The sequence below is a fragment of the Neopsephotus bourkii genome, unplaced genomic scaffold (genome assembly GCF_033783945.1).
Source record: "Neopsephotus bourkii isolate Nb327-2 ecotype Australia unplaced genomic scaffold, CSIRO-AGI_Nbou_v1 NB_962, whole genome shotgun sequence".
NCBI classification, from domain to species: domain Eukaryota; kingdom Metazoa; phylum Chordata; class Aves; order Psittaciformes; family Psittacidae; genus Neopsephotus; species Neopsephotus bourkii.
In genome coordinates, this window is record NW_026901456.1 from 9,807,413 (window position 1) to 9,879,501 (window position 72,089).

At 39.7% G+C, this 72,089-nt stretch overlaps 1 protein-coding gene and 1 non-coding gene across 3 annotated transcripts; both read left to right on the forward strand.

The window, feature by feature from the left end:
• The first annotated feature begins 1,112 nt into the window (after positions 1–1,112).
• Positions 1,113–58,162, forward strand: EFHC2 (EF-hand domain containing 2). 2 transcript variants are annotated; one of them, XM_061359280.1, is made up of 15 exons: positions 1,113–1,254; positions 10,108–10,296; positions 13,982–14,132; positions 21,347–21,570; positions 24,353–24,604; positions 26,113–26,223; positions 26,561–26,699; positions 34,907–35,072; positions 36,314–36,456; positions 41,634–41,830; positions 43,716–43,849; positions 47,598–47,795; positions 48,383–48,475; positions 55,355–55,448; positions 57,870–58,162. In XM_061359280.1, the coding sequence occupies exons 1-15, from the start codon at positions 1,213–1,215 to the stop codon at positions 57,963–57,965; spliced, it is 2,229 nt and encodes a 742-aa protein (XP_061215264.1). In that variant the 5' UTR covers positions 1,113–1,212; the 3' UTR covers positions 57,966–58,162. The 2 variants fall into 2 exon arrangements, with proteins under 2 accessions (XP_061215264.1, XP_061215265.1); XM_061359281.1 differs by having other exon boundaries at positions 1,114–1,254; positions 10,108–10,198.
• Positions 35,319–35,481, forward strand: LOC133215366 (U1 spliceosomal RNA). Its single transcript, XR_009726399.1, has one exon. It is a non-coding gene; the product is annotated as a U1 spliceosomal RNA (small nuclear RNA).
• Positions 58,163–72,089: the final 13,927 nt, after the last annotated feature.

A 72,089-nucleotide genomic window follows, 5' to 3' on the forward strand; every position in this document is an offset into this window, starting at 1 on the left:
ATATTTGGGTATCAGCTAACTATTTTATCCGTATCTTAACTATTTCGTCCATGAACTTTTTTTTTTTTTTTTTCCTGTAAAAAGCAGTTCTAATTAACAAAATATATTCATGAACAGCTTTATGTAAAATGGAGGAACATTACATGGTTTCTGTTCTCTGGAATAGGCTGTGGAGGCAATCTGGAAGGCATCCTCCCTTATTAACAAGGAAAATGTTACTTCCATTAAAGAAAGAAACAGCCCTCCCCCCCCCCCCCCAGCCATCCGTGAGAAACTCTCAGTGTATTTTCTGTTTGAAATTTAAATTTGAGTGTAATACCACCCACTGTATGAAACGAATGTGATTAAAATGATGGTTCCTTTCATTTTCAATTAAAATACACTTTAAATGTTTACCTTTCCGCACTAAATGCAAATGCAAGTGCATAATCCAGCACTGGGAAACCAGAAAGTGCAAACCCACTGACCTACTTTCACCATCCCGGTGGACTAAAATGCAAAAAGTAAACCAAAGAAGGAAAAGCACCCCACTCCCTGCATTCCAAGCCTGCCAGGGCCCCACAGTCAAATTCGCCGCATTAAACTCACAAAATGGGAAACAGTAAGAATTAATATGTGCAGAAAATGGAAACGTGGTGGGATTTGCTCCGTCCATGACCCCGGTTCCAGCATTACTTTTGGGGGGGACCCCGTTCAGCAGGTGCAAGATGAGGGAGGGAAAGGGGCGCTCAGAGCTCTGGGCCTGAGGGAAATCTAGAGAGATTTGTGGAGAAGATGGAAGTGAATTCTGGAAAATTGAACACACAGATTCACACTTAATTCTGGTTCGGTCCCAAAAGCCACAAGCACTGATCAGCCTCCCGCTTCTGAGCCCGGCGGGCAGGGGCTCCTGAGGACGAAAGCCAGCTCTTGCCTCCCTCCGATACCGCCCGGGGCGCGGGCGGTAACACCAGGGGAACCGGCTGCGGGGCCGTAGGGAGCGGGCACGGGTCGTGCCTGCGGTGCCCGGGAGCCCCTAGCCGAAGCCGACCGATCTCCGGAGCGCCTCACTCGGCAAGGCTTGAGGCTGGGTAATGCTCGGTTTTGCTCGGCCCCGCCGCCCTTTGCCGCACCCCCTGTGACGCCACCGGTCTCCAGGCAACGGCGCCCCCAGCGGTGCGGGCCGGGCAGGGAGCGGGTTTGTCGCTGGGCTCCCGGCGGGCCGGGGCGGCCATGGCGCTGCCGCTCCTGCCCGGGATTTCCCGTGACCGCAACGTGAGTGATCGCGGAGGGGACGCCCCTTCTCCTTCCCTCTCAGCTCTGGTGTCGGGGCTGCTGCGGTGGCGCCGCTGACGCTGGCGTTGGCGTCGGTTGGCCCGGCCTCCCCCCTCAGGCCAGGCGGGGGACGACGTGGCCGCCACGCGGCGGGCTCTGGCAGCACTCCGCCTGCCTGAGCGGGGGCGAGGGCGGAGCAGAGTGCGCTATGGTGGCTGTCGGTGGAGCCGGCCAGGGCGGGTGAGGGCTGGGACAAGAGCCGGTGCCACGGCGAAGGCCTCCCACCCTCCGCCCTTACCGGGCAGATGGAAAGCGAGGTGCCGCTGAGGGTACAAACAGCCTCCAGTTTTACCCTGGGAGTGGGAATACTGTGCGGCCAGGCCGGGACTGAGGGGTCTGGCAGTTGCTGTGGGGCGATGTGAGCTCTTGAGTCTCTTAACAAAGCAAAATGAGAAAGGGCAGATATCCTCTAAATAAATCAAAAAGTCTTTGTAGAGCAAGGGGGAAACCTTAGATATGCTAGTGTGGTTTTTCAGAGTTTCCAGTACTATTAAATACCAGCATGTGGCTATATGAATATATAAGATGGTATTTTTATTGTGAGCTATAGCAGTAAACAAAACAGAAGGCTGCTATTACTGCTTCAGACTTGTTTGTCAAGGATAGCTAGAGACACGCTGAATACAATCTGTACTCTGAAATGGTGCAGGAGGTAAGGAAGGATTTGGGCATGGCCACTGTAGCTGGCAGGAGGCAGATGAAACAAGGTGGACTTTCTTAATAACGTTACAATGTCTGGATGGTAATCAGTCTTTTTCACACTACAAGCATACCGTGGCTGTTAGAGCCACGCTTCTGCATCCTGACTAGGGTTGCTTTGGTCTGCCCTAAGAGGGACTGTTCAGGGACAATCTGCAACTGGTTTGTGAACACACATGTATTCATGCCAGTGATACTAAGCATCAGTACCCCTTCGGTATGAGATTTCTCCAAGTTCTTAGCATATTTGGAGCCTACTTTATGGGCTATGAATAATTTTGCAGTAAGTGTGGTCCAGCTCTCAACCCTCACCTTCCCCCGAGTCAGGTAGGTGCATTCGTAGCTGGAACAGGCAGCATGAAATTGCACAGAAATATGTGGACTCCCCAGCCTTGCTTGGTATGTCAGCATTGCAGGGGGACATGCAGACACTGGGCCTCTTGCAGGAGAAGCCCAGCTTACAAGTGAGGATCTTTCAGGCAACTTCATTACAAATAGCTAGCAGCAGGCTGGGTACCACTGTTTTGGAAGAAAAAAAAGAAAAAGGTGAATACTCAGTCTCTCTTGCTGCATTCAAATTTGTATAGTAAACGGTTGTGTGTATAACACTTGAGGTAGCTGAGTGGGCATATCAGCAACACTGAAATAGGTGTGTACTGTTATCTGCAGGGTGGAAGCAGAATAACTCAGCTCAGTGTTAGCTGTGCCTTTATTGTTTTCCAAATTTAAATTTAACTTAATGAATAGGGATTATTTGCTTTGGAGGGTGATGGAGTGAGCTCTCTTCAGAGCTCCACGAGCAGTGGTGAGGTTTTGTGATAGACGTGGTGCCTCCTTTCTCAGAGAAAAGGCACAGTGCTTTGCTTCACATGCTTGGGAAGAGTTACACAGAGAAAGCATTGAACACCCCATGCTGAAGTACATATAGTGTGTATATGTGTTATGACAACCAAAGGTGTGAAAACCAAGCCACAATTGTCAGAAGACAGCATTGTGAGCCCATGGTTATACCTTTGTCAGGGCTCCAAATCCCTCTTTTTGACAGTCCTTGAGATAGTGGAGCTTGTACTGATAACTTGCCTTTCTAAAAAAGCATCTGAATCTTCACTAAGTTGTTAGCTGTTAGATTTGGTTTAATTTTATTTTAATATAGTTCCACAAATGAGAGGCCAAGAAGGGCATATTTAGAGGAAAACCAAAAAAGGGCCACTTCCATAGATAAATTGAAAAGGAAGAAAGTATTTACACCTGTTGTTACCCTAAGCATCACCATCAGTGCCTCTTACTGCACAGAAACTACAGTAGCAAAGCGCCCCATGAAGAAGGACAAGTGGAGGACAGGAAGTTGTTGCTCTTGCCAGCACTTGGCTTATAATTATGGGTATTAATTACACTCTTACCATTGTTAAAGCTACTGCTGCAATCTTGTTTTCTCTGCCCCTAATGCTTCCACCTGCCTCGTATATAGGATCACATAGTGGAAGAGGAGCATATCTTTTTTTTTGTACCGTAGTTGTGTTTAATAAGGTGGCTTGGCTGTCTCCAGAAAAACAGCTTTAAGGTAGTCAGGGGCATGGAATCTAACTTAAGGCAGCAGGGACTGCACTGGCAAATTGGGAGTAAGGAATTTTTTCACAGTACTTAGGTCTTTGGCCCTTGTATTACCCCTTCGTCATGATTATTATTGCTTCTAGCTCGCTGTACCAAGAACGCTTAATTCCTCTTTAGCCAGGAGCAGAAGTGGTTCATCTCTGGCTGTGAACAAGGACCGGGAGGCCCGGCAGCTCACAGCTGCCCCTGGTGCTGGCAATTGGGAAAGGCAGCAGCCGCTGGCTGGCTTTTGCTGTTTTCCTTCTCTTAGCTGCAACCGACTGGTGACCGATTCAGCGGCGTGCCCGATTCAGCAACTTCTTGTTCCTCGGGCATCACAGCTTCTGAGACTGGAGGGGAATAAGCACTTTTAAAACAGAGTGGTTCCTACGGTAACGTAAGGAAATGGTTCCTTTGTGCTAAATTAAGAGCTGGGATGAAAGGGGCAGGCATAGCACAAGCAGTGCCATGGTTGGTTGGTTTGATCGGCTGGAGAAGAATGATGGTTGTAGTAGAAGGTGTTAGGGGCATACAATATTTACAAAGAGAGGGAAAAGGAACCATCCCTCTTTTTTTTTCCCAAATCTCTTTACAATCAAAATAACAGTAGTTTGTATACACATAAGTCCACCCATCAAATAAAACCTCTTCATCTCCTCTAAAATCCTTATTCCCTGAACAGAAGTCCAGAGATAAGCTGCTCATCAGCAGTGCCTGTCATGTTCACATGTGGGCAATCAGGAGATGTAGCACAAGCTGGGATTCTGAGCACAGATTAGCCCACCTCCTGCCCTTTTCAGGGGATGGCTAATGGGCAGATGTCGTGTCTTTCCCCTTTGCCATGGCTGGGAAGGCCAGAGTCTGTGCTGGGAGTGCTGCTGCTCCTCAGCAAGCCAGCACTCTGTCCTGACAGCTTTAGAGAAGGGCCCTTGTCACCCTGCAATGGCAGGATGTGGTACTCACACATTATTTACCATCCTGTTGCATTGAAGAGTTTATTAATTTCTTTATTTTCACAAACAGATAGTAATTTGTGACTTACCCCTTTGAAAATTTCAGTACCTCGATCTTGATAACCATGTTTAATCCTGTGTTGGTAGAAACATAGTATGTAACAGGTTTGCTCTGTTACCCTGAGAAAAAGTTTGTGCGTTTGGAGTTTGAGCTGTGTTAAGGCTGACACTGGTGACAATGCAGCATCATTTTGTTAGCAACATTACTTTGTTAGTGGTCTACCACCTGTTCTGAAAGGCAGCTGCCCCTTCTGATACAACTGACGTTGCCTTACATCAGCAGCTAAGGGAGAGGACCACATACTTGCTTGGGTGAGATATACCAAGCGCTTGCTGACCAGTGTATTTTCTTGCCAAAGATTAGAAATCTCTCTCAGAGAGAGAATTCAACAATTTTGCAAGACATTTCTCAGAGAATTGGACAATGAGTTTATAGATCTCAGGAGGAAAAGTACATCCTTGAGAATATCAGTTTCTGTTGCAAACTTTAGTGGCACAGCAGAAATTCCACATCTTCTTATTACAGGAGCTTGGAATTGCCCTCAACTGTGCTACTGTTGCTGTCTCTGTTTCCTGGCTTGAGTTATTTTCTGCTTTTCTGTGATCACTGGCACCAAAGTAAGACATTAGTTTTTCTTGAAGAAGTGCTTGCCACCCTCTTTATAAGTAAGCCTGCCTGCTGTGCCTTCCCTTCTTTATTCTCTGTCCTTCTTCCCTGAACTACTTCCACTGCCTCCTGCAGCTCAGCCCCATTCCCCCAGACTTCTGTGTGTTCACAACTGAAGAACACAAATCTTCCTGTAGCTGCCTGTCAGGTTTGCATTTTGGACCCTTTTCTTTATATCCATCTGTTGCCTTCTCTCAGGCTGTACCAGCTCAGGCAGCAAGAGTGAGCTAATAGAATCATAGAGTAGTTTGGGTTGGAAGAGATCTTATAAGATCATCTAGTCTACTCTACCTGTAATGAGCAGGGACTAGTTCAGGTTGCTCAAAGACCTTTCAACCTGACCTTGAATGTTTCCAGGATCAGGGCATCCACTGCCACTCTGGTCATCCTGTTTCAGTGTTTCTCTTTGTAAACAATTTTTTCATTGTATCTAGTCTGAATCTACCCTCTCTTAGTTTAAAATCATTAACCTCTTTACCTATTGCTACAGACCCTACTAAAAAGTTTGTCCCCATCTTTAAACCATGACACACAGTAAGGTCTCCTCTGAGCCTTCTCTTCTCCAGGCTGAACAACCCCAGCTCTCTCAACCTGTCTTCATAGGAGATGTATTCCAGCCCTCTGATCATTTCTGTGGCCTTACTCTGGACCTGCTCCAATAGGTCAGTATCTTTCTTGTACTGATTCAGGATCTTAGTGTTGGCGCACCTTGTTCTGGGGTCTATTCAAGGGGCACCAATGTTCCTAGGAACAGTGTCTTAAGGCATACCACCTTTTAAAGTACTACTTAACCTCTGAACATACTGAAGCTTCTGCAGCAAGCTGGGGATGATGAAATAGTTGAAAATTCGTCATGTGAATGTGGCTGGCACAGCACGCAGCGTTTGCATTTATGTCCATTGCTTAACCAAAGCAACCCGGAACTGTATCAGCAGCCTAGAGTAGTTCAGAAATGCCACAGTTCATCCTGATACAGGATTTGAGCCAGACCTCCACAGTTCAGCTGCTGTTCTCAAGACAGGAATTCAAAGTGGATACAGGGAAGAAAACTGGACTGCTACAAGTGGTTTCTGCCATAACTCCCTGTGGAACTCAGTTAAAACCACATAGCTCCTGAGACTGTGTGTGCACAGGGCTCCCACATCACTCCAGGCACTGTGGTGAGAGATTTCCAGTTGCATTTGGTTCAGCTGAAACGTGCAGCTCCCTGATGAGTTTGCTGTGACTCTTCCAGTGTTTTAAAGAGCAAGATGGAGAGAGCATGAGATGGAGAGAGCATGCAGACCAGGGACTGCAGTGGCTGTGTTTGCAAAGCTAATAGCCGCAGAGAATCCTGACCTTTGCATTAGTCACTATTGAATGTATCCTCAATATTTATTTCAGGCTCACCACACAGAAAATAGGCAGCTTTGTTCAGCAGATCTGACCAGGCCAGCCTGTTCAGTTCAGCTGCATTAGCACAGCTGAAACAGTAAAGCTCTCACAGATTTCTTTTAGAAGTCATTTAATATTACTGTGGAGGTAACGTGATGTTCTGTCACTATTTTAGGTTGGATGTGGTCTGAGTGCATTAGCTGCAGTTTCCCAAGTGTCATTTTTCTCTTTTGTGATCTTCAGTTATAATTACATTTTCCCCAATTTTTTTTTTTTTAAGAAATAACTGTACAGACTTTTAGAACGAAGAGATTATTCTCCATATGGATATAGGTGCTTTTTATGGAGAAGGGGCTTATAAGTAATTCTGTCTTAAGAAGTCTAAAATATTTTTCTGTTGAACCTTAAGAAGTTACGAGAATGCCACAGAGGATTCTTACTGGAATTGCTGCTGTTGGGCCGTGTATTTTACATATCAAATTGTAATGGTGTTGCAATTTCATCCCTAAATTCTGGAAGATTTCCAGCAGAAGCAAACCTGGATTACTTTGATGAACACTTTAGCACACTGAAGGTCACCAAAACCCAGAAACAGATGAACAGCAAGTGATTCTAGAAGCAGTTTTGAGGACATGAAAAGCTTTCCCTTGCTCAGGAAAACTGCCACTCACTGTGCTTTGATAACTACGCCTTTTCCCCAACTCATGCTTTGGCAATGGGGGAAAATAATTAAATACTTGCTGTGCCAAAAAGTGGATCTGTTCTATAGCACCTTCAATATGAATTAGAAGTTTCTGCCTAGAAATATCCCTTTAAAAACTCAGCTTCACTGTAGTTATTCCACATTTGAACAGATAAATGCAGGAAGTTCCCTTCTATTCTGACTTCTCTGTATCAGCTTACCAAGGAACAAAATTATTAAAAGAAGAAATAGAAGAAAGGGCAGCTCAGTAGTGCCCAAAGGAGATGAAGAAAAAACATCCTAAGTGCAGATAAGTTACGAAGTGGATGCCAGACCCCATCAGTGCCTGTCTGTTGCAGGGCCCCGTGCTGGGAGAGTTCCTGTGCTCACTTCTTGAAGGAAGGGTGGGATGACCACATGAAGATCCCCTCCTAATGCCTAAATGTCAGTGCTTACACTGCCCACTGAGGTGTGACATTTTATATCGCAGCTCAAGACAATGTGCTGATATGCCATATTTTATTTTGGGCAGTATTCCTGCAAATGTGCAGCTCTTTAATCTTGTTAAATTCTTAGCTTGAGCAATGCTGTGAGGGGGGGCTTGGGGGCTGACTAGTTGTTACAGAAGTGTTTCCTTTTATTGATTTTCTCTTTTATTGTATAACCCTTGTTCTTGAGTTCTAGACATATGGTTCAGGTACTTCCTGTTTTCCTTTCTATTATTCTTTGAACTATGATAAATTTGCCGTGTGCCCTTTTATTCATCTTTATTCAAAACATTGCTTACCTTTTAAATATCTTCTCTGGGGAAGTGCTTCCAAACTCCTTCCAGTCACTGTCCCCAGTATGTAAACCTTATCTTGTTTTGCAATGACTGTTTCAAAGGGTGCTTGCTGACCCAGCTTTTGTTAACCTAAGCGAGGCAGGGACATTGATTCTTATGGTATTAAAAAGAATAATATGTAAAAATAGTAAATAATTATTTTTCATACTACTATCCTTGAAAAAGTGGAATGAAAAAGCATTTTAAGCAAAGGTAAAGCTAAAGTAGTCATTCACTCGATCATGTCAAGGGCAGCTCTCTGTCCTGTGTCACTGGACTTAGAGAACTGCAAGGCAGGTGAACAGTTCAGGCTGTAATCTTCAGTGTGCAGTAGTTTGTATATATGAGCATTGGATGTTATGAGCCATGAGGTTTGTTATCTGCCTTTCAAATTCCTTACTCTCATATTGGCAGAATGAAGTAGCTACATGGTTACTTTTACTGCTTCACTGCTTACACTTGTTCCCAGAAAAGCTGTGATGAGCATGTGTTATTTTGGAGCATTTCCATATTGCCATAATGAAAAATCATTATTTGTACCATTTTTATATTTATGATAGTAACTTAGAGTTGCCTACACCTTTTTGGGGTGTAGTGGTTTAAATATATCCGTGTAATAATTAGCGATGCCCAGTCTTATAAATACAGAAGGGGAAGCAATTTTGGCACTTCGCTACATTACCAACATAACCTGCTCCAGTGCTGCTATGGAAAAAAATATTGTCCAGCGTTTTCCTCTACACAGAGCCTGTTCTGTGCTCTGCCATAACATTAGTTCTTCTCCCTTAGGTTTATCTTTCCTCATGTTCACCCAGTCCCAGGCTGAGGAAGGGCACAGGTGTGGTAGTCTCCGTCTTCCCTTACTTGTTGTTCTGGGGGGTGCAGTTACCCAGCGGCCTTTTTCTGCTTTCCTAGATCAAGTGTTTCAAGGATTTGAGAGGGTGAAGAAGGGAGGAATAGTAGAGGGAAAGGAGCTAATGAGTCACGATTGCTGCTCATGGCAGGAAGAGTTAGTGGAGCTTTCTGTTGGCTTTTCCTATTCACCTCTCCTCTCCTGTGAGGCTGATGTGTGGGGCTCTTAAGGGATTGCCGCCCAATCACAGCTCACAATGACTGCCACCATTCGAGAGAACTGGCCAGCATATCAGGCAGCTCATTAGGAAGGACATGCCCACAGGCAGGACTTATATTCATGTCAGGCCAGAGGCTTTTCTGCATCACTTTAAGACTGGCTCCAGCTCTAGCCAAGAAATGCAAGTAGGCAAGATGGGTTTCTTTACAGTTGATTGTGCACATTTTTTTAAGCACTCCATCCTTAATTGCCTAGAAAAATAATAATAATATAAAAAAATCACTACAGTGTAAGTACTTTTGGAGTAAGCTCAGATAGAATGAATATTCTGTCTTTTGGTTTAGATCCAACCTTCCAAAATCCAAGTATATTCACTAGTACAGAGCTGTTTATTCTGCACTTGGGGATACAAGTGTAAATAAGGTCTTTGACATAAGTAATGAGAGCAGGCTGTTCTCTGGGTACTCCTGAACTTTTTCCATTTGTCCTCTGGAGATCTGTAGAACAGGTTTTTCCCCCTCTACCTTTTGCAGCAGTTCTCATGGGTTACTTGCTTCTTTCTATCTCATACTTCAATCCTTGTTGCAGGGGAGGGGGAGGGGGAACACCTGATATCATCCTGTCTCTGAGCCTGGGTAAATTGCTGGAATATTTTTCAGTTTTCATCCATAATGCTGGCAATTTGACCACTGAAATATATCATTTCACTTGCAGCATTCCAGTTGTTACAGGTTTTTAGACTCTATATTAAAAGTAATTATAGAGAAACTTTTATCTGGTTAATCCTTCTTGCCTAGATAGTTAAATCTCATGGATTTGAAAACAAACACACAGATCATTTTTTTTTATCTTTTTCTTCCAAATTTATTGCAGATAGGGAAAGAAAGGTTCCACAAGTCACAGCACTGGGGTTTCTGCAATAATGTTGCTATGCTGGTTGGTGAAAATAAACCTGGAGTCGGAGGTAAACCACTGCCTGGTCAGAAGCTGACACCTAAACACAGTGTGTTTCCTGAAGGGATGGGAAGCAATGCTCCTGCTTGGATAGCATTTGACAAGCAGGTACGTAAAAATCTGTTTCTGTATGTTTTTTATGAATAGTTACAATATGACAAAGATGGTATAAAAGTGAATTTCAGTTGGATATTTCAGAAGATTATTTTGTGCATGCAAAGAAAGTTCCTACATAGGCAAAAAGAGAGGTAGCATCTATTTTTCCCTCATATTGGTATATTTGACAATATAAATATATATTATGCTGTACAGCAACGCAGAAAAAAATTTCTGTATATGCAAGATATAATAAAAATAAGGGAGTGGTTGATATATGTAATTTTAGAGAAGATCATGACATTGAACAATTATTTGGAAGCCTGCTAAGAATGTAAGGTAAGTCCCAGTCCAGGAGAAAATGGGCACTTGAGAACCATGGGCCTTCATGGAATGCTGTAGACTTGGAATTCCCGTATGCCATCATATTTACTTGATCAAAGTCCTGCTGCCTTTGATGTGATCTGTTCATGTGCAGGTAGGTTGGTTATGTCCATTATAGACACAGGAATTTAAAATTAATGTTTGTATTTTGCAAGACTGTAGTGACACCTTTAAAGATGGAGAGTTAGGAAATAACTGTAATCTATGGTGATACAAATTTTGTAGCACACTGTCATTACTCTCCATGTTTAAATTTACATTAAATTCTAGTTAGTGATGTTTTATTTCTAAAGCAAAAAACTTACAATCAGAGAAGGAAAATGATCCAGAAAAAGAAATCATTCAGCAGATCGTTGAAATGTTGCATGACTAAATGATTATGGTATTTAAATATTGGGAAGAATGGCTAATCGCGTAATTTTTACTTTAGAAGAAAAGCTATGCAGGTAATTGCAGTACAATTACACATTAATCTCTTTGGCAGACCAGAACTGTTACAAGAAAATGTAAAGCTTGAACAGATAGATACACGTGACTTCAGTTAGCATTGCCTCTGAAACCCCTACTACTCCTCACATAGTTTTCAGCAATGTGCTCAAGTACAAATTGGTCTAATGTTCCAAAGTGTTAAGGCTTTAGCCAGTCCTGCATGGGGTTTATCTACACCTTTCATTCTATGAGCGGTGTGCATTTGCTTCTTGGGGCTATATTTAAATTAACATGACTTGGACCCAGCTTTATGAAATGAAGGGCTTAGGTAGGAGGCAGTGGGGACCTGAGCTTGGCTGGTAAAATGAGGCAGCTGGCCTTTCGATGTTACTTCTCTAGCCAGTGTATTCCTCCACAGGGCAATACAGGACAGGAGTTTGCAGGTATGAAATTGGCCTCTGGAAGGCTTATGTGTTTGTATCAATTGCAGACTGTTAAAGGGTACTACCCAATTAATTTGGCTTCCCCAGTTATGAGCCTAGAATGTAGCTGTGTCCTCCAGTGCTGCAGTTTATTACTCAGCAGAATGGACTGCAGGAGAAATGGTCTGAGAGTCTGACTTGGTGTTTATCTTTTTAGATGTAGTCTGCTTTCTTACCGTTTTAATTTGATTTCCAACTTTCAGCAGTAGCATAGTAACTGGAGGAAGGACAGGCTTAAAACTTTATTATTAAGTAGTCTGAGAAATAGTTTTTGCAATTTCATATGCTTAATAGGAAGCAAGTATAAATTTAGTGTCTTCCACAATTAAGTACACACACAAGGCCTCCTAGACTTGAAATTAAGTTTATAATTTGATTATCACGGGTGCTAAGGAAACCTTGTGCCAACTTCACAAAACGGCACAGAGTTTATTCAATATTTGTTACTTTTGGACTTTATAAGTAACATTTAGTTTTTTTAAATAGTAGGATGGGAACTTTGTACAGAGAGAGCAATGTACTACAGATGAGACATGAGATAGGAAGTGTACATTTCAAGTATTTTTAAAAATTAAATTTGCTTTTAAATCAAAAGCGAACCATCTTCTTTTCTGTTCCTTCCTCTCTTCACCCTTCCTGGATCATCTGTTTTGATCTGCAAAATTCAGTTGGACAATACAGTTTGTGTTGGCTCTTTTGTATGTCGGGTGTTTTGTCTGACAGTGTTTTTGTGCTTGTTACTTGGAACAGTGAAATCCACAGTTAAAAGTTACATGTGGCCAAAACAATTTTTTATTTATTTTCAACTATTTCATCTGTAGGCTGTTCAGAAACTTGCATGTTGTACTACTTAAACAACCATCACTCGTAGTGTGTAGATCCTTTTGTGAAGATTTAATGCCATCAGGTTGAACAGTTAACAGTTATGTCATTTGATTATAACTTAATTTCTCTAATGGTGGCAGGTCCTAGTGCAGGAGAGTTGATGCCCAAAATGTATCTGTCATATTGTTTGGTGCATGCTGAAAATCTTACCCTTTGTAATAGTTTGTGGAAAGAGAGTTTTCTTCAGCCTGCCCGAGAAAAGGGAGAGTGGCCTATTGAGAAGCCCGAGTAGGGCACAGGGTGGCTGTTTTGTGTGCTCCTGAGCAAACCACTATCTCTCTCTCTCCCCAGATGTAGAAAAAGAGGTTGTGTTTGTCTGTTAGGGTGTTTTAAAATCTGTGTCGTTAATATTTGTGGAAGTACTTTTGAGGTTCTCAAAGGCATGTGCTAAAGGAGTTCAGACTCTTAACTGGCCTGTTCTGTCATATAGGGATGTTGGCCAGCTTCCTAGACTTCAAATATATTTTTCAAACCAGGGTCTGACGGATGCTTGTTGAAACAGAGAGAAAAGCTAAGTTCTTTTTGGTGCTTCAGTTTGTCTAATGAATCAGGAATAAGGGTAATTGAATTTATTAAATAGAATAATAATGAAAAATGAAGTATGAGTTAGCACAGATTTGACCCAAATGCACTGGGGGGAGGGGGCAGGATGAAAACCTGTTTTAGTTACTGTCTTCCTGCACATACTTAACCACAGCAAGCTTCTTATTAGATAATGCACTAATAAGTAGGTACTTCTTTGACATTCCCTTAAAATTGGCCTTGGTGATTAAGGACCATAAATAATACCAAGAAGTGCAAAATGTGTGGTGGTTTGCTGAGTTTGAGCTGGGATCTCCAGACATAAGGCCACTGTAGTAAAGCACCAAGCACCTCACCTCTGAAGGGATTTTTTTCCTTGCATTATTGCTATTGCAAGAGATCATAAAGGCCAGTTGGCATACCCTCTATTTGAGATTTCCCCACTCACTGAACTGCAGAACCAGGCAAGTTTCAAAATGCCAGTATTGCAGAGCTCTAAATGACTCCTGAAAAAACACCATTTCTCTCTGATAGCCTTCAGTAGCTTTCAATAGACAGCTTGCAGGATCTGCTTGAAATCTCCTTTCCACTTACCTCAATGGTGAAGCCATTACTGTCATAATGCACTTTATTTTCAGCAATTCATTGAATAGCAGTCTAAAATTTGCTTCAGGACCTAGGTAGCTCATTGTGTTATTAAAAGTGCTTTGGTGAGATTTTCCAAGCAGCCTGCTGATAGCTTTATATTTGATTTATTTCTTTCGTTTAGACTTCCACCTCTGCTTAGATGTTGTGATAATAAAAATGTCAAGCAAAGAATTTAAAATTTATGGGATTTAATGTGGATTTCTGTTCTTACATTTCTGAGAAACAAATCTACCTCCTGAAATCCGTACATTTAATTACTTATAATCTATACAAGTTTATTTTATTGACATATTTTGCAAAAGCATTGGAGATTTTCCTGCTTTATACTTATTTATTGTTCTTAATAGGTATTGTCTTTTGACGCCTATTTTGATGAAGAAGTGCCTGACAAAAATCAAGAGCTATATAGAATCAGACACTGCAAAATATACTTCTACCTTGAAGATGATACAATTCAAGTGATTGAACCCCGAGTGAAAAATAGTGGCATACCTCAAGGTATCTATTTTTAATGGCACTTGGTTACTTTTCCTTTATATCTTTCTTCAGTACAGTCTTGGTCCATTCCAAAGGATACATAATGTGACTTACAGTCAAAATGGGATGTAAGTGAACAGGTGCAATTGTCTTTTCTTGCTACAGATTATAATGTGATTTTTTTTGTTGTCTTAGTTTCTGAAGATGTAGGTTTTGAAAAGTAGAATCCCCTCCCATATTCAAACGTACACTTTTTTTCTCTGATAGTTTTTGGAAGGCATAGGATGGTATGTCTTTTGTCAGTGTTGTGTCACTTCTGCAAAAGCAATTTGAGTTCTAGGTCTCCATTCCGGAGCCTAGCTCCTCCTGTCTTGGCACTGACAGCAAGTTCTCTAGCAGCAGCTCTGTATTCTCTAGCAGCAGCTCTGTAATTTTCATTATCTACTGCAGTATCTCTGCTGTTATTGAGGTAGTGTGCCTTTTGTGCCTTTGTCTGTTGTTTTTTTTATGATTAATGTGCCCTTGGCACAATAATTTTTCCTTGACGCCTCTAAGTTAAGAAGCTACTGTGCCTCAATACCACATCACTGTTCTTGGGCCAGGCTGAGGACTTTTGGAGGCAAGTTTACTGAGCTGATTTACTGGAGTACTAATGGACTTGGTTTACATTAAGAAAATGTGACCTAGCGGTCAACATCCTGTTGCAAAAGGGGAACACAGCTGCTTCTTCTTGGTGTTTATGGGTCACTGCCAGAACTAAAGTTTTCAAGGGATGTAGTCCAGATAAGCAGAATGTCTTGGGATGAGTATCTTGGGATGACTGCACCTCCCAATCCCCAAAGATATTTTTTACATTCTGGTGGATCTTAGCACAGCAATTTAAAAAAATAAGTTAACCATGTAACTACCATATTCTTTTCCAAGATGAGCAGATGCTGTCAATTTCTCTGTCTGCAGAGCAGGATAATATTTAAAGGTGTTACGTGTATCATTACTGTTAGACCTGGGAAAAAATTACCTGTGAATCTTTTCTTAAACCAGTACTTCAGGTCCCACTCTCCCTGTGTTGAGTAGTTCTTCTTGTCAGAAATCTTGCTGGCTCTCTGGCAGGAGCTGGTTTTGAACTCTGAGAAACCTCGTCCTACTCCTACTTGGGCAAGTGCTTTTTCAAGACCTGAAGAAAAGCAAGTTGGATCTCTTTGGGGAATTTGCAAGTTAGTTACCCCCTACCTGCTCTCATATATGTGAGGCAGGAGACATCACTGGATTTGGATTTTCTTTGTCTTGTCTGTCACAGAAGTGGGAAAGTCTGTTTCTGGATTTTGAGCCTTAGAACAAATGGCCACCAACAAAGAAGTACAGTTAGCCTGAGAGGCAGAGGCAATATCTTTGAGAGAGAAGATGGAAACCAGGTTCATCAGAGCAGGATAAAGCTGATGCATTCAAATCTAGCTATAGGAATGAGTCATTTTCACTGTCTTTGTAGTAGGGGTTGTGCAGGCTGTCCCTTCAGGCCTGATGTTCCTGGGGTGACAGGAAGACTACAGTTTCCCCCTATTTCCTTGGTTGCATCTTGTGTTAACAATTGTTACAGTCACTTTGGTACTGGATCTAAAATTAACTGAATTATACTAGACAGAAACAAGAATTCTCTCAGACTTCCATGCAAGGATGTTTTGAAGGCCTCTATTACTTTGTATGAGTACTTTATATGGGATACATATGTATGCACAAGGTATTAAGCTGATGGATTAAGAAGAAATGTTCCAGGATCTCAAAAGTGCACTACATTTATTTGTTGCTGATACCTGGGCTGGTAAGAAAGCTCTCTATATTGGTTGTGTTTAGGAAGGAAGTGATTCTGTAGACTGAAAGGCCCAAGAACTGTTTGAGATGATGATGAGGCTTCACACTTGATGTAAAGATCTACATAAATTTTCTTATTATCCTAGAGATTAATATGATGTAGAGGAAAAAATGCGGTGGAATGCGTATTAGAGAATTCTTTATTCAAGTGCACTTGGTATTGACTTCATACTCCACAACTGAAGAACAACCACAAAGTTGTTATATTAAAGGCACTAAATATTGTTGTTGAATATATGCAAAAGCAGTATTTCTTAAAGGAAATACTAAACCATTAACTGCTAGTCTTACTCCATTTTCAATCAAAAATTGTCCCGTTGCCTCTTTTATTATAGTTACACATACCTCATATTATTCAATTTCCTTGCCCTGACAGGGAATTTGTAAGCCTGAGGACAATAGAAGTATAACAGTCTGCATTGTGAAACTGGAAGCACAAAGGAATGAAAATCTTGCCCATGATCATGCAGAAAAGGTCTAACAGGACGAGGAACTGAAGCTCAGTATCTTAACCACAGTGGTCTCTTCAGCACATCTGCTGAAATACAGCATTTCAGTTAATTAAAATGACAGGGGTTTGTGGAGGAGAGTTGCAGTGTAGGGGAGCTTCAGTTGTTGAAAGGCAAACTGCACTGAACAGAAGAGCACACGTGTAAGGTTGTGGGTGAAGAGAGAAGTGTGGTAACATCAGGAGCTGGGCAGGCTCATTTCTGTGTAAACAGTTGGAGACTTGCAGTGGCAGGAAAGGAGTTGTGTACAGGAGGAATAGCAAGAAACAGTGATGGAAAAAGTGGAATTGAACTGGTGAAGACAGAAGATGGTGGCAACCTTAAGTTAGATGTTTATCCTGGTGGAAAAGATGTAAAAGAGGCAGTTGAAGCAGCTGTTCTCAGGGGGCTTCTTGAAGAATAGGTATAGAAGGGGTGGGGTAGATCAAAGGTAGGTAGGTGGTGGGATAGATCAAAAGTAGATCTTGTGAAGTTGGCTGGTTAATGCCTTGAGGCCATGGGATTACCAGTGCTTGTGCCATAACCCACACAGGAGAACTTGATGGTCTGAGTAGGTGTCCCTGGACATGGTGGGATCAGAGAAATGTAGAAGTTTCCCACTGTATTTGCCATTGTGGTTAGTACTTGTGGCTTTGCAGAAAATAACTTGGAGAGGCTTAAGGATTTCAGGAAGATTTGGTGAAGTTACAGCTGTCAAAGAAGAATTTCTAACTTTGATTATAACTTTACAGAAGTAAAACAAATTGGCTTTGGGAAAAAAAAAAGTTAGACATGTGCTTTTACCATTGCTAAAATCTCGGAGTGACAAAGTAAATGATCTGTGGGAAATGTATTTTGGTGACTTTTAAAACTGCTTTATGGAATTGGCTGCTGTAGTTGGACATGGATGTGGACAGATAAGGTACTACTAAATAACTGAAATTTAAACCTCATTTAATTTTGGAAACTGCCTTGCTATAGTTTGAACTTTGGAAAATATTAGAAGCATTAGAAGAAATCTATACAAACAGAGAAATTCAGTGCAAAACACAGAGGAATGCAGAGGCCAGTGTGAACTTGATAAACCAGAATCAAAGCAAAAAATACCAGGACAATCAGAGTGCTCAAGAGCTAACTAAAGATAAGAGAGTACAGAGTGAGGAGAACAATAAACTCAACCACATAACAAACTCCACAATGTTCTTCCAGAGCCAGAATGCTCATTACTCTTCCCATATAAAAAGAAATACTCCCATAGAGAGTCAGACTAGAGATGGAAGTGCAAGTATTTTGTAGATCTAGTTCCCAGTTAACAGGACTGTGGCTGGCTGATACTGTCTTATCAAAAGGTCGTTTATATCCCATGGGGTTGAGTGTAGCTTCCAGTGCAATCCAGACCCTGCAAGCCAAACCAGAGTGGAGCAGCTGGCTGGTTTCCCCAAGGTCAGCCAGCTGAAAAAGAGAGAGGAGCTGCCTGCTGGCTGGGTTCCCAAGGCTGCCTGGCTAGAGAGGAAAGTACGAGCAGGAAAGTGAAGTTGCAGTCAGTTCCTCCAATATAACCATTATCTTGAGTTTAAGACTTCCCCCGAGGCCTTGAAATAATTGTGATTTTGCCATACTTGATGGTGGCCAAATCATGACCTTGCTATGTTCTCAGAGGGGTGAATAAGTGAATGTATGAAGCTCCCTTGTTTACTGTGTTGCAGGGATAATAGTGGTTGCTTCTCCTCCTTTCTGTGCAAGCAAAGAGTGTACAAACTCCAGGTGTTACCGATTCCTCTCCTCTCTCTAAATGCACTCTTGAGTAGCACAGAGGTAGTCAGAAACCTGTGCTGAAGAAGACACTGTATCATTCGCTGCCCAGTTTTGTGAGCTGCCCTGTAGTCAAAAGGCCTGTGAAGGCTTCCTTAAACTGATGCTGTAGTTGCCAAATAATCAGAAGCCTCAAAAGATGAGAAGGTATGCTACAAATTATAGTGTGAGAACTCGATGCCACCACAATTTTCAGGGAAAAACAGTACCCAAACTCCCTTTACAAGAGAGCAGTATAGGAGAGGTTTAGCCTGGCCAGCTGCAAATATTTAAAATAATGCTTGATGGTGCTAAATAAACTGACAAAAGAAACATCAAAAGTAGCAGTCTGTCTTCAGCAACTAGAGTGTTGCAGGTGCCTAGATCCTCCTTTAACAACTTACAGTAAATTTCTAGAAGTAGAAATGTAATTATTCTCCAGAAGGAAGGACAATTTTAAAAATGCTGAGACCTAACCTCAGCTGATCAGCTTTTATTAAATTTCAGATTCAACAATATAAAATGTATCCTCTATAATAGATAGATCAGGCACAGTGATACCTAATAAAAGCAAAGGATTGCTACAGATATTATCTTTTCAAGACGTTTTCCATTAGGAAAGAAATTTTTGTCCCTCAAAACAAAATGGGCATGTGTATTATATTTTGACAAGTGAGATGAAAAACTGGCTGAAGGCTTATTCACCAGTTCTGAGGTGAATATACCCTCAGAAGATAGCTCATATTAGAAAATTGTCAACCATTATGTTTTCACTAAAATTATGACTCAACAGGATTTGCATTCATGTGGGGACTGTTCTTACTTAGCACATTATCTGTTGATTTTTGTAGGAGTGACCCCACGATTAGCCGAAGTCAGGTAATATATTTTAAAGTATGTGGGTTTGCTAATGGGAATGCAATGCAGTTTTGCATTGTGTTAAAATGTGCTAATTACCATATTTTCTGACTAATTTTTCCATGAGAATGCATCTTAAATATAGGTATAACTAGGTTTAAACAGGTAGAGGTTCAAATTTATCTTACAAGCAAAGGTCACTAACCAGGATGTCAGCTTTGGTACATGTGAAACATCAGGATGCTGAATGCATCTTCAAATAATTATTTTAATGGGAACTTAAATCTGCTTTGCTGCTTTATTCCCCTGAAAAATTAAGGGTATGTTTTTATTGTAGGAGTTAGAATTTAACAAACAACTCTGATAATGTGGTAGTGTAAGGTATTTCCACACAAATTAGTCCTTAGGGAAATAAAATTAACAATAATAAATTTCCATGGACTAACTCGGGAATAAGGCCCTTCAAACACCAAACAAAGCCACACAGCGCTATCTTTCTCCCTCCTCCTCTGCCTCTATTCCCTCTCTTTCCAGGTCCTTCTCCACCCCCACCTACCTCCAAAACAAAATAGCAGTGCTGGAAAATCATCAAACAGAACGCAGTGGGAAATACTACCAGATGCATAGCTGAAGGGCACTGGATGGAGATCCAGTTGTGTAGTGAGAGATAATGAGATAGACCTTTTAGATAATTCTGTCTAAAAATTATTGTTGTAGTATTAGGTTAGTACTGGAACTATTTTTAGCCTTAGAAATTTGGTGTGTTTATTATAGTTGCCTTAAAGTTGTACCTTTTATAATTACTGAAATTTTAAAGTTGTTGGGAACCTATGGTGGCAAGGAATTATTATAATAGTATGGGTTGGCGGTTCTTGTTGGTCTTGGCCAGTGGTTATCTGCATTATAAAGCTTGTGTCGGGGTTGGTAAGTGCCGCAAAGAGCCTGATGTTGAAGGCTGGACCATCTTTTTATTCCCTGCAGGGTATTTTCACACAACTGCATCGAGGTATTGGTGTGGCAAAACTTTCAGTGTTCAGAGTTCAGTCCCAGCTGTGCTGATCTGCTGTTCTTTGTGAACTCTACCTTCACTTGGAATAAATCATAGCTTGTCATGCATCTGCATACCTTTCTTTAATGTATGAGTTAGGTATTTGTTTAACCTACAGAGGCTGTTGCTTAATAAGCTATTTCTAAAATACTTGTAGTATCACAAAATTGTGGAGGGTGGAAGGGCTATCTTAAGATCTTCTAGTCCAACCCCTCTGCTCCAAGCAGGATCAGCTAGAGCCAGATGGAGAAGGCCATGTCCAGCTGGGTTTTAAGTAACTCCAGGAATGGAGACTTTCACAACCTTTCTGGGCAGCCTGTTCCAGCATTTGATCACCCTCACAATAAAAGTGTTTTCTTGTGCTCCTATGAAATTGTGTATCTTTTTATTTGTGCCTATTACCACTTGTCCTGTCAGTGGGCATAACAGAGAAGAGCCTAGTTCCATCTTCTTCTTTCCCTTCCATCAGGTGTTTATAAACACTGATAAGATTTCCACCCCCCCCCCCCCCCGCCCCCAGCCATCTCTGTTCCAGGCTGAACAAACCCAGCTCTCCCAACCTTTTGTCATATGAGAGATGCCCCAGTCTCTTAATCATCAGCACTGAGTACTTTTGAAGCATTACCAGATTCACTAAGGTATTTGTGAGTTTTCAGCTGATAGACCAATAGCAGTTTTCTCCTCTTTTAATGTGGTAAATGTAAACAAATACGATGCTCTCAAGAGAGCAGTCCTTTCATTTAAAGACCATCAATAAGAAAATTAAGTATGTGCTTATTTAGAAAGTTAAAATGTCTCTCTTTTTCTCTTCTTCTCCTCCATCCCTTTCCTTTCTCTTTTGGATAGTGTTCCTGTTATACTATAGGTTATGAGCTCCTGTCTCTGTATTTTTGGGATGGATTCTTTACTAGAGCCCAGCAATCAGCCCAACTCACCTCAGTTGTCCCTACTTTCATTGTGCTCCTTAAGGAAGCTCAGTTGGATGCACCTGCCTCCATGCTTGATAAGTCACACTTTTTTACTTGGTGGAGCAGTTTTTTTTCTCTCACCTTAGTGACATATTGCTCTCCTCATGCTGTAGAGTGTACAGGCATAGAAAATTAGCAAAATCCTTAGAGCAAAGGTTGTTTACTCTGTGAATTTGTTATATTTTATGTATTTATTATTTAATTATTATTTTACAGGAACAATTGTTCGACGGCATCGGATTCCACTTCCACCTCCTTGTGAAGATCAGTTCTATACTATAGATCATTTCAATATCAACATAGAAGTAACCTTTTATGCCCGAAAGTATAAGATCACTGATAGTGACCAGTTTACAAAAAATTTCCTGAGGAAAATGGGAGTTAGATTAAATCCTCCCGCAAGTCGTCCAGATGATCCGTACACCAAAGAAAGGCAAAAGGTCAGATGAAGCAATAATAGTGAAAACTAAATTTAATAGAAGTGCCGTTGCTATTGCTATTAGCAATATGCATTATATAAAATATTTCTCTAATAGCAAACAGAAAGTACCTATTTCAACATTAATAAATCCCAAGAGAAAAATTGCTTTAAAAATTTTTATTCTATGGTTCATTGTACTTACATAGTACTGAGTTTCTCCTGATGTGTTCATACACCTTTTGAAAGAGAACGAAATTAACTAGTAAGAATAAAAGAAACCTCTCAGTGTTAAACTGAAAGAAAAAAAAAAGGACCTATGATATATTCTATTTATGATTATGCTTGAACTAATGTAAAGATAATAAACACTTTTAAAGGAAGACTTAATTGGAATTGTGGTTCAAGCATACCCATGTCTTCCTGCAGACTCACTTGGTCTATTCATAAGTCATCTTTCATCTCTAGCCCACATGTTATTAACAGTTCTTTGCATATGTAAAGCAAATTCTTCTGTTACACAGAACCCAGCACTCTGCAGTTTTAAGAGTTTTGAGGTTTTATTTGAAGGCAGTTCCCTCTTTCATGAGTATATGGGAATACATATACACCTCCTCCAAAAATATATCTTGCAGCTCCTAGGTGCTGTATGGATTCCCTTCTGCAGGATTTGTGGTCTTTACTCTGGGAATGGTAGTGGGAGTGATGTTTTCTGTAAGGAATAGTGACAGTTTCTTTCTGTTCTGTTTTTCTTGATCAGAATGAGTGCAGATGGCACTGTAATTTTCTCTTGACCTGATTCTGTTAGGACTATTGGCCCACTATATACAGCCGGTTGTGATAAATCCAGCCTAGTAGTCTGAAAACAAGAAACACTCCATGAATCTGTTCCATTCATCTTAATCCTCCTGTTGAAAAAACTGATGCAGCTCTCAGCAACAAAAATGTAGTAGTGACTGGGATGTATACAGCAATTTACATGTCTCTGAGGCACCCTCAGGCCAATGTGTTGGTTTCACTTCATTCATGCTTTCAGCCTTTTTGCAGTCCACCAGTGAAAAGTAATATTTGTAATACCTCTCCTAGTTCTGCAGAGGGTGACTCAGGCTGGCCATAGGTTGCTTTTCTTTTACTCAGGTCTTGCAGGTAACAGGTGTGTATTAACACATGCTCAGTTTTCTTGATATTGGCAGGCTGTGTGAAGATTATATATGGTACTGCATAACCTGCTTAGATTGTGTTTATTTTTTTTGTAAAAAGAACAAGCAAAACGTTCATGCGTTGCTCATATGTGTGCCTGAAGAGGATGGAGAGAAGAAAAAGGTTTAAGAAATAAGAGAAGGCTAAGAATTACTAAAATCTATGTCTTAATAGTCTTACTTGTTGAGAAATTACAGAAAAGTTATCCTGGCTGCTCTCGCTTTCCTGTGACTAACTTGTGGAAGGTGATTTTTTTTATTTATTGAGGGCACATTGCTCTGGACTGCTTTGAACAGAGTTAAATTGGTTTGTACCAGACTCCCAATAGATGGCCAGAAACTGAAGGTTTGAAAGGAAGTAAGGAATACTATGAGAAAGTGAGACCAGTGAAAAATGTAACAAATCCCTTAGGTTTATATTTCTGGAGATGATACCCCATGGCTGGAAATGATACCCCATGGCTGTTGGAGATGATACCCCATGGCTGTTGATGTTGTCTGGCTCTGTGGCTGTATTTGGTTGCTCATTGCATTTTTCAAAGGTCAGGATGGAGGAAAGATGGTGCTGAGAAGGTAAATAGCTGACTTATAACCTATGAGCATGATGGTGCCTGAAATGGCAAGTTCTGCAGATCAGCAAGGACATTGGCAGGCAGAACTTGGTTCTGCTCTACTTATTTTAAGATTCTGAAATAAAGTGCATTTTCTCTCTCAGATTTTTAAGGCCAGAAGATATATCAGTGGATAAATATAAATTTAGACAGTGATATAAACTGCTCATAGTCAACAGTTCTTTCTGTTCAGGCAGTTAAGCTTACACTGTCACCATTCTTCTTTCAAAGCAGTTTTGCAGAATTTTGTAGATTAGGACTGTCTTGCCCCTTTAACCCATTTTGGACATGATGGATTTTGACTTAGGAAAAACACCCTGTTCACGTCACCATTTTTATGTGGCTGTAACTAACAGTGTGTAAATGCAGTCTTCAGATTCAAATCATCATCCTGGTTTTGCAGCAACCAGGACTGTAGATGACCTTTGTCATAGATCACATCAGCTGGAATAGATTTTTAGTTGGAGATTTCCTGTTCCTTTTCAGACTGTTGGGTATATATGGAGAGGAGAACGTATGAACCTGGCACCCATCGACTGTATGACATAAATAAAAAATTAATAAATTATGGCTTAAAGCTAAAAGAAAGAAGACATCAAACAGGAAATAAAGAACAAATCCTTTATGCCAGATGATTTATAAAAAATAATTTCCAAGGAAGTAAATTGGCGAGGTGAGGCTATTGGTTGGTGTAGTCATCGGATTACCATGGATAATTTATCGAAATAAATTAACAATTCTCTGATCTGAAGGATGTTCTTGCAAGAAAAACAAGGATCAAAACAATCCAAAAGTGTTTTCATCTGTTTTCTGAGGGCACAGCAACCCCAAAAATAGTTCTTTGGTAATGGCATAAATAGTGCAAATGTAATTGTGTGGCATTATTTGAAAATCCTAAAAGCATAAGATTAGCTGATGCCCTGCAGTTTGGAATCCTGTTTTTAAGAGCAAATAATTAGAAAGTTGTTTATCTTAATTTCACCTTTATTTGCAGATTCTGGATAGTATGACGCCATTTCGTCCTTATGAGCGCATTGACACTTTGAAACAATTTCTAGAGCATGATGGGCATGTTTTACGTTTTTTCTGTGTGTGGGATGACCCAGAATCCATGTTTCATGACCCACGAGAACTTGTTCTCCACTATTATTTGTCTGATGATACTATTGATATTAAAGAAATTGTACCAGTAAACTCAGGCCGGGATGCAGTTCCACTTTTCCTCAGAAGAGACAAGCTTCCAAAGGTGAGGAATGAAAATTTCAACTTATTTCAAGTTCTTCAGCTGATTGAGAAACATTAAATGCATTGTTTTGAAAATCCTGTATTAGGATTGTAGTGATATTTAGAAAGTGTCATTAGAGTATTAATAAAAATTGCGTGATTAGGTTTTACACACATATTCATAGGACAGTTCAATAAGCAATGAAAAAAAAAAGTTTAACCTTCTTATGCTTAAATTAAAAGGAGAGAAAATTTAGGCAGAAAGATATCCTATGATTTCCTTTCTCCCATGTTAGTGTATTAAGTTAAATGTTTTGATAAAGCTCTGCAGTGATGGAAGTCCAGAAGATTAACTAATACTGATAGATAAACTAATGTAGAACTGAGGTGAATTCAGATTTGATCCATGACTGGTATCTGGAACCTTTGGAAAACTACAGTTTTAGTATTCTGTAGCATTACTTCTGTGTAGTAAATCTAGACCGATCTCTTAAAATTAAGTTCCTAGATTTGGGACTTTATGCAAAGCTGGTTAAATAGGAATTCATTAATAAGCTTTTTCAGGCATTAATCAGGTGCTTATTTGAGAAAGCTTCTCTTAGAGAAATCTTCAAGAGGGTTGTGTCCTCTGTAACTTGATTATAAAATTAACAAGCTGGACACACTTCTGTATCACTCCAAGCAGATCCTGATGGTGGAATAATTTAAACCCACAGCTGGAGTTAAACTACTGGGGGAGCTTTTCCCTTCTTCCCTTCTAATATTAACAATCTATTTATGATGCCATAGATGTACAAGAGATTTTGTAGTAAAAACCTAACAGCAAAACACTGCACTTTTCTCACTTTGTGCTTCCTCTGTTCCGAGCTCCTGATTTAGCAGTGGCTCTATGTAAACAGACCTCTTCTACCATTGAAGTGCATGGGGTGTCAGAGAAGGTGGTTTAGTTACCTGCTTTGGTTACCCTGTATCAGCAGTTTGTTAGTAATCTAAAAATATGTAGGTGTCTGTGTATTAAGAATGATATTAGTGGGCTAAATTATTATTGTAATTTTGAAACTCCTAATAGAAATAAAAATATTAACATTTTTGCCAATAGAATCATGCTGACTTGAATCTCCTGTATTTGTGCAGTGGCTAGAGGGTAGGACCAGCCCTGAGTAGCTCTTCTATGTGTTTTTATAATTGACCAATCAAAATAATAGCTTTTAGAGCAGATGTTGACACTGATGTGCTGCTTTGGGTGTGCTAACTTCTGCTTTCTGTTTGCTTCCAAGAAAAAGGAGACTTTACTCTCGGATACACAATGAGATTCTGGGTGCTTCTTTTGGCATACAGTACTGGTGTTTGACATATATGCTGGCTAGTAGGTTTGGTGGTATAAATTTGACTTAGAAATTGCTAAAAGGTCTCCCAAGAAAATACTACAGTTACAATCATTATGTAAAAAACCTGCTAGTTTTAAGGTAATTGAGTTCTCCTTCTTCATTGTTAACTGTATTTCTTAAGAGTTGGTCTCTTTTCTTGCAGCATGCTCCCATGGGGCTGTATCAGCCGGGTACAATCACTGATCGCACTGTTCTCAATGTGCTTGGGAATTTAGTGGGAAACAAAGCCCGTTATATTCTGGACAATCGTAAGGTCAGTTGTTATTGAACGCCTCTAGCTCTTGAATGTCTTTATAGTAGCTTTCGTAATTTCTGTAGTTGTTACTCTCTACAACAGAGAGAGTTATCTGTAAAACTGTGTTGCCCCTGGAAAATAGCTCAAATGAAAACTACTCAGATTTACTGTATGTAAATACCACGCTTGTAAAAGTAAGGTAGCTTACCATGACCCATGCTAAATGAAAAATACTTTCAAATGGACTGTAAAGGTTGTATTTTAAATCACACACACTAAATGACCTAGATTTTAAGGAAGGTTGTGGGATTCTGAGATTTATAGAGCTGCTGTACAAGTGTTCTTCTTTTATTAGACAGGAGCTGTGCACCAGGAATTTTACAAAGACAGTGACCTGAAAATAGGGGCAGTAATTAATGTGTGGGGAAGGAAGATAATTCTCTGTGATTGTGATGAATTCACTAAAGAATATTACAGGACAAAGTACGGAATCGGTAAGTAGTGATAATTATCCTTTCCATATGAGCATTTTTATATTTCAGAGTTTGACAGAGCTGTCTTCGAATTTTATAACTGACAAAACATGTTCATTAAAACCTTTAGCAATAACAATCTCCTGTAGGCTGTTAGCAGCAAAGCAGTAATTTTGCAGGTGATCCAGAAGGGCTTTCTTCTATATTACTCTATTGAAAACTAACACATAATGTACATGTTCTGTTCCTAACTGCCTCTATTTTAAAACAAGAATGACAAAATAGTCATATGGATAGACTGCCATTTCTTCTTCTCTCCTTCACCATCCCATTCCAATCACTGTGTTTGCAGTCAGAACATAGTAAAGAGCGTGTAGTGAGTGGGTAAGTAGAATGAGTTCAATTATTCCCCATTATGCTATATTTCATTTTATATGGATGTCAAAATCCTCACATAATAAGATTTTCCGACACAACAGTAGTACTCTATCACATTATTGTTTTTTACGAAACATTTTTCTGTATTCTGGACCATTAGAGAAATATCGTGAAATTTCAGCACTGAATTCTGGAAACATTTAGCAACTCTGTCCATAATGGAAAAGCAGAATAGGTGCTTTCATTTATCTGTCTTTGAATCCCACCAGTCAGTCTTGCTAATGGTTCTATTATGGACATCTTCCTGCAAAAACAACTTAGTTAATTTCTGGCAGTTTATTCATTCGATAAATATAGCTAAGTGTGTGTCCGTTCAGAGATGGTTGGAGGGATCCTAATATGGCCTGTCTCTGACACTGTGAAACATAATACCTGGGTAGACTATTTCTTTCAGCTTGACTTGTGATCAGACAGTGTAGTGTTTGGATCAAAGCTTGGTGGCTGCATTGGGGAAATTAAATGATGTAGCACTACCATTCAAACGCTAAATTTCTTAATTGGCAAAACATGTCTCATTAGGACTTTTTTAAAAATAGCTCAGCATGTCTGTACCAAAATAAATCTTTTCTTATTCTAGCTGGTGTGTGAGGAAGCCATATTCAGTAACCATAGTATTATCTACAATAGTGAGTCTAACTCCAGAGATGCAAAACGGGGAGTTCTTCCCTGAGAATTTCTTCAGCCAAGACCACTGCCGCTGTTTGGCAGCAATAACCTCTGTCTGAGCAAAATATCCTGGAACAGTGAATGGGGATTTCTCACAGCAGGCAATAAATGAAATGCAGCTGACCATTCTGTATCAGCCAAGCAATGCAACAACACAAAGTCTCCTCTCCTCCTATACTGCTAGCTCAGTAATTACTGCTTATGTGTCTGGATGTTAAAGTTAGGTGGTTTGCAAGTTAGGAGAAGTCAGAAGTTGCTGATGTGCAGAATTCTAGAAAATTGGAACAGTAGGTGATGTAGTCATAGAATCATAGTATAGTTTGGGTTTGAAGGGACTTTCAAAAGTCATCTAGTCCATTCCCAGTGTTTTGAGACAGGATAGTGTATGTACACAGATTGTCACTGACTAGTGTTTGTACAGCCTTTTATCAGCATCCTTCAGTACAAGAGATTTCTTTGCTGCCTGAGGTATCTGGTCCTAACTTTATTGTTAGAAATGCTGTTTAATAGCTACTCTGAAGCTAGTTTGTGTAAACTGAGAGAGTAACTTTATTGTCTTACCTTTATTGGACATGGAGAACAACTGTTCAGTATCATCTTTTTATAACAACCTTGTACATATTAGAACACTATTCCAATACACTATCTTACCATTCTAACCTCCTTCTGGGCCATTTGCTGCTAGAGGAAACATTTCAGTCTTTCTCCATAGTCCATTCTTTAAAATCCATGATAGTTTTTTATCTTCCTCCTCTCCTCCCCACCCCCACTACCCCCCCCCCCAGTGCTCTCTCCAGTTTCTCTGCCTCCTTAACAGGAAGCACACAAAGATGTGCTCTATCTGAGATCTTTGGGAAACTGGGAAGTGCTTTACACATATCTTTAAAGGATACATTATGCCAGAGAGTCTGGCTAACATGAAAAAAAAAAAAAAAATCCATTTTAATCCAGCCTGTGTTGTTCACAGAAAATGCACACTTTCTTAGAGCTAAGACATTCTTGGGATTTTCTGTGAGACTCTTTCCTGCTTTCCCCATCAAAATTAAAAAAAAAATGGATGTATGACTTTTTGACTAGAAGGAACTAGGAGTAGAATCAGGGTAGCTTTTGGCTTCGAAGCAGGTTTTGATAGAGAAGGGGTGAGGGTTCACCTTTTATTCTTAGCGAGTTACAGGTTTTTCTTGTGTCTGGTGGACATACAATGTGCTGTCAGTGGGCTCAGTGCCACAAAGTGCCCAGCATTCTACTCCCATCCAGTTAAGCAGTTTGAGTCCAGGGAGACCATTTACTTGAGTAGGAGTATGCAAGTGGATAAATTAGTTCTTACATCAAGGCACAATGCTTAGCACCTCATGGCATCAATCCAGCTGTTTGTTATTGTGTTTTCACATTACTCCCCTTCAGTTTATGCTCTTCTGCCAAAACCATTAAAGAGGCTGACATTTATTTTTGACTCTGCAGTTTCAGCATAAGTTGCTTGCTGACAGAATTTGCCCTTTAGGAGAATTAAGGGCAGTTTAGATTTCCCTTGAAGTGCATGATTATGGTACCTGATATATTTCCGATGTTGATGCCTGTTTTACTCTTTATACTGTTTGTAAAAAGCAAAGGAGTGTTTTTCCATGGGTAAACAATAGCTAATGCCCTTCAGTAGGAAGCTAATGACATTACTGTCATATAACAGTGCTATGAATGCAAGAGAAAATGTCTTAATGTGTGATCTTATCTGTCCAGACTTGCTAGTGCAGCCTTAGAGGGGGAGAAAAGTATTCTATAGCCATGTAGGTGTTGTGGTCACCCAGCTGAAAGAGACTGATGTGCAGTGGAGGAAGCTGATACTTGTTCTTCTTGCTGAATACAGTATCTTAGCACGAAATTGAGTATAAAGTGCTCTTTCTTAAATGACGGATTGTTCCTGAAGGAACAAAACAAGTAAAATCTGGTTTCTTCTGCTTTTCATTCAATGTCCCAGCACTTCCCAGGCCTGTCTGTTACGCCTTTTCGCAGCGCCCTGCGGTCCCTCTCCTGTCTCAGCTCTCCTCGCCCTCCCACCCCCTCATTTCTCAGGCTCCCTCCCTGACCTGCTGCCTGGGCAGAGCAGTGTGTGGGGTGATCGGCTGGCCAGTACATGTGTGCTTTTGGCCAGGCAGGTGCTGCTGGATAACAGCTGACTTCTTGCTTTTCCCTCAGTAGGGGCATTAAAGCCTGCTGCCAATTTTCACTAGGCTTGTCAGAGATCAGAGCCTCTCTGGCGTCTAACCTCTCTGGTCCATGTGTAGGAGACTGAGCAGCAGCTCCTAAGTGTACTTGTGCATTTGCAGATGCCTTTTTTCCTCAGGTAACTGGAATAATCCTGAAGTAACACTCTTCTGTGAGCACTGGATTTTCTTTAATCTTGAATGCATAGGTTATGAAGATGGTGGTATTGCCATCTTCTTTTACTTTTTACCTAATCTGTGAAACACAATTCACAACACGTCACAGCTGTTTGTTATACATGTTCTCTTATGTATAGAGAACATCATGTTAACAATGTCATCCCTCCAGGGGTATCACCACCTCTCATACTGCCTAAGGCTAGCGGGATTTTCTTCTCTTATTCTTGGCTATAATGCTCAAAGGTATTGGTCCTTTTCCTCTGAAGGCAGAATTTCTTTCCTGTCTGCTGTTTACTGATATTCAGTATGGTTATCACTTCAATCCAAACTATGTAGCACTTGACTCTTCCTTGAAACATGGTTTCATTTAACATTTGAGAGTTTTCTACGGTTCCTTCATTGAGGGCAGAAGGTAATCTTATACAGTGTGTACCAAAATCTTACAGTGTATACTGAAACTGAAAGCAGCCAAGCTCATTTAAACTGGTTTAATGCTGTCTATGTGGAAGAAAATTTCTTCTTGAGGAATTTATTTTTTCTTCCTGAGGAGGCTATCGCAGAATCATAGAATGGTTTGGGTTGGAAGGGACCTTAAAGATTAACTAGTTCCAACCCACTGCTGTGAGCAGGGACAACTTCCACTGGACCAGGTTGCTCAAAGCCTCATCCAGCCTGGCTATGTTATCTTCAGATTGTTTATATGCTAAAGATGTGGTTGGAGCTGTTTTGTTTCTTGCTGTTCCCATTGCTTGTTCAAGTTTCACTCATGAGAAAAAGTTGCTAGTATGTGGTAATCATTTGATGTACTAAGTGAAATAAACCCCTGATGCCAGCCCATCACCTGCTGGGCATCAGCCAGTGCAGTAACGGGGTGAAACTGTCCATGGGGAAATTACCTGGGCTATTCTTTCCAGAAGTAGAAACTTGTAGTCCCAGACTTTCAATTTAACCTCTATCCACTGTACATTCTCACTGAAAATGTGATAGCTTGGAAGAAGAGAGCACTGATTCCCTTTCCAGACTGGACAGAGGTAATTTTCTTAAGAAACAGTGATACCCTTGACAGGAGTGTATTTTATGTGTAAGTATAAGTTGTCTTTCTGATTCCACCCTACTGGTGTGTAGCAGAGCAAAGATGAAACACATTTTGAGCTGAGGTATGGCTGTATATACTATATATATCTCTATATAGTATATATATAGCTCTCTCTATATACAGACATATATATGCTACCACATCTTGTTGGCCATTCAGAAATTGCAGAAATGAGTTTTTAACTAGTTTCATAAACTATATTTCTTCATGGCAATTTCTTCCTGAATTTCTTCATTCACAGGAGAAAGTATGAATACATAATCCTCTTAAATCCTGGAAGCTGTAGGTAGCACATACATGTTTTGTGTTGTTCTCTTCAGTGAATCTGAATGAAGCAAGGTCATTTTACCTTGGATGGGATGGGAACCAAGTGCTGAACTTTTCTTTGGACTTGTTTACCCCAAGCTGGGGTTGTGAGGGATTCAACATTCTGTCAGGTGCTAACACAATATTCCTTTTAATATGTAGTTTCCTTTTAGCTTGTAAATCTAATTTTCATCCACATGTGCTGAAGTGCATACAAAGGGAATTGCTTTAGTGTTTCTTAATGAATGTTAATGTGGATACGCTGTGACCTGCATGTAAACTCATTAGCTTGTCTTTTATCAGCTCGACTGAATTTTCCAGCTTCCCAAACTCTTTTGGCAGGACGTGAATTGTTTGCAACTGCACAAAGAGAAAAGGTTTATTTCTGCTAAAAAGTGCTGTTCCAAACCTCTGGACTGTGAGGGAGAACATATTAGTGGAGGTTAATCACAGAACCGTAGAATGGCTTGGGTTGGAAGGGACCTTAAAGATCACCTTCCAAATTTAAGGTCCAGAAAGCTGGACCTTAAATGCCCTGTCATGGGCGGGGACACTTTCAACTAGACCAGGTTGCTCAAAGCCCTGGGATGGGGCAGCCACAGCATCTCTGGGAAGCCTGTTGCAGTGCTTCACCACCCTCACAATAGAGAACCTCCTTATATCTAACTTAAGATTACCTCTTGTCCTATCCCTGCCTGCTCGTGTAAAAGGTCCTTCTCCAGATTTCTTGCAGGCCCCCTTCAGGTACTTCAAAGGCTGCTCTAAGGTCTTCCTAGAGCCTTCTCTTCTCCAGGCTGAACAAGCCCAGCTCTCTCAGCCTGTCTTTATAGGACAGGTGCTCCAGCCCTCTGATCATCTTCATGGCCTCCTCTGGACTCACTTGATAAGGTCCACGTCCCTCTTGTGTTGGGGGCTCAGAGAGGAGCGCAGTACTCCAGGTGGGGTCTCAGAGTAGAGAGCTCTCAGCAAGAGTAGAAGAGCAGAATCATGTCCTTCGATCTGTTGGTCACCCTGGTTTTGATGCAGTCCAGATCACATTGAGCTTCTCGTCGGTCAACATCCCCAAGTCCTCCTCCTCCGACAACGTATTGTGTAATTAAAAATTTAACCTCAAGGTTTATGAAAAGCATCAAGATGCTGATGAGGCGAACCCGGGCTCCGAACCGGAGCGCCGTGGGGTAGCTGAGCCGGACCATCCTGGTGCACGACCACTGGGTGTCGCTGTGGTAGCGCGGTAGCCGCCTCGCGCAGCAGTGGGACACTCGTGTTAGCGGCACGCAGCGACCCGGCACAGTCCCTTTGAGGCCTCCGTGTTTGTCGTGACAAGAGTCGCCTCTGTCATTTGCATAATAGGGCACACGGAAAATGCCTCGAGAGGTGGTTTTCTCACAAACCGTGTTTAGGAAGTAGTGTATTGCATGTGCACACTCTTTCGTGGTGAAGGTTGCTTTGAAAACTTAGGAATGGACGTTATATCATCTGCTTCTGGATCACAGAAAGGGCATATGTGATTTACAAGGAGAAAAATGTTGGCATGGTGTTGCCAACCCCCTTTTTGACTGATCCAGGTGAAGGCATTAGCTCTTCGAGTCAGACCATTTGTCTAAGAGGTAAACACCAAAGGAGTTTTCGAGTAGGTGAAAAGCTCTGGCATCTGAATGCTTTCAATATTTTTCAACTTACATACCACTTTTCAACTTATTTTTCAACAACACACTGCTATTAGTCAAGATTTTAAGAGAGTATGTGACTTTGATCGTCTGATACAGCCATGGTTAAAAATTTCATTCACATACCAGTTTAGAAAACATTCCATGTGACAGCAGTTTTGAAATTGTCCTCTATTTCCTCTGAAACCTATGCTACAAGTTTAGGCTATTCAACTCTCTTCAGTTCTGGATAGAAAAGTTAAGTTTTAAAGAAAATCCCTTTATTTCACGGGACCCACTTTTATACACCAGTCACTTATATCACTCTTTGCCTCCTGGGCTGTGGTTTGTGATCACTTTTCTTTCAGTTTGCCTCATGGTGCTTGTCTTTCACTTGCTAGCCCAGACAGCTTTCTCTTCTTCAGGGCAGCATCTCCAACCCACCTGAGTGTGGAGGTGATGTTGCTCCATGCATCACTGGTTGGCTCTGACCTACTAATTGCACCCATATTGTTGCAGGTTGTGGGGGGCAGCAAGCTGGGCTTAGGACCATAGGAAAGAGGGCCAGCCATAGCCTAGGCTGCCCCAAAATCAAGGCAGTGATTATTGCCCTCCTCTGAGTGCTTGTTAGACCTCATCAAGGTACTGTGCCTCTTTTGGGTCTGCCAGGACAAGCAATACATGGACCATCCAGTGCAAGTTCAGGAGGGTCAGGGCAAGAGACCTCCCAGGGTCCTGGTCAGCGTGAATTATCCTGTGTTCCTATGATTTATGTTTCCATTTGACTCAGGTCTGCCTATTTACTTTCTGCCATATACAAGTTACTTTTTTCCTCTCACCTTTTCCATTAACCTTATTTAACCAGCAGACTGTATTACTCTGTTGAAGTTTTATGTGAACCCCACTGGCAGCTTGAAGCTGTGTGGTGGTAAAAGAGCAGTGCAGGGAGGTAACAAGGGGCCAAATGGGACCGTAAGGTTTTCACGAAGAGAGGAGTAAGGAGAGACAATAGGGTAGCAGGGCTTCTGGGAGAAAACCATATGGGGAGTGAGTGAAGGTCCCTGACCAGACATGTATGTCTCTGCTGAGTCAAGAGAGCTCCTGATGTGTATCTAGGACATCTGGGACTATTGATCGCTGTGCACAAAGATGTGAGACTGAAAAAAATGAGGAAAAAGCAAGCTTCTGAAACTGTGGATAAAGTGACATGTGGACTGAAGCTTTTGGCTTCAGTGTACAAAATTATTCTTATATATGATTTAAATAACGAACAAAATTTCATTTATTGAGGCATTTATTTTCATCCGGCAAAAAGGAGAGGGCAGGAAACTCATAAACCAAGTATTTACTTAATCATGTTGTCTCAAAGGATAAAATGGAAAAATTGATTCAGTATTGTTAATTTGTTATTGATCCCTTTTTAAAATGGTTTGGCTTTCCTTTTGCCTTGATAATATTTGTTGAACATTTTTAAGATTATAGATGAAGTCCTGAAACTTTTGAAGAAACAGTAATTTTGCTTCTGGCTTCTATGGAGTCTTTTTCTACCCTGTAACAGTAAGAGGGATCCTGGTTTGACTTTGATCAGTGCTCTGTTACAGAAATAGGCAAATAAGTTATATTGAAAGTTTAAATCCTTAGTAGAATGGCTTCATCAGAACAGTAATTAGTAAGTCTTTACTATCTTTGTTGCAGAGGATTTCACCCCAGTTCCATATAAGGCTCCACCACCTCCAAAACCAGAAAAAACTTTTCCTCCTTATACTGGATTTGGTTCTGAAGAGGATTCTCTGTGCTCCTGTATGGGTCTAATTCTCAAGCCTCCAGCAAAAGATTTCAAGAAATTCCTGGAGAAAGACAGGTATTTCAATGAAAAATAATGCTAACTTTTTAAATTATGTCTTTTTGTGAAGGATATAAATGTTAAGTGAGATTTTTTTTTATTATTTTTTATTAAATTTTTTTTTTTAGCAAAATATGCAGCTCATCAGACTTTAAGGGACAGGAGCATGAGGACTGGTTTAGTAACATGGTACTCCAATTTTCTCCGAACTCAGGAAAATTTCCCTTTTGAGAAAGCAACTATTCTGGCCTTTCCATCTCATATATCCTTATCTGGCAGGCGAGATACCATGATCAGGCAGGTTGTTTTTGCAGGGTGAGCCTCATCCCCTGCACTCTGGATGTGCTGACCCCTGTGATTTCTGCAAATGTGGGAAACTTGGCTGCATAATTTGTGGTAGTGGGGACTGCATTCGTGCTTTCCCCTTTATATTTTTAAGGTTGGACTTGATGATCTTAAAGGAATTTTCCAATGTAGTTGATTCTATGATTCCCTTCTGCTGTTTTCAGTGGGAATTTCATGGAAGTCTGCATTGAGGAGTTAGGCAGGAATCATTCCAACGCTGATTTGTTTTTCTGTTTGACTTTCTGGAATTTACTTTTTTTGTCTGATAAATTTAATGCAGTTTGCTGTAGTAATATTAAAGCATTAATCCTTTACTTTCAATTATGAAATTATTTGGTAGGGGTGTGGTGTTGAAGCCTAAGTTGAAAGCAAAGTTACATGCTAGAGATTCACCCATAGAACCTCCATAAAAGAAGAATGCTATTAGAAACAGGCTTGGGAATGTATTGATAGTGCATATAGTGGTACTGCAAATCATTTAAAACTTAATCACATAACAAATATCCAACTAGTAAGATCATATAGTGGGCCTAATTTTGTGGAAATAATCAGTATGTATTTCAATTTGGAATTTGATTTGAAAGTATACATAACTAAAGATGTTATTCCTTTATAACTTTTCTAGAAAGAACCTTTGAGCTTGATTTGCAACTCATTTGAATACAAATGCATTCCAGACTTGCAACAGAGAAGTAATTTTCCCCTGAAAATTATTCCTTTCTTTGTGACTGATTTTAGCTGGTTCTTTAAGCTGAAAATGTTTTTTGATAAAGTAGGGAAACTTCTGCCATTTCACTGCTTGGTCCAGAAATAACACAATTAATGTATGCCACAAAACTCAGGAGGATGCATCTCTTAGTGATGAAAACTTTTCTCATACTCTGATTTTATTTCTTTCCTCTTTTGCTTTTTAGAATTGGCATGGAAAGTAACATACTGCGCTTTCTTGCAAAACTCATCACAGATAGTCCTATTGACAAGGATAGGAAATTAATAATTTCCTACTTCCTGAGTGATGACACCATTTCAGTTTTTGAACTTGTACAGCGAAACTCAGGTGAGATGTACGAATGTCTTGCAATCACTCCCAAGTTGCCATGCTCATTTGATAAGCACTTGCAATAAACGTTGTAGCCAGACAGCACTAGCAGAAGCAGGAATATGGATTTCTAAGTACAATGGGAATTACATCAGCAGCTCTGCTGCACTAGTTTGCATAGCTGAATGTCATAGTAATTTATAATCTTCAGCATTCAGAATAACACTCTTTATTGTATGACAGTACTTCAGAGTATCCTTTGGGAACTGGAAGTTTAATGCATTTGAACTTCTATTACATTTTAATTTGCAAATTTGGCCTTTAAACATTTGCTTTTGTTGCAGATAGCTTACAGGAATTGCATTATAACAGATGATAAATAGGGACAGGAAATGTGAGACATCAAGAATGAAAGAGTAAATCCTTTTTTTGTTAAGGTGTTATGAAATCAATAGAGCATACATTGTATAGAAGCAGCTCATGAAAGCAAAACAGCTGTTATATTTTTTAACGTACATTAATGATGTAATGTTGAGCAATAAAGAATAAAGACTGCCCTGTGCTAGTGTCTGTACATGTGTGTGTATACAAAATTGAATTTCAAGATCCAGACTATCAATGTTGAAGTGACAAATGCTTTGTTACTTGTCAATTGCTTGATCACATTTATTCTATGCTGGAGCATGATCATGGATCATGCTGGAGCATGATCACCCAATGTTGTAATGGTTAAATTCTTTAGACCACTGTTATCTATTGTAGGCTGCCTCCAACTGAGGATACGAAAGGTTTTGTGATTTTTCAAGCATCTTTTTATTTCCTTGGAGTGTCTTATGCATGGATGGAAGGACACAGCACTGGGAGGGATGTCAGAAAGTCGTTCTGTCACTCACAGAGATTAGGAAGCCTTGGCTAAACATGACCCTGTTGGAAACATTAGGGTATTTCTGTGAAGTCCACAAAACATCTGCAGGAGCAATGTCAGAGCAGTTAACATCCAGAAGTACTCTGGCACCTCTCAACATACAGTTGAAGGACTGACTCTTAAAAGTTGCTGATAAAACCACAGAGAGAAAAAGAAATCAGGAAATCACATTCTCTCAAAGATAAGGAAAAATGAGTAATAGAAGGTTTCCTTAGTTACCGTATTAAGCTCTTGTGGAACTTTGTGGCTAGCTCTTTTTATACGGCCAAAGTTGCCTTATATCAGCTTCTTGGCACAGAGCACCTTAGTATGTTATTTGAGGTACACCCTGCGGTGGTGACCAGCTCACTGTGCTCAGAACTTACCTATTTGGCACTCCCAGCTCACTGTTTAGAGGAAAGACTAGGGAGGACTGTTCACTTCCCTTTGCTTCAGTCTTTGCTGCTTGCAGGTGACTTTCTAGTGTCCAGTTATTCAGCTTAAGGACTAAGTATTCTTGACACCCTACACTTAAGCATTTACTGAAAATGATTTCTGAAGTTAATCTTTCTCAGACCTATGATGCACATCACATCCATATAAAATGAAGGTGTGGTGAATATCTAGACGCTTCTGTATTCCTAGGGAACTTTTTCTGTGCTGCTAAGTCCTTTTGACTACCACCTGCACATGAGTACGTTTTTTGGGAAAGCCTGAGCCTTTTCAGTGCAAAGAACTTCTAATGGCATCTTTGTTTGTATCCAACTATATTAAGAATGTATAAATAGGGACCTCACCCCCAACTAGGATACAAGCAATTCTCTGAGATATGTTTTGAAAATGTGTAGAATACATACTTAGTCTTCAATGAGCATTCCCAGTAAGCCCTGCTCTCCACTGCAACATCAAGATTTAGCATTGTTTATAGCAGCAGTGTTCTGTCATTGTTATTTCACTAGTTTCCTACCATCCAGTGGCCTGTAACTTATGCAATTTTTTTTACAGTTAAATACACATACACCTTTATATATATGTATATGTATATATGTATATATGTTTTTATTATCTAATGCTGCTGTGAGCCTCAAAAGCAGCTCAGTTCTCCACTCATGAATGAAATATTTGATTGGCATTCTTTATATCCAGAGACATGAAGGTCTAAAGGTACAGCTGCACTGTTAAATTATGCCATATATAATCATAAGTATTGCCCATTTGGTCACTCCTGGTCACACCTTTGCATCACTGCAACTAGACAAGGCTCCAGAGAGCCTGGGACCCCTCCTGGAGGATGCTTAACTCCAGAAAACTCTCCTGCAAGGCAGTGAGGACAAGGCTGCCCCAGGTTTGGCTTGCTGCCCCCTTATCAGTCATGAACACAGTCCAAGGAGGTTTTACACACTCAAAAATTCAGGTCCTTCTGCCACACCCAAGGGCTGCAATACACATCCTGAGTTTTATGCAGTAAAATGCCACTTTGTTTGACCGCAGCACAGCCCTCATGTACCTTCAAACAGTCCAAACACAAAAATTATAACTGTGTCTTATGACCCCAAATTTACCACATAGCACCCAAAGCAGTCAGAGCCATACACTGTGCAGTGCAGATGTGATCAGTTGGTCAGGATGAAACGAGCCTGAGCATATGGGTGTCAGGCCAGAGGTTGATTCCTGGCCTCCTTTTATTTTGGGATGAAGAATATATGCTGGGATTGCAGCTGGGAGCCTGTTGAACATTGCTAGTCAAACAAAATGTGGAACCAATGTGTAACTAAAATAAATAGGCAAGTTTACACGCCAACAATAACAAATGCTTTAAGATGCATATGAAAGGAAAGCATCCTGTAAATGGGTTTTTAACTTCCCTGGGATGTTAAAGTGGATGGAGTAGCTGCCTTTCAGAGGTGGTAGGAAGTTGAAGTGGAAGGATGTGTCTAAGAACTGTCCATTGGAGAGTTTAGTGAGAACAGCCTTGAAGAGGCAGGATAGAAGTAGGGTTGGGGAGGCGGGGTGGAGAGGGAAGGAGGAAGAGGTAAAGCAGCATTTGGAAAGAGGCCTGGAACTGCAGAAGTTTCTTTGTTCCCACCTTCCTTCTTCTTTCTTCTCCTCTCTTTTCTCTTCTCCTCTCTTTTCTCTCTCCTCTCTCTCCTCTCTCTTCTCTCTCTTCTTTCTCTCCCCCTCATTTTAGTCATGCTTGAAGGAAAAGTGAATGGGTTTCTTTCAGGTTAAGCATGAGAAGGTTTTTCAGAGTTCAGATAAAGGCAGCAAGGAAAAAGGACCAAGACATGCAAAATGGAAGTCAAGAACATTTTTATGTGAGAAAGAAAAACGTTGAAGTAGATGGGGTGGGAGAAGAGTAAGCTTGAGCACGTCTTAGAGAAGGGATGTGTTAAAACAGTAAACGACTCCCAAAACAGCCATCCCTTTTGTGCACAGGTTCAAAGGGCTATTTTTTTGCCTTTTTATTTGCATGAATTGATGCAAATTGACAAGTGAAAATGTTTCAAATCTCAGTCCTAGAATGGAAGCAATAAGTTGCTCTTACTTTTGTCAGTCCAACTTTCTGAAGGTTGTAGAGAAGTACTTCACACTGTTAATAACACTGGAAAACTGCATTTAAAATATACAGTCCTGGACATCTTGAAACACTTTTTGAGAAAGGGGTCAAAGCATGAGAACTTTGGCTCCCCATGCAGTAGAGCACAACCACTTTTTTACTCAGTGTAAGACCAAGCCAACAGCTGTACAAACACCTGCAAAGTCTGATCTGATCTTAATGGAAGAGGGTCTTTGGTTGTGGTGTTTATTTTGTGCTTTGAGCCTGGCTTTTGTAGATTTCCATCAAAATTTCTCATCAGATTTCAGTGTAAAATCACTAACCCAATGAGATATTTTTGGTTGTTTTTCTTTAGACCACTTGAAATGAAATAACCCATAACATTTAAAAAACAATTATGGAACAGAGGTATTACAAGTTTCCAATCTAAGTGCACAATTGCAGGGAAATAGAGACAAAAATGAGATTCCAATGTTACAGAGACCAGTTCTATTTAAATATTACAGAGAGTTGCCAGGATTATATAACCCAAATTTTTATATTTATTTTAATAGCTAGGTGAAAAGGAATGTGTTAAGACTCGAGTTACATTAGTTATTTGAAATGTTTTTTGAGTCAAGCTAGATCTGACCATTGCCATAGTGTATTTTTTGTCTTTTGCTTTTATATTGCTAATAAAGCAATTAAGACAGACCTGCTCCAATATCTGGTTTCATAAGTAGTTTGGGTTTCACACTCATTTCTAATTTTGACTATAAAAGGCATTTTAATACATTGTTCATCAGCCTTTCATTGGACTTACATCACTACCTAATATGTAAGACGTCATTAAACATTACTGAAGTATGCTTTTGGCTTTTGGCTTGGAACCTCAAATATAAACAGGAAACAAATCCCAGGCACTCCAAAGTTGTGGTAGGACACATATCCTGGTGAAACTAAACATGTGACAGAATGTTTTCTAGAAAGCTTGGTACACGCAATGCAATCTTGTAGTGCATGAGAGCATATTACTGGAAAGTAAAATGTTCCTTTTAGTATCTTATATGCCCTTGAGTACCACATGCAGTTTCCAGTGGCATGAATAAAATCATTATAATATGAAAAGAAATAATGTAACATGCCCAACTCACAAGGGAAATAACAAATCACAGTTAAATTGCATGGGCAGAACACTTTGAGGAAGATAGTGTCATATCACTCCTATCACTATTTTACATTCAAAAGCCCTTAAAAACAAGCTAGAATTACCCTGCAGCAGAATCTGTGATCTTTGTAGGACTGTGTTTTCCTAATTTGTGAAATTTTCTCTTTCTTTAACTCTTCAAGGATAATTGCCTGCATCGTACATTTTGCTTCTTACATTTCTCAAGGGGCAGTCCCGAAGCTGGCAACAGGGTTAGGGGAATGATTTGAAGAGGCACATTTCTGTCCCATTTTAAAGAAAAGGAAAAAGGGAAAGGTGTTTGGTAGGCATTCAAGTGATATATGCCACAGAATATGCGCAATGTAACTGTTGCTGTGGACAATGAGAGGGACAGTTCTTTTTGCACTGAGAGGGAGGAGGAGAGTATATTACAAGACAAGAAACTCAAGAGTGAAAATTAATATTTAAATACAAATAAACTGGTTTGGAGAGGTTTTTGGCTTTTCTTTTGTGTGTTTTGGGTTTTTCTTCTTTTTTTTTTTTCAAAGTGGAGCCACAATTAATCATTAACAATCCTATTTCCATAGGGATACTTGGTGGGAAGTTCTTGGAAAGAGGTCGCATTAAGAAGCCTGGGCAGGAGCTTTTTAAGAGCGAGCCATCTGAATACTTCAAGGCTCAGGATCTGTTTGTTGGAGCCAGAGTTTGTTTCCATGGTCACAACTTTCTTTTGGTGGATGCCGATGAGTACACATTGAACTACATGGAGAAGCATGCAAATGAGGTGAAGCAGGCTCTTGTTATTTTCTATTATCTTTGAAGACTGTACCTTTTTTATATATTTTCAGAATTATTTATACCTAGTTTCTTCATGCAAAGATCACAGTCCAGTGCTTTCTGATAGCAATGGATTTAGGAGATGATAGCTATGCAGTCTATGCAAGCTTGGCCACTCTTTACAGTCCTTTCCCCTTCTACTTTCTCAGCATCCACTTTTATTGCATGAGGGTTGTTAGAAGGTGTATTCCCTGCCTGTTCCTTCTTGAGACTGTTTATGGACCTCTTGCTCCCAAGTTGTTCTACCCTACAGCTACTCTCTGTTTCCACAACTTTCTGTGGTAGCAAGTTGAAAAGTTCACTGCCTGCTACATAAAAAAATATACGATAAAAGAAGTATCTTTATCTGTTTTAAACCAACCTCTCACTAGTTTAAATGCCAATTCTAGCGTTTTGGGGTTTAGTGAAGTTCTCCATTCACCTTTTGCACCACCTTCATAATTTTGCAAATCTCAGACACTCTTCCCCCTCAGCCTTTTTAGTTTGTCCTTGCAAGGCAATTGTGAGATGTGGAGACTGGAACAGTGTACATTACTCAAGATATGAGCACATCTAAGTTTGAATCTTACTGATTAGGCTATTTTATTCCCTGGATTGATTTTGGGGTTCATGCATATTTATCTGCCAAAATATTTCCATTGTAATCTTAGAAATCCATATCACAGTCAGAAATTTAAGCTTACAGTTTGTAACGAGTTTCACTCAATACACACCTTTGATGTGGCCTTCAGAGGGGAAAGCAACAATAAATACACAGCTGGGGTGCATATGTTTCATAGCTCATGATGGGGCAGCAGCATGAATTGTGCCTTCATCAAACCTTCTCCAGAGCTGCCCTTTTGTTTAGGCTTGTTGAGAGCATGCCTAGGGAAAATATCCAGGAGGGTTTGCTAAGCTGTGTTACTCTGCCCGTTTGTCCGGATCTTTTGTGGATGGAGAAGGTCCATAGTGCAAGTTTTAATTGTTCAGTGTTTGCTGGCTCATTAAAATGAGTGAACCTGCAGGACTCCCAAGACATCAGTAGGCCTAGTGTAGTTCTGAGGACTGCTTAGTGCCATTTGGGAAAGGAGCTAAAAATGTTACTGTGGTCTCTAAAACTTTTTGATTGCTTGTCTAGCTGCTCCACACCACTGCCTTGCATGGCATTGCATGCCAGGGTTGTACCTGGAATTTTGGCATAGGCAATTATCATATTTTCTAAATCTAAGCATGTTACCTGCAGCCAGTAATGTAATAATTAAACTTGAACCAAATTGTGCTGCTCTGGCAGTGTCATAGAGGCTTTAAATACCCTTTTCTAGAGAAACTGGTTCCTAACAAATTTTTGTTCTGCTAATTCTAAGTATGTAAGACAGCATAGTCTAATATGAATGAGAGTATCTGTTGGAACAGTCCATTGGAGACAATTGTGAAAAGATTAGTTTTAACTTGGTAAAGTTTATTAATTGAGAATTAAGTGAGGGGCACCAACATAAAATGAGGAACAAGTTATTGGATCTCTAAATGTTTGTACTTCTGCTTTAGCAATACAATGTTTGAAGCAAAAGTGTATCTCCTTTTATGTAGAAGGAATAGCTTCCTGAGAGTGCATGATCTAATGTTTTTTGTTTAATTTTTTGTATTCTTGGCAGGAAGCAAATTTTTTTCAGTACCAAGGTTCTGGCCAAACTTCACATGGTGCTTATTTATGCATTTGAAGTGAGGCAATGAAGAAACTGATAATTCTTAGCAGTTCACAATTCCTCTGCTTCTTGACAACTGTTGTTGGTACATGCATAGCTGGTTGCATAGTGTTTTTTTCTCTAATCTATGTCTTGCTTTTCTCTGTTAAGTTCTTTGTGGCTGATGTTGGTGTCATCCTCAAGAAACTGAAAGTTATAACCGAACCTCGTTCCCGGGAAATCAGACAGTTGTTTGCAGCCACAGACCCAGACGGTAACAAGGTGATTGAGTATGATGCTTTCAGGTAAGACAGTGGATTTTGGTTTTTAGTACTTAATGAAGACACATTCCCCAAAAATTTACAAAGCATGACTTCCTTGATGCTTTCTGCATCAATGTTAGGTGACAAATGGCATACATTTGGTTTGCATTTACTTGGAGACTGTGTGTGAAAAAGTGAATCAGAATCGTAGAATCCATGTTCCAGAAAAAAAGGAAAAATGTGGTAGTTTCAAGTAAGCTGAAAAGCACAACTCAAATCTGTCTACTTTTTATGGAGATAGCACAGTGAAGAAGTCAGCAGTAGTATGCACATTGAAAGATAAAGAGAAGTCCATAGTCTTCAAGAAGGAATGTTTGGGTTGCCTCTTGAAAATGTTATTTGGGGTTTTAATCACTGATTCTGGTAATGATCCAGATATGGCAATGGGCAAATGTATAGCTACATGAAAGAGGAAATCACGCTCAAATGCAAGCTGATTTCAGTTTATTCCACAGCCAGAATACTTCAGCATATGAACTGTGTTGGGTGCTGGTAAAGCTAATGATGTGGAATAGAGGAGGAAATTTTATCTAGAAGCAATTTTTTTTCAGTGGTAATACATGATGTATTTAGGAACTGTCATAATGACTAAAGCATATAAGTAGGTGTGTATTGTGTGGAATGCCAGCCCTATAGGGATGTTAACCAAGGCAGAAATTGCTTCTGCAGTATCTCAGAAGAGATATAGATCACCAAAAGGTTCTTCCAGCAATTCAAATTAGTGAGAAATTAAAACAAGCTGGTATTCAGAAATTAAAAATAAGTGATTAAAAGGTATGATTTAAACTAAGAGGCCACACAAATTGGCAGCTTTTGGCCAAATATTTCAAGACTCAAATATTTTACTTGACAAAAGCAAGATTTTGAATGGGTAATTGCATTAAAAGGGGAAATGTCATTACTAGAGTAAGAAGGGGAGAAAATTTAAGAATGGGAGAAAATTTAGTTAATGTGTATCTGGATATACTTTATAGCACTTGGAATAGGGTTTTAATTTATATGGACAATAACCATTTAAAATAAAATAATTGCAGTTTTTATTCAAATTATGAAATAATCATCTGCAAAACTTCATCTTCTTACATGCACTAGGAGCAGGTCAAAGTTCCGAAACATTTGCATGACAAAATTAATAGAGCACACTTTTAGGAGGGATGATTGTTCTTTCAAACAGCAGAGAAAGATTTTAATTTTATCAAAAAGAGGGTCAGTTGAGTGTAAATTTAATCACAGTCATATTCCGTGCAGCTGTGAACGGCACAGCTGTTTAATTTAGGGTAGTGCTGTTCTGTGGCTTGAACTAGGTATGTCTAGTTATATGGTATTGAGGCACTTGGTTTCAGTAATAAAAATGCAGTAGCCCTCTTCATGAGCAAGAGAGAAAGCAGGGGAACCCTGTAATAAGTGTTGTCTCATCGTCAGTGCTCACCTGGGCCAGTCTGAGCAGCTACTAATGGCCTACATCCCTCCGGTGGTGGGACCACAGGGGGTCTAACAGGAAGCATTCACATGGCCAGAGGAAAAATTTGCCTCTTGTGAACATTTAACTTTTGTGCTTTATCATAGAATCATAGAATAGTTAGGGTTGGAAAGGACCTTAAGATCATCAAGTTCCAACCCCCTGCCATGGGCAGGGACACCTTGCTCTAAACCATATCACCCAAGGCCTTGTCCAACGTGGCCTTGAGCGCTGACAGGGATGGAGCATTCATAACCTCCCTGGGCAACCTCTTCTGGTGCCTCACCACCCTAACAGGAAAGAACTTCTTCCTTATATCTTCTTAAACTTCCCCAGTTTAAGTTTCAACCCAGTGAGAATAGGTTTTGTTTCTGTTTGTTCATATTATAACCAGTAATTTAAAGGCTCTCTTCTTTTTATTACCCATGTGTCTTATCAGAATGGAAGAAACATTTTTAATGGCAAAGATGACAGCGCTTCTTTGAATCTCTGAAAAGTCAAATATATTTTTCTGTGAATAGAATGTGGGTTTTTTTCAGTTTTGTGTTTTCTTCTGTACATCAATGTTTATTTTTAATCTGTCATGGCATTTCATAATTATGACTAGCTATAAATGATTATTTTTAGTAAAGGCAATTATCTGTGTGACAGCTTCAACCAGCATGATAATCCTCTTATCTTAAATACAGCTAAAGCTTTACTATGCTCTGAATTTGGCTGTTCAGATTTCTTGCTTTCTACCTAAGTGAATTTATGAGCTGCATTTAAAAATACACCTATAAGTATGATGTAGTGAACAAAATTGTAATTATACAATTTAACTACTTTCAGAACCCAAATCTATGGCACATCATCCAGGAAATAAATGCATGGTGTGCACTGAAGCTATCCCCTAAGCTTTCATTAAAACTATTGAAAGCTTTGTTAAAAAGAGAAGAGAGAAATAACTAAAGCATAGATGCCTGTGCATCACATGGTCCTATCCAGGCTTCTTTGTCTCATTAAGTTACTGGCAAGACTGCTGTTAGAGACAAAAGAGCCATGTGGGTTTAACAAAGATGCCTATCTTCAATTCAGCTTTGGAAACAGCTCTATTAAGCATTTAATGGTTATATTTTCTTTCTCTACCAAATTCAGATTGCAATCTGTCTTATTCTTCTAGAACAACTACAAAAGTAAAACAAAATATAACTAGGCTGTGGGAACAATTGTTGCAATTTGTTTCTTTTTGTCAGGAAGAGTTGTTTAGTTGTAATTCCATTTGTGAATCTTGGGTCTCACTCAGTAGTCCCTAGCAATCACAAAAATAGTGCTTAATTTCCCAAATAAGACAGTAATTTCATCTATGAGTTTTAGTGACTTGATTGTTAACTGACTTGAGAAAATGAAAGACCTTTAAAATCATGACAGTAGAAGAATCTGGGCAGTGTATGGAAATCCAGTCTGTGGAAACGTTCAGATGGATGGTGTTTATGCTTTCAGTTTTGCCAGCCCAAGCATTCAGAGTGCCAGGCTAATCTGGCAGTATTGTCTTTTTCTTTGTGTTTGCAGTAGTATTACTCCAGGCTCCAGTTTTGACTGGATCTCTGAATGCTGCTACAGTATAAGTCATAATATTCAGTAAGTTACTGAGATTTGGTCATTGAGTCTGCATAATCTCAAGATTTGCTACTATCGACAACCTGTTTTCTTCTTATATTTATCTTCTGCCACAGTACATAAAGGATGCTTTTGATCTACTTAGTAAAAAAAAAACCCAGTAGCTCAAAGTAGCTCAAAGGATGCTATACAGTGTTTAGCATCCTTTTTTTGAATAGCTGTGTATGTACAATTGTATTTTACAAAGAGACATCTTCTTTGAACAGGACTGCACAAGCCTCTGAGAGGAAGCATGTGAAAAATTGTGTTTGTTGATAGAATTTTGTTAATTCACTATCCTGTTGCATAAATGTGATGCCAAAATATCTCTGCTGATATTCCATGCCAGTATGGCATCTCTGGAAAAAGGCTTCAGTCATGATTATTTTGTATTTTTGTATGTTTAGCCAACTACTGAGGAAATGTGGACATCCTGCAAAGTTTAAGAGTTCAGGTAATTTCCATTATGGAAGAGATCTGAAATTCAAATTTAAGTAGATGCATTCTTTAAAGATCTGAATACAGCATTATATAATGAGTGCACTTTTTTTTCCTCTCATAAAACTGTGTGATTATTAACTGTTTTTAACTCCTATACTGAAATGTAATGTAGGCTGTTGTTTATGTGAACAGAAATTTGATAGTCAGTATCACTGATGAAGCATTTTCAGACCATGAAATGATGACTCTTGGGCGTTATTATGGTGTGAAAGATGAATGTCAAATGGACCTCCACTACCTCCTTGCAGTGACTCAAGAACAACTAAAGAAAAATAGGTTTGAGAATTTTGAACAACTGACTGCAGTGCTTCAATACAATGACCATGAAAAGTAAGATTCTTCTATTTATCCTAAGCTGTTACTTGGAAAACTCTTGCTTGTAGACCTACTTTTCTGGTTGTTGCTGAGCAAATTATATGCTGTAGCCAAAAAATATTATTTGTTAAGCCTCTCTCAGCATTTGACAGTTGAAAGAAAAGGATATCCTTTTTGTCTCTTTTTCATTTTGCTGCTGGACTTTTTATTATAGATTCTGTCCTGAGCATTCTGTGATATAATGAGATGCCCATTCACAGGCAAAACACACTGTTCTAAAACAAACAGGAAAAATTCTGATTTAATGGAAAAAAGATGTGTTTGTAGCTGATTCTTTGTATGACTCATTTGCCTTTTTTGTACCCTGGTAACATAGATAAAGAATCACAGAGAATCAGTAAGGACATCATCATGGGAGAGACAGGCCATCATGTTCAATTCAAGCTTGTTGGCTTTATAATAGCTAAATTTCATAAAACCTCGTTTTCTTTACCTCTAGCCTGATATTCTTTCCATGTTTTCCTATTTACAGCAACATTAATTTGAAATAAATCTGGAAAATACCTCATGTACACTGCTCCCCTTCTCTTTCTTTTGAGTAGATGTGGAGCGTTACCCCGTGAGGTGTGCAGGACTATTTGCAAGTCGTTTAAGTTGCCACTGGCTGATGATGATCTGCAAGCTTTATTGACCATGTAAGTTAAAAGCAGGTAGTATGACCTGCATGCAGGGGTGCAAATCAATGCTAAATATCTGCTGGAGACATAGGTCTTAAGAATTTGTCATTTATGTAATGTTAATCTTTTCACGATGCTGATTTTTGTCCCTATTCAAATATTGGCTTTCTTATTCATAGAATATTTATAATCAACTGATGTGCAACTTCTCTTTATTTTATCTGACATGGTAGATCATCTGGATTTTGTCAGAATTCTATGGAATTAGTCCTATGGGAATCAGCTACTGATACTTTCCCTTATCAATGAAATTTACTTTTCTTGCATTAGTTGTTCCTGTGTATATGTAAGGTAAAACCTATAGTCTTATGGAAGCACATTATATGAATTTTAACAAACATGCCGAGATGAATACAGTGAAATGACCTTGAATCAAGTAGACAGCATCAGTAGCAAATAAAAGTGGTCTGCTACTCCTACTAATCTCACCTGAAATATATATTACTGAAATTTTTAAAAAGGAAAAGGAGCATTGGCATGGTTTTGGTATTTTTCCATAGCACATTTAATTGTTTCAAAGCTTGGCTAGCTGTATTAATGGGAATAGAATTGAAAAGGTCTGGTATTCAGTGCACTTGTTTTAAAGGCTGGAGTTCAGAGTAACCTGTGCTGTTTTGAACACTTGTGTCATGTTGAGTTTGGTTATCGTGGCCAGATTTTCTGGTAACAGGTTTAAACACATGCTCATTGGTCTCTTCTTTCCCCTGTGGGAATTGCTTAAATTAAATGCTTGATTTCAGGAGGAACTGCAAACCAAGCATCAAATAATGAAATTACTCGGGTAGAAATGTGGAATCTGTTTCAATAAAGCATCTTTGTACTGCAAGCAAGACTTCCTACTTAAATCAGTATCAACAAGACTACATTAAGAAGCCTAAGGGGTTATTTTTCAAAAAGGCCCTATTTTCAGGCCAAAAGCTTTCAGAAGAGTTCCCTGCAGTAGCCAGATAGACACCTTTGGGAATTTGTTTGCTGTTCAACACTGACAGTTAGGTAACAACCATTAGTCATCAGAAGCATATCTGAATTTTAGCATTAATCTAAACCTCATTTTTCAGAACTCCCACTAAGCTGCCCAACGCAAAAATCGTTGGAGGACAACTGACATCCTGTACTACACAAGGGCTTCTCATAGTTTCCATTTCATTAAGGCTGAAATTGAATAGATTCACAGAGAAGGGACTGGAGGCTTTCATTTATGTACTAATGCAGTACTGATGAAAAACAGACAAGCCTTGACACATCATAGGCTCCAGAGATGTGTTTATTGTTTGTGAATTTGTACCAGAAAAAGCTTTTGTGAGATGAACCTCTTCTCTTCTGAAGAGTGTCAGTGTAGGCAGTTAAAAAGAAAAAGCCCAGGACACTTTAATAGAAATCAGAGATAAGCTTGGAAGACAAGGAGGAGATTAAGTCTGGATTTCACTCAGCTTTAGCCAGGTATCCATGACAGCTGAATTAGGGTTCAGCTGTTGTAGGTTCTTTTTCTAGGTGATGGAGGAGGAGACAGTTATCACCTCAACATGTATAAGAGCTGCGGTTCTAAATTACCACCCTTTTTCCTTTGTGTCTAAAGGGGCTGTGGCAAGCTTGTGTTGTAGATTTCTGTATGAGAAAGGTAAATGGTGTGAAGCTGGTCTCAGAAATCAGTGTGAGAAATACTTCATGTGGTAGAGTGCTATGTGCAGTGCCAGTTCTCAGAGTATCAGCTACTTTGAATGATGGCAGTTTATGTGGTGAGTCACTGTGCTGCAGGTAAGAAGGAAGACTGTCACAATCTTAATAATGTGTGCAGTTGGCACTGCTGGGTAAGTTTATTGTTTCATAAGGTTGCAGTTCGGGAAGTATTTTTTTGAAGTCTATTAAATAGGAATTAATTTCCAAGTAATCTGTAAATTGAAGAGTAGAGCTGTCTGCATGAGATTCAGACTTTTTCTTTCCTCTTGCTTCTTGTAGTTTTCTTGAAGATAAAAGAATCATAAACAGGCAGGTTTATTGTTAATGTTATTGTTAATTGCATACTCCTGGGGATTCAGTGTGGGCAGTTTGTCAGCAATATTCTTTCTCTGGGTAGGTTGTTTGGTTTTTTTTTTCTCTGGGTAGGTTTTTTTTTTCTTTTGATGAGGAAGTGTGTAATTTTGTGTCCATTGAAGTGGTGGTGTTACTCCTACTGTGCGTATCTGTATTTATGAAGGAAGAAATTGGTACAATAAAAGTTGTTGGATTGATTCCCACAAAATCAGTATATATAGCTAATGCACTAGCTGGACCCTATTCAGCTTTAAAATGATGCTAGACAATGTGATCAGATAATAGTTGAAGACTGAAACTGTGTTTATTCAGCTTTGCTATCTGAGATTAGGTGGCAAAGACTTTCTGTAGGACTTAATGGTTCCATTTTGAAAGGTAATACTCTTACAGAATTTATTATTTACATTTGTAAATTATACTGCAGCGATCTGTCACTTATTAAAAGCATGGGATGGGACTAGAAGTTACTGTCTAATTTTGTGGTCACCCCCAGATGACCCAAACCTTTGTTTACTGTACCCAAAGACCATTCAGTTTCCAGAGAGTAGAGAGAATCAGCACAAATACTGAGGTTTCATAAGGCCCCTTCATATTGTTTGTTGAGAATAAATTTATATTTTTAATTGTGGGATGGTGAAATAGTAGGATATAGGTACCCAACAGTGTGTCCATTTTTCCTATTTACCTGAGCTGGCTTGTTAAAAAGTATTTCCTTTCTCCATAAGCATTTTCTCACTTGGATTTTTAATCCCTGGGCAATGCAGACTTCTATTCAGAATGTATTAAGCTATGCAGATGGTAGCAATTGTTTCTGCTAGAAAACTACAGTAGTAATTATAAACGTTTCTTAAACTTAATGTAGGCATAATAAGCAATTACAGTTTAAGAAATAAATATTGCTAAAGTGTTTAAGTGATGAATTTAGTTTTGGTTTGTTTTGTTTTGTTTTTTTTTTTATCCTGCTATTTTTATTTACTGCAATGATAAATGTATGCTAATGAGGACTTAAAGATATCCAGTCCTTCCCCAGCTGGCAGATAAAGAAAAATGGAGAGAAGAAAGAATAGACGACAAGTTTACAAGTATTACACATTGATTGTTCTGCGTTAGTTTTGTTAAGTGTATGTCTCTATTTTAAAAAGTATGCCTTTTAATTTCTGTTAAAAGTGGCTGTGTAGTTCTTCACCTCTCCCCAGTACCCAGATGAGACTGTTGAATTCTGGAGGGGGGCTTGTTGTTTTGAAAAAGTGTATTCATAGTGTCTCAGATAGCAGTGCCTGATAATAATAAGCCTCCTACATGGTCATTCCACCTCTCAAGTCATTAATAGGCCAAGCCAAGCCACTCCTGCCTGCTCAGCTTTTCCCTGGTTTGCGACTGGGTCATAATTTTTTACCTAGTTGCCTACCTGTAATAATATTCTTTTAGGGCTGACCTGTTTCTTTCAGGAAGCAAACCCAGTTTTCCTGCAATAGCAAGGGTCCTTTTAGTAGGAGCAAGATCAGAAATGGTCACAAAATCTTCCTCCTGCACTCTGTCTTCTGCTCATTACCTTTCATGTCTGAGACTCCCTGTGCCATCTGTGGTGAAAAGACTCTGTGGCATTAATATTTGTATCCCTATAAAGAAATTATTTCTGTTATTCAGTATGCTGAGGAACTTATAGTTCAATCTGTAGTTGTTCAAGACATGAATAAATACATACAAAAGATGGTAGCCATTACTTAATTCATACTGATCAGCCACAAAGACTTGTCCATGCTTGCTGGTTTAAATCTTTTCATATGAGTAGTTTATGACAGCTTAGGTGTATACCTATGTTACACAAAGATTATCAAAAAGGCTGAAGAATCCCAACTTTTTTTCTAAGGTTAAAGCAGCATGATGCTTCTTCTCTATTACTATTGGACTAACTTCTTAATATATGTTATTCAAAAGCAAAGAATTAGAGAAAACTGCATGTACATTAATTTTTCACATAAATGCTTGGGCTACAGGTTTTTAATGGGAAAGAAAAAAATATTCGTAATTAACCTTTACTCACCAAAGCATGCTCAGGAATGGTCATAATGAAATTTAAGCAGATTTTTCACACATCTGGAATATTTAATTATGGATATATTTTTAGAAGCAGAAATGTACAATTATTTTTGTAATGTCAAAGGAAAAAAGAAAAGCTCTGCAAACTCTGATAGGGATGGGGGAGTAATTTCATAGCCCAACATCACATTTATTGGTGGAGTCACAGGGCAAAACTGAAAAGAAGCATGGCTTCAGGAGATCTTTGCTGCATCTTCTTGATAAGACAAATCTAATTTCCTTTTCTGAAAAGCAGTGTCAGTTTCAGTTGTATTTACTCCAGCCATCATAATGTATGACATCTTTGTCCTAATAATGAACAAATTGATAGCATCTCCTCAGTCCATCTGGATTCTCTGCCGAATCACGGGTGTGTGCTTTTAGTAGATTGATATAGTAAGTCATAGCAGGAAAGAGATCTAAAGAGCAGAAATTTTTTCTTTCTTTATGGATAATTTTAGAGTAATATTTTAAGCTGGTTTCTGTAGATATTTAAATATAGGATTTAGGAATCCCATTTCCTCTGCCTATGTTAAAATCTTTGATTATAGTTAACTTCATGCCCATGTTGTCATCTCAGTTTGCCAGTGCTGTCACATCAAAGGACTTCTCCTTGTTAATGTTTGTCAAAAGCAGAAGCAATGCTTTCCTTGACTTCATTGCCTTAACATAAGTTTAAATAGTTATACGCCTTCACTTGTTCTTTATTTTAAAATCCTTCTTATACAGCTCTGCGTCTTGGCAGTAGACTTAATCTTCATCACAAAGAGGAAAAGACTTAATCACAAAGAGGAAAATATAAATACATATTATGGCAAAAGAAAATTAATTGCCATCATAGCTCTGAAATTCAGAATATTTTTTCCATGAGGTATAAGCTGCTCCTAATGCAAATCTGCTTCCTTTTCCCAATTGCCCCTTGCAGAAAACCTGAAACAAACAGGAACCTTCTAGAAGTGGGAATGATAATTTTCTTGTATATTGAATATATTCCCCAAAAGTAAGGCTTTATGAAAATGTTAACTTGCACATGAGCTATTATAAAGAAGCAAGCTATTATAGGAGGATTTCTCATGGCAATGTTTAAGGCTCCTTTTTAACACTAGTAACAGTAGCTTTCTTTTCTGAATTTTCTTTCATCTTCAGCATAATTCACTGTACTTAACATTCCAGTTTATCGCTAGCATCTCTGTTTCTGGGTCTCAGTGTATTTTATTATTATCTATCCTGCTGACTATTAAATGAAAGGTGGGGGGTGGGGGAGGAGAAGGAGAGGATGAGCTGCAGTTTATTGCAGTTTGTTTCTGTCACTAGATTTATTTCTCCTCTTCTCTGTTATTGTTTTCCAAGTTTGTGCTGTAAACTGTCTCTTGAAGTACCTTCATGCTTAATTTTTACCAGAACCCTCTGCAGTGATTGAAGGGTTTTGAGGCCCATGCTTTGTGCAGTGCTATTTCTCTAAGAACAAGATAGAATGATTTTCTAAAAGACTTGTTTCTTGGTGATGAACTTGCTCCTTGTCTTGCCAGATTACAGGGCAGATTTGTTTAACCTGGTGTTTCCTGCTAAAAATAAGTATTGAGTCTTTCTAGTTGTATGTCTCTCCATGGAACCCAATGAGGCACAGACATTTCCAGGGTTTGCTTATATGCTTAAACCAGGTCCCTTTTATCTATTAGTGTTGGTTGAGACAGATGTCATTCAGATGTTATTTACAGAACCTGCTAGTACAGTATTTGTAGCAGAGTAGTTAAGCTGTTCATTTCAAGAACGATTTGCATGGTAGCTTTAGCTTATGGATATCTTTCAAGTATTTGACTAATGCCATGGATATAACAGTGGTTCCCAAGTGCCTTAATCACCAGAGTGCTTTGCTGAAATGGGGACTTTTCTTCTGAAGCTGTTTCAGTGGCAGAATGGCAGATATATGATCAATGGCAGAAGTATGACGTGGCTGGCTTACAGATCTGCTCTCATGGGGTTTATTAGTGCAGGGTAGTGATTTTAGAAACTCGAGGGAGGGACATACTATGTTCTACATCTACCTGTAGACCTCAACTGGCAGTATGTGTATCTTCATGCATTTAGGGGACCTTCATACCTAACACAAATATAAATTTGTTCCATAGACATAAAGAACAATGCCATAAGCCAACTACTGAATGGCAGGTTTTGTGATTTTTAAGTCTGGCTGGTATTTGATAGGATAGAGAGCTGTGTTTGTCAACTGTAAATTAATCCCAAGGTGTGTGCAAACAGCATTTTTGAAGGACTGCTTATTTTCAGGAAATGACTGTAGAAGCCATATAAAATAATTCAGTTGTTTTATAGCACAGCACTCTCATGTTATTGCACCTGTTTCTTTTCTACACAATGGAATCATACACTGATCATCTCACTTCTATGTTCCTCACCAATTGTGAGATCCCTTTGTTTGAAAAGTTTGCAAAACACTTCAAAAATAAAATGAAATTAGTTGAAATATAATAAGCCATAAAGAAGTTGAATTCTACTATGAGAGACAATAATAAGGTGTAAGAATAAGGAATAGAATGCATGTTATAGAAGTCCTGACAGATTGCGTCTTTCTGTACTCCTGCCAGATTTTGGTAATAAAGAAGTAAAAAACCATTATCCAAAAGGTTATGTGTTAGTATGCTGTAGGTAACATGATACAACTTTGTTAAAAGTTTCCTTTAACCTTGAGTTTATGTATATTCTGCTTAGGTTTGAAGATGACAATAAGCAAGTGGAACATAAAAAGTTTGTGGATGGGCTGAACTGGAGAGAGAATCCAATCCCTGTTTTCCAGACAATAAAGGTAAATATTTACCTCTCAAGGTAAAGCCAGTGTATCTCAGCAATAGAACAGTACAGTACGTTGATATAATTTGCCAACTTTAACATGAGTGCTTTATCCAGTGTAGACCACAACAGTTTTCATATTTGCGTGTTTGTGCCTTTTTTCTTTAAGTAATTATTTTTTTTCCAGGAGGTTTAGAATGAAGCAGAGAAGTCAAACAGGGACGAGGAGCCCTGTAACGCCCCCGTGCCTAATAGGTGTCACATCTCTGTGACATTTTTCTAGAAGCAAAAAAGGAAAAAGAAAAAGAAGGGGAAACAGGTGTATTTATCCATGAACAATTGGTGTGAATACTGCTTCACCCACAAATGGCATTGTCATATGTCAAATGATCTGTTTGCTTGCTGAGACAGTCAGGAAATAATTTAAACTCTGCTGACATGGCAGAAAATAGCTATGTATTTTTTGTAACTCCATAGAAACTTGTGCATAAGGCACCACATCACTGGTAGGCATGCAGCAAGAGCAGTACTGATGGATCAACTTCGTACATCTCCACCAGCCTGCTACTTAGGGTAAATAAAAATGTGGTATCAACAATCTGCAGACATGAATCTGATCTTGCCATCTTATGCTGAATGGAACATTTAAAAATAAATGGTGCATAAGGTGATTATGCTGATTTTTAAATACTTTGTAACAGATAAATCCAAGCCCCTTCTGCCAACAAATAATTTTGCTTTTCTGGCATAGGCAAAGTGTTGCTATGCTTGTACAGAATGTGTTTGATTGTATTCAGACCATTTAGAAACATAGCATTCCTTTAAATTCAAGTTCACCAGTGACATAGTTTAAAACAATATTCCTCAAGTACTGTGCTATTAACCTGACTCCTCTTTTAGTTGGCTTACCAGCTCTTTCTTCTGTAGCATCTCAAACCGACAATGTCTAATGAGCTGCTGGTTTGCTCTGCATTCCATCATGGTTTGTTTTTCACTTTGTCATTGAGAAGAATTTTTCCATCTTGTGCAGATAAAATCAAAGCTCTTCTACATGTTTTATACAGCAGTCCTGTGGTTCAAAGTGTGTACTATGTTTTGTTCAGTGAGTATTCTTTGATTTTACAGAAAAATTCTGTGCTTAAGGTATAACTCAGTGTTTAAGCAGTGACTGCTTTCAGGAGATTGTGTTAGGGTAAGAGGCCTCATGAGCCTCAGTATCACAGAAACAGGAAGAGGGTCAGAACTTGTGTCCAGAAGTTTTTTGCCTTAAAGTTGCTGCTAAGCTCGATACCAAAAAGCTGTTGAATATGTTTGACTTGCTTTATTACCTCTCATATGATAGCTTATCTAGCCATTGAGCATGACCCGATTTCTGGCAAGTGAGAGAAAGAGACACCTCCTACAGGTTGAAGGTGAGGTCCAGGTGGTGGTAGAACCAAGAGGCAGCTTTCATGTAGCGAAGATGTGGAGAAGGTTCTTGTGAAACAAGCGGGAGGTTGAAGTGAACATTTGTGGTGAAACATATGTCCTGATCAGCATAAGAGATTAGGTTTTGTTTTGGTGTGAAGAAGAGGTTATCTTTGCTTGGAGGACAGCCAGTGCATGAGCTGATGTCTAAGAGCCCCTGTTGAGAACAGTACATGGAGATATGGAAGATTGTAGCTGAAATAAAAAAGAGAAAGAGCATCCATAGAAATTATCACCAGTTATCATCATGCTGGGATAATCAGTTCCTCATCAACTCCAAAGCCTTGCTGTAACTGTCACACTGACATAAAGCACTGTTTTCAATTAACAGTGTCCAAATTGGTGCCAGCATAGTTTACTGAGTTTTATTGACTTTATTATTTTGTTAGCTGCAATACCTCTTCTGTCTTTGGTACAGTTCAAGATTATTATAATGAAGAGATAATAGGGAATAGAAAAATCAGAGAAAGGGAGAGATTTAGATCTTGTTTAACTTGAGAAACCAATTGTCATTCTGTTCATGACTTACCATGAATTAACAGCAATATTTGGGGCTGCAGTGGCTGTATTTGACAGATAGATTTCAACAACAAATTTGTGCTTATTCAGCAGACATTTTTCTTGTTTCTCTCTATCTCATTGTTTTGTATGATTTTTGGTGTTGAGACATAGATGACTTCCAATACCTTGAAGTATAAATGCATCAGTGAAAAAGATACAGCATTATTTAATTTAAAAATACCTGCAGAAGGGCTAATAAGAGAAAATATTTTTAGTACAATAATCTGCAAGATTGATAAAAATGTGCATGTAGTAATCTTTTAAGAGGATGTGTTAAATAAAGGTCCACTTTTTCAAAGATTTATTATGGGGAAACGAAGCAGCTCATTCAATCTTATCTTGATCAGCTTTTAATTATTCTTGTTTTCAACATTCTATTCTAAGTTACTCTCTGGGTTACTAATTTCAGAATGAAGATGGCTGGACCAGACAACCACCAATCTTTCATGTGAGAGAGGTCAAGTACTTACCTTTTCTGGATGATCTGTTTGGCAAGGAAGAGTAATCTGATCTGTGCAAGGCAGTGCTTTGAATTAATGTTCCAGCTCCAAAACTTGGAAGATACTGAAAAGATTCATATATAGGTTTTATTGCATTTAATTTCTTATTACAACATAGATGTATACTTTATGTGGTTTTGTAACTCCTTAATCAACAGTACTCTTTCATACTTATACAAGCATAATTAAAACTGTATCCTCTTATTTTTGTGCTTGGCTTTATAGAGAATTTACAAATACTGAGAAATATTGAGAAAATCTGTCTGACCCTGCTTTGTTGTGCAAACAAAGGTTGTTGATGACCTCTTAAAATATTAGGTCAGAATGTATTAGCACAGTAAGTTAACTCCATTCAAATTTCCTCTTTTGCTCCATCTTTTCCTCGTTATATATGTCCTTTTGCTGTATCTCTGTGGTGATGCTTAAGTACTGTTCATGTCAAAGATCATTATTTTATGAAGGAAATACTAGCAAGGTTCTAGCACAGTATAAAGTTGCTCTGGTATCAGAGATAATTATAGCCTTCAAATGTAAAAGTCTGCAGGCATGGCGTGGAAGCTATCAGTTCTTGCTTTTTGTTTTAAATGTGACTCAGATGAGTAGCCACCAAAGCTTACTTGGTGAGACATATATGAAGAGATGGTCCTTCCATACAATTTTAGAGGGCAGCTTTCTTGCAGTAGCACTGTACTTGCCCTTTGAAAATTAGTTGATGTCTTTCTCTTTGCTGAAAATCACAGTGACTAAATGGAGTCCCTCCTTAGCATTTTTTGTATCTTGTTGAGCTTATGGCAGCTCAAAGCCATGATTAGATCTGAATTTACTGCACACTTTTGAGAGAGAAATTTAAAAAATGGAATGGCTGAGGTGGAGGCGGGTAGCTGACTCATCCATGACTATTCCACAGGGGAAGGGGAAGAGATGTGAGCCAGTGGCTGGGAAACTTACACATCAGTAGACTGAAAATCCTGTAATCTGAAATTACAATTTGGGGAAGAAGTGCTTGATTTAAAAGGATGAGAATTCAACACATCTAAATCCCCAAACTGAAGGAGAGACAATAATTTGAACTGTAACTTTATTCAGAAAATCTGTATCTTTTTGGAAACTTGAAGATCCCTTTTAGAATTATGATTCCATTTAGAAACTTGCTGCACTTTCGCATGATAGTGTAAATGAAATTTTTAATATTATGTCTTCTCTCTAGCCCTCCCAGCTCCTGAGAAGACATTATTTTTCCTCTATATGGCAAAATATGAGGCTTTTGGCAACTTTTAACCTTTTTTGTTAGCAAAAAAGCGACTTGAGGCAAGACATAATTATGTGTTTCTGCTACTTAAGAAGATGTTTGCAATAAAATGGAAAAGTAATGGTAATCCCTGTGAAACTTGCTAAGATGCTCCAAGTTGTAGACAAGGCCATGTACTGCTTTTTTAACTGAAAGAGGAAGCTGCTTTCTTACATGACAGGAAAAATATCTGACCACATTGCTAAGTGTCAGGAGCCCAAACAATAGTAATGTGCATTTGAAGACAGTTTAATGAAAGCTGAAAAAACATGCCACCAAGACTGAGCTTGACATCTTAAAAGAATGCAGTTGCCCTTGTAAATTTTTACCAGACTTCAGAAGGATATCTGTCAGTTATGGAAATCTTGTACAGCCAAGAGTTTCCAAAGAAGATTGAACATTTAGAACTTCCCAAATAGCTTTTAGAGATAGGAAATTCACTTTAGGTGGTTTTCCTTTATATGTATAGGTCAAAGAGGAGCCTCTTTTCAGAAAAAAAAAAGTACAACAAATATAATTTAATGTGTCATGTGGAACCCTCTGTTTAGGTCTGGTCAGTCATGATCTGGTCTGGTCTGGTTATGGTTCAGAGAAGCGATTGCAAACTGGAACCAGTGCAGAGAAGAACTAAAAGGTTGACCAAGAGAGTGGAGATAAGAAAGGAGACTAAAGGAGCTTGTATTATTTAGTGAAACAAAATTAAGTCTTAGAGAGAATATGACTATTCTGTGTAAATACGTTATGGTAAAGTGAGGAAAATAATCTCAGTTAAGAACATTGGTAGTCTCAGAACAAAGGGGTGTGATTTGTCATGAATAAATTTAAACTGGACAAAAAAGGTGGTTTCTGACTTCTGAAGCCACGAGGGTCCCAAACAGCCTTCCAAGGCTAAGGTACTCTTTTTTAAGGTTGAGATGAGTCATCTGGTGACAGTAATTTATGGATGTTTATTAATACCCTTTTGAAGAATTATTCTCATTTCTCTTTTTCCTCTTCTCCCATGCATCTTGCATAACCCTGACAAGCACAAAAGGATCACCTAGGAGCAAGGCAGGCAGTGCCTGAAAAATATTTTCAGTGCTTGTCTCTGTGCATACAATGTGTCATATGCTGTGCTCTGATGTGTTACAAACACTTTTCACCAGGTTTTCGTTTTTACAAGCAGCAGTGCTTCCAGAAGGGAAGCCCTAGCCAATGAGCAGTCCAGCAGTATTCTGTATAATGTGATTTACAGCATATGCTGCCCAGAATATTTCAACCTCTCCTCTAATCCTGCCACCAGCTTCTTCTCTCTTTTCACATTGCGAATGAGGGGTCTGAATGAAGACAATACCACAAGATTATGTTTCAAGGTGGCAGGAGGCCATAGCTTTAAAGCATGCATGGTATAAAGGGAAAGACAGCCCTCCCAGTTGCCATTAATCTCAGCTCTCGATCTCTGTAGGGAAGCCAAAGATATCTTCTTTCCACAACTGTCTGTGCTGTCCATAGGAGGAGTGAAGAGATTCACATTACTGTACTGGCTCCCCTTCTCACTGCTGGGGTCTGTCGCATGTTCAGTGTTAATTTTTATTTCCTCAACTTGGCATTTGAGAATAAGAAGCTTCAAGTTCTCTGGAATAACTGCTGCTGCAAGCAAATGGCCAGTTGCAAACAGCAAAGAGGACCAGTCTTCGGATCCAGGTGACACACTGGTTAGCTCATAGTCTCACATCAGCTTCCGCTCCTGTCAGGTCAGCATGCCCTCTCTGATCACCAGCAGCTGGGCTCTCTCAGACATGGGAGCCACAAACAGCCATAGACAATGTGTGGACAAAAATGAAGTTCCTTACCAAGCACTATTTTCCTGTGTTCTGCATGTCATGCAGGCATCTACTGTGGTTTTTTAGATGGAGGCATTTGTACCAATGTCAGACAGATGTTCATCTATATAAATGAAAAGATGTTGAAGTCTTCCCTCCGCATTTGTCTCTTGTGCTGATGTGAGTTGATTTTACTTCATGGCAGGAAAGCTCTTCACAGAAAAAGTTTGGGTGCAGTTGACTTCTATGTCTGCTCCCTTTGTCTTGTCGTTTTAGTCCTGGAGACATTTCTGCCTCCCAAAGGCAAACTTTCTGTGGGAAAACTGCAGGGTTCCTAATTCCACACTAACCAAAATACTGAATGTTTTCAGTCACTTGACAGCATTCAGAGAACAGAGTCTATATATCACTAATAGTAATTCACTGGTCTCTTGCTTGCTGAACCCTTCTATGTGTTCCCATAGTTTGAGACGTGGAACTAATCATTAGAAGAATTTTCCTGTTTTTAACATCTTGTAGTCACATGTAGGTTATTCAGTGACATGGAGGGAAACATTAGTTCCTTAATATCATGTGCCCTCTGTAATTTGTCTGTAGCATATCTACTAGCAGCATTTCTTTCTCTTTGAGGTGGCTTAGCCAACAAGCCCCAGTATAATGAGAAAGACAAAAGGCAGCAAGTTTTTAAGAAGTTGCAATATCGGGAGGACAAAATACTGCAGTCTGAGGTCAGTTAGAATTTAAAAATTATTTCTGGGTTTTAGAAGGAAGTATAGATAAAATTTGAGAGAAAGCTATCTTGAAAGAAGGCTTTTTAAAATTGCTGTTTGGTCTGAATTAATTTCTTGCTGTTTGTTGAATGCTTTAGGCAATGGTCAAACAAACCGAATAAGGAGGTGGGGGAGAAATCCATGATCCCTACCAGTTTCCAGTAAAGTTAAAACCACTGAGGGAGCATAACCAAGATAAGAAAGGAAATGAATGCAACATATTAAGGTTATAGACTGATTATACAAACTCTTTCTCTGCACAGCTGCTCATTTCTGAATCATCTGGAAGTTTCTTCTAGTATGTATTACACACAAATAAGCTAGCTATCCTCATCTGCCTTTCACCCTAGCCATCTGTCCTCTTTGGTGTCCTGTTTTGACAGGTTAGTTTCACATTAAGGACCATGAACAAAGAGAAATAAAGGAGCCGATTCACAAACTTCTTCGAAATCTGATGCAGCTTCCTGGCAAGCAGCATTGTGGGATTATTTGTAACAGGAAAAAATTCATTGTATCACCTAACAGTACTGGAGGGAGCTCCCACTTTCAAAGGCAAATCTGTCAGAAGAATGGCATTGGCTTGGAAAACAGGAGGAAGATCTTTCACAGAGCTGCTGTGGTGCAAGTGGGATGAAGCCTCCGCTAAGTTATTGTGAGGTTTATGGGTGAGACTTATGTCCATTGCCTTCAGATGTTTACATTGCAGATGTCTGCACCTGCAAGAGCTCTCTGGATCCCTTGCTTGCCAATGGAAGGATGATGGACTTCATAGCCTACAGGTGGCAGTTCTTCATACATTGGCCCTCCCCCTGCACTGACTGAAGGGATTTGAAGCAACCAGCTAAACATAGATGTTTGTATTGCTGTCAGGTGAGATGAATCCCACCTTTGGGGTCCATCAGCATTGCCAGAGGAGCACTGGGGTCAAGCATGGTGACTGACTGCTTGGCTGCTCCCCCCCCACACTACAGTATTGTACATTTAGGAAGGACTGACCTTCAGACAACTGTAGGTAGTTTGGGTTGGGCTGAACAGACTGGACAGGGGAGACCATGAGTCCACACTATGTATTGAACATGCATGTGGTCCCTTTTCATGAGGTATTCTGGAACTTAGGCTGAGCTGAGAGTTGGCACCATGTTCAGCGTAAATGAGACTGACTCAGTCTCTGGCTGGTGGGTCTTTGTCAAATTTCATTCCAGCTAGGCAAACAGGAAAACCTGGGTTGATATAAATGGAACTACAATTTCTCTTATTAGAAGTCTCTGAGAATCTAATTTAGCAAAGTATTTAAGCGTATGCGTAACACTACACCTTTTGCACAAACCCACTTGACTGTGTGCAGGTAGCTCGCTAAAATCTGTCAAATGAAGTGCTGGTGGCAATGCTTTCCTGACAAAGAGGAATTCCTAATTTGAGGCATTTAGGAATTAAATAATTTTAATAAAAAGCCTCACCATAAAAGAAGGTAGCAGTGAAAGGAGGCAATATAGAATTGTCTGGACATGTTTATACAGGTTATATATTGTGTTGTTATTGTAGTTCTTCTGCAATATAAGCTAGCAATTAGCAATTAAATTCCCATTATGGGATCATGCTGGTAATTGAGATAAACTGTAAGTGTGTGACTGTTTTAAACCTTTCCTTTAACTAACCCAAATACTGTAGTACTTATGTAATTTAAAGATAATATCCCCATTAGTAGACTTTATGACTCAATAAACAGCTCCCACAAGTTCATAAAAGCACAAACTGTAAACACCAGGACTATTAATGCAATAGAAATTCTGTGCCTCCCTCTTTTCTTGGTGGTCTAGATAGAGCAAAGGGAAATGCTATCTCAGAAAAAAAAAACATTTATTCTGGCTAGATAAATATAAATGAATTGTCTTAAAACCCATTTGGAAATTTCCTCTCCTCCCCATGTCCCAGGTGGTCTGGCAACCGTGATGCATTCTGCTTTTTTCTCCAGGCAAGAGCAAGAGCTCCCATTTGAAATCATTTACATGAAGGGATTGCATGTAAAAGTGCTGGTGGTATCCTGGCCTTGACTCTCCCTTCTGGAGAAATGGGAACAAACTCTTCTCTATTGCTGAGTTTCAGTGTACTTTTCTATTTTCATTATTAAGAAAAAGCTTCATGATTTTGAACCTCTCTGCCTCTATCATTTTTTCCCCATTTTGCAGCTAAACGAATTTTATGGAAGAGCGCCTGTTTGCCTGGAGGTTAATACAAGCAGAGCTTTTGTAGCCTGTCTCTTTCCTTTGGGAGTTGAAGGAAGTGATTAATTAAGCCATTTGCAACTAAAATTGAACCCTTTCCTTTGTGTGCAAGAGTTTTATTTCCCTGTGTGGTAGAACATCATTCTGCTCAGCAAATCACTGTGCAATGAGCCACCTCTATGTGGTCACTCACTTTGCTGATGAAGGACATTCCTTCCTCTGTTGTTAGAATCATATTGTCTGAATTAATCAGAATGCAGGAAGTTTCTGTCATCGCCAGCTGGGTTGGAGTAGATATGAAACACTGGAGATACCCAACAGAGCCACCACTCTTGTCCTCCCTCTCCTAGTAGGTAGCTCATCTTGGGATAAAACACACAATTTTCATTTGTCTTCTGGTTTAGCCACTTTCATGTGAGAGTTTGTTTCCAGAGTAAGCATTTGAAGTGGCTGTTGGGATTCATGTCCATCACCCCCCTGCTGCTGGATTCCTGACCTTGGCTTTTAGGACCCCAGGAAAGCTCATATTCACAAAAGGCAGAAACTCAGACATTTTGTTCTGCAGAAGCCTGGTAAGTAGTGAGCGAATGCAGTCTCTCTTCAGCTTTGCACCATTTGCATTTCACCACCCATCCTGAACTTTTAGGTTTCCATAACAATAGTATCAAACAGAGAGGCACTGCCCACTTTCCTCTTGCCCCACACATAACACTCCATAAAGCTTCACAGCCTCACAGCAGGTTCAGAGATGCCCCTTTTGATTCCCTGTTGGCAACTACATAATGAAGACAACCCAAAACCCGAAGCTAATCAAATATTCGAGTTAGAAAGACTCAGCATCTTAATGAAGCAAAATTCCTTTTAGGAGGCAAACGATCACAAAGGACCTGAACTGTTGCTGCTGAGGTCCTAACAGTTTTACCATTGATTTCTGTGGGAACAGGGTTTGGCTTTACTTTCTGGGAGAGGCTAATCGCTTTTCTGCTTTCCTACCCTTGCACACAAAGTCCTTAACTCATCACAGGATAGTCCACATGCTTCAGCTGCAGCAGCCAGGTCCTAGGACTGGGTCAGATCATGGCAGATCCCAGCTCAAAAGGCAATATTGCAAATATGCAGCTACGAGGGTCTGTGTTGGATGCACTCGACACCTTAACCAAACTAACAGTAGTTTAGAACAGTTTCCAAAGGAGGTAAAGACCTGAGCCATAACAGGGCCAAGAACTTTACTTCCAGTCTGTTCTCTGAAAACCCACAAAGGAGCAGGGTGACACAGTGGGCATTGATGCATATGAGCTTGAAACACTGATCATGCAATTAATACATAAATACCAGGTGTTTTTTCCAAGACTTATTTATCCAGGAACAATAAAAGTTGCAGGTACAAGGAGTCTCGTGCATACCTTTTTCCAGCACATGTAATTTGGCTGCAGGCCAACTACTTTATGCTCTAAATATGACAGCCTAAATGAGCCTTCTTTGAGCTCTCCCTGCTAAGCAGCCTGGCTGCATGGTGGTGGTCTCCCGTTCAGCTGGAATGCCACTCAAAGTTGCTCTTTGAGGCAGAAAGACCTTTTGCCATGAGCAGATCTTTGGTAAGGGACTGGTTATCACACGCAACATTGTATTATGGTCACTTTGATTTGTCTTGGTAAGTTTACTTCTGTCTTGGTAACTTCGACTCTGTATTGGTAATTCTGAATCATTGTTGAAATGATTGTGCAGTACAGTAATCGAGTGAACTTTGCCATTGAACTTTGTTACTGTCATATTCAGTAAAACCACTTTTGCTGATACCTTTGACAGTGGCTCTTTAAGCAATCTAAATTGCCCATTCATGACCGGGTCACACTGCCTCCTCTGCGGCCACAGCATTAGCAGCCCTGGCTCCCAGCACCTGGTGGGACAGGGAGCCAGAAGGACAATACTCTGGCTCCTAGCAAGATGAGAGGCTGGATCAAAGCCTCGTGCAGACAGGAAAGAAAATGGTGACTCCAGTGCCAGCTCCAGCCTCAGAGCAGGGAGGCTTTGCAAGTAACACTAGCAAGACTGCACACGGGTGGGAAAAAGGGTAGTTCTTAGGTAATAGATAATGTTCTTGAGGTCATGTAAGTATTTTGCTGAGCAGGACAGGAGCTGAGATCGTGCATGAGAGAAAATTGTCTGTAATATTGTCTGCCTGATCTACTACATCTCCATTCTCCTGTGTCAACAGAGGGGATTGATGGAGTAACTGAGAAATTTTCATAAGCTTGTGTAAGAGGAGAATTAATGATTTTTCATTATCCTAATGTACACCTTAATCTTATGTGGGTGGACTGTTACTTGAATTACAGAGAAAACTGGACTTCTCAGGCTTTGACTCTGTTGTATGCAGTTATGAAATGCTCCAAAGTCCCCTGAGAATATCCTGGTCACTTAGGGGGAGCAGGATCAGGTCCTTCTCTCAGGTTAGAAACTCATCCTTTGAAGTCTGCAGGTAACTGCAGGCCTCATGGGTTGCCCAAGTCCCTGTGTGTAGCTCAGGAAATGGGGTCTGTATTCCCAAAGCAGGCCCAGTAACTGCAGGAGTACTTCCTCACTCAGTTTGAGGTTTCAGGTTTTTGATCATTCTTTTCCCTCCTGGATTGCTCTGCTCAGTTGCACAAATCTACCACTTTCTCTGGGTTAAGAAGCAGCACCACCTTTCTCATGGGTCAGGCTGATGGCATAATCTTCCTCCTGCTTCATCAGCTGAGGCTTTCAGATACTCTGAGACTGTTTAGCCTTGCCCTGCAAAGCCTCTCTCAGAGTTTTTCCTACTGATGGCACATGTAGAGCTTTAGAAAGAATTACTGGCGTGAGTATTAACACCCAACAAGCAGGAGGAAGAGCTGCACAACTAGAAAGAATTACTGGTGTGAGTATTAACACCCAACAAGCAGGAGGAAGAGCTGCACAACTAATGTGTGGATGTTGATGAATGCTCCCCCCACCTCACATTCTCTTTATAAAAATGTCCTGTTGATGGCATTTGAAACCTCTCTGCCTCAGTGTGCCAGAGACCTCTTGTACCACAGGAGGTAAACTGTAAATCACAGTGCAAGATATGATGGTTTTGATTTAATACTGCTAATTTAATCCATGCTAGTGATGCTGAGCATGCATCAGTTAAGGAAAGTAATCAGTTAGCCATCCCTATGGAGTATTTTCAGAGTGCTTTCAAGTCCAAAAGGCAGAACCCAAGTTTACGAAAGAGGATGTTTCCAGCACAGGTGAGTGGAAATTGTTCTCAGGGTGATGGGGTATAAAGTTGCATTTTTCTCAGGAGTACAACTAATAGATAATGTACCAGTGTGAATAGATTTTACAGTATTATGTCATAGCAGCCTTTTATCTGTGTGCCTAAATATTCAAACCAAGGTAGCAACCTTGAGAGAGATGGTTACTGTCCTTCTGGAAGACAATAATGTAGGATTCAGCATAAAAAGTTGGTCTTGTGCAGTAGCCTGGGCTACATCAGTTAAAATAATGTTGGTAATGTAAACAAAAGGTAGGTGGCTTTGTTAGGATAGTAATGGGATTGTCACCTCTTCCCTCCTGCTGTTTGCATCACTGGGTAGTGCAGTGGGGAGAAAATACAGACCTCTGAGTCTGACAGGAAAGGAAGTGTAGATTGTACCAGGGCATGTTGTTTCTGAGAATCAGGCCATTCTAGGAAAGATGAGCAAGAAGGACTGGGAAAGACTTGCTGCACAAGAATGATTGCAGTTTGGTGAGTAAGCCTTGCTTTTGCCCACTGGGAACTCGCGGCTCTGGTTTCAAGAAAGCCAATGTGTGTCAGATAGCCGATGGTGACTCATTAAACAGCATATGATAAAATTACACTAGTGTTGGAGTGAGAAGGATTAGGAATGGAAGAAGAAAGAGATAATCAGCACTTATTTTCTTTTAACAACACTTAAATTAAGCATTTTTATTTTCAGGGCCAGCTTGCTAGTTGCTGTGCTCCCTGAACCTCTGCTGGTGGCCATTGCTGTTCCTTATCCACAAAGGTCTTCCACATAAGGTGAAATCCAGCATTATGAGTTGGGTACTGGCCGATGTGACCAAGGAAGGCTGTGCCTCTGCCAGGCTGCACTTGCCATGTAACTAGTAGAGATTTCAATCCGTATTATTTTCAATTCAAAGTGTAATGCTATAACATTGGACTGGTGGGAACACTGCTGCACACAGTTGCTAAGGAAGCATCTTCAAGTTAATTTTCCTTTGAGTTTTGTCATTCAACTCACAGAATTGCCATAATTGTTCTTTTAAAAGTGGGATGTGTGAGCTATGAAGGGATGCCAGTCACTGATATAAGAGCTGGCAATGACCAGACGCTCTGGCTGAAATCTCACTGAGGGATTTAGGATCGGCAGAGATATTTCTGCAGGCACTGGAGGGGGTTGAGAAGCAAAGCAGCATTAACATGGATTTGATTATTGTGTTGAGAGATCCCTTCAATTATACCTGCAGCAATGATTCAAGTTCAAGAGTCTATGCTTGAGATGTTTTGCTAGACTTTGTATTTATGTTTGAGTAACCTTTTCTTCTGGCAGTGATACCCCTTATTTTGCTAATGAGTGTGCTGGCAGTGTGATGGCAGGCTCTGTAATGACAGAAAATATGACAGAAGTTATTGACACAATACTCAAAACTGATCAGAAAATTCTCCCCTAAAGATGAAGTGACAAGCCTTTTTCTATTATTCAACCTTATATGCCATTAAAATCACCCCTCATCAGCATGCCACAGACACAGTGATTTAAACACTGAAGTTGTAGACTTCTCTTTGTGGAAGAAGAGGCCTCTCAAAATAGGTGTGTGTCCCAGACATTTGTATCTCTAAACTCTCCCTTGAAAAGGTAATAAGGCACAAAATCACCCACCCCTCTGCAGGGACTGAGCTGGGGACTGAGTTTCTAATAGACAATTCTTGGAATTGCTCTGTGTGAGCAGGGGCAAAGCAGATACTTTGGAAAAACAGTTGCAGTTTTGTCATCATCTCTCTGTAATGCCTGTGTGTCAGCAAAGTTGTGCATGGAGCCTTGCTGTCTTATTGCACAGACACACCAGGAGTCAGTTTGTGATCCAGAAATATTGCCCTTGAAGTAGATCAGACAGAAGCTGGGAAGGGGTCCTGAGAAGTGAGATGAAGTTGCACATCCAAGATTAGACTGAAGGCAACATCCTGACCATCTGTACCCCTAGATAGCACCTTCTCCACTGGGCTTCATCTTTCCCTTTGTGTTTTTGGGTCTACAATTCAGGTAAGAGGATGGCTGCTCTCACCCAGAACTTGGCAGCTGAACCAGGATGGGGCCTTATGTGGGTTTTGCCTTCCCTGGCGGCCCAATGTCCAGCACTGGGTGACTATTTGTACCTCACAGAGAGGGGGACACATGGGAGGCCCCCACAGCCCCTGGGGCTGTGCAGGAGGGTGACCCCCTCTGGGCTATGAGCCACTCCTGGGAAGTTGATGGCTTCTCCTGCTCCTGTCCTCTGTCTCCTTCACAGCCACAGGCTGCCAACCACAAGGAGTATTTTTGAGTGAGATGGGATCCTGAGCATTGGGAGGGAAGAAGAATGATTCCATACCAACTCTCTTATCCCTGTCTCCCCCTTTGTCAGAAAGTTGGGTCAGTGTTGTTTTTGTTTCTGCTTCTTTCTTCCTTGCCAAAGAAATCATGGTGACTAACTCCTCATCATACATGTCCAACAGTGTTTCTGGGATCAGGTCCTCCTCATGAAAACAAAAATAATCCCTCTTGCCTCCCCTCCCAGCTATCCCATAACATACGTAAGTGTTCAAGGAAGCCAGGAATGTATTTTAATTCAGATCATTATTAATAAGTTCAGGAGCTATGAGTTTTCCCCTCTTCATTCAAAATTAATTACGTTTTGGAGAAAAATATATCCATCTTACAAAGTTTCAATCCGAAGGGACACCTCTTAATTAAATTAACCAGTGAAAAGGAAATACTTGTAATAAGGGTGAAAGATAAATATTTGTACCATGCACATTCCAATTTATCACAGCTTTAAAAGAGTCCATAAGGTTTGTTTTTCTTCACTGAAATGTGACACATTCAGATATCATTCTCATTTATAAATTAGTGTATGCCACATGGGATACCCCCCTATGGGGTAAGGGTATTGGCTTGTGAGTGATATACTGCAGCTGAGAGAGCTGCAAAGTGAAGATGAGTAGTCCTGGAACACAAGCCCTAAATTTAACATTACCCAGAGGCAAACACAGCCCTGAACTGACTTGAGGGTGGAGGCAAGGCTGCACAGCCCTGATGTATTACCATGTGGGAATGCGCAGTGTGGTATTCCTGCTAATTTTGAGGGAGAGAGGTGAAAGCACCCACACTCCCTGCATTAATCTGTGTTTGTTTACCACGATGATACCCACTGAAGCTGTGGGTAGGCAAAATATTTAAACTGAAGCCTGTTTTTAAAGCACCTGATAGGTTGAATTAATTTCACAGACAGTGCTTTCATGTTTGGAATCATGATCACAATTAAATAACTGATGCCTTCACTGTTACAGGTAACTTCTGCCTCTTTGGGGTTTACTGAGTTTTTGAAATAAAACACAATTCCTGTACCTTTGTTTATGCATTTTCCTTCTCTAATGTTTGTATGCTCACTTTTGCACACACACACAAGTGTACACACTCAGGTGTATAAGACAGATAAGTCAAATATAGATTCGTATTTTTTTACCCTATGTTATGCATTTGACTACATTTTAAAAGTATGTGAGTTTTTACTTTGTAAAACTGGGGGATGACCATGCTGAAGGAAAATATACTAAGCCATCAACAGTTACGCACAACTATTCCACAGGGAAAGCTCTCATTTAGAAACAATAGAATAGACTATTTCAGTTGGAAGGAACCTACAACGATCATCAAGTCCAACTGCCTGCATTGTCCAAATGCCTCTTAAACACTGACAGGCTCAAAGCATCAACCACTGTACCAATATAGCTGAAGTTATGTTTAACCCGCAAGAGACTATAGGAGCGAAACTGTAAATACAAAAATGGAGTGTATGGGAGAAGAAATTGTCAGCGAATTTTGTGGCGCAAAACTGAAGTGAACATTTTATGGACAACTTTCCAAATGTTTTGTTTGTTGGTATACATTAGCTCAGTTTGTGGACGAAGTTAGGCTCTTAATAAGGAAGCTAGCATAGACAATAGAACTTGTCTACAGGGAGTATTTGTTGTCCTTCTATTTGAAAATAAAACCTCACACTTGAACCTTTTATTCCACACACAGTAACTTATAGTTGTTTTAATATATGTGGAATATATGAACCTAAGAACTTCAAACTAATGGACTGGCCTTCCATAGTGGGTATTGAAAATAATAGCACAGATTAGCATTGGTAGACAAGTATGGATTTTGTGTGTGAGATAGATGAAAGGAAAGAAAGGTTGCTTCTGTGGGAGAGAATCAGGCTTCACAAAGTCTTTGCAGAGGTTTCTAAGTATGTGACTAAGCAAGGCATCACCAATAAAGAGTACCCAGCTTTCCAAAAACGGTACTTTTCTCCAGGCATATTGGAAAGCCAAGGTGCAGAGGGAAAATGGTCGAAGTTCTCTCACAGAGCTGTTGCAGTCTAGAATGTAGATGGTGTACTCCAATGTATCAATCAAAGATCTGGAAGAGGGGATATCCAGTGAGTTGACCACATTTGCAGATGATGCAGAACGCTTCAGAAGAGCCAGTAGTAAACAGTTGCAGCAGGATCTCACACTGTTGAATGACTGGAGATAAAACATCAGGATAAAGCCAGTGCTGGTAAAAGCAAAGTAATGAAACAGAGGGGAATTAACAAAATGACCACTGCTTAGCCAGCAGTTGGTTTTCAGCAAGCTACTGCCTTTTAGGGGTAAGTTTGGAGTAATGATGGAAAATTCTGTGAAAGCATAGTTCTGATACTCAGCAACTGAGTTAAAAAAAAGAAAAGTCAAATTAAGTACTAGATATAACCAGAAAATGAAGTTGGC

Coding starts and splice junctions, on each gene's coding strand:
- EFHC2 (XM_061359280.1), top strand. CDS start 1,213: ATGGCGCTGCCGCTCCTGCCCGGGATTTCCCGTGACCGCAAC. Junction 26,224..26,560: donor ATATTCTGGACAATCGTAAG/GTCAGTTGTTAT, acceptor TTCTTTTATTAG/ACAGGAGCTGTGCACCAGGA. Junction 35,073..36,313: donor AAATTCCTGGAGAAAGACAG/GTATTTCAATGA, acceptor TTTGCTTTTTAG/AATTGGCATGGAAAGTAACA.